Raw genomic sequence first — 72,089 nt, 5'->3', positions numbered from 1 at the left:
GTAGAGAATAGCCAAGAGCCATTGAATGCTGCCTATGTAGTTGAGAAAACGCTTTGAAAACTACTGATTTGAATGATCTCCTAAAAGGTCACTGTGATTTTTATTAGAGCAATTGCAATGGGATGGCAAGGTGGAATCTTAACTGCAGCATGTTGTGACATAAGTGGGAAGCAAAAAAGAGAAAAACATGTCGCAGCCGGTGCAACAAATCGACCAGGAAACGTGAGGGTAAGAGGGTGGTGAAAAGAAATTAAGAGACAAAGAGGCGGGGGCAGGAGGGACACTGAGGAGGATGTCCAACAGTGCTGGTTTTATTCCACATCTTACAAGCATTCATAAGGCAGACCACAATAGGAGGAGTAATACATCAGTACCTAGTCAGATGACTGCAAGTTTCTATAACAAGTTTACATTAACTACAAGCAAATCTCATGATGCCAGGTAGTCTCCTAAAGCCATTAGCAAGACAATCAACAAGGGAGTAGGTTATGGGAGGTACAGGAACAACAAGGACCAACTAAGAATTCATGACCCTGACCACATTGTTCCCTTCTGTAGGGAGAGTGTGTGGGAAGTCACGTAGGCGAGCACACGACACATAGCACAGACCCTTTCTCAGTGTTACTCAACTTTCCCGTCCTTAACCCCTTGTCAAGCTGTCCAGACTTTAAAGGAGACACAAGTCAGGGCCTGGTTTGGTCCTCGACTCCAACCGTGCTGTGGCTACCAACAAAACAGTTTCTTAGTCCAAAGAAACTGGGCTATGAATGAAAGGAGAGATAATATAGGCCAATCTTTGGAATGTGGAGTAACAAAAGTTGCTTTTCACAAATGATGAAGCATGGGACACTGCATCCAAAACTAATGATGTACTGTATGGTGACTCAGAACATTCAAAAAAAAAGTGGCTTTGTCCCAGGGATCATTTTAACCACTTTACTCTCTATTTACAAACTTTTCTTTTGGTCCCTCTCCTAGACCATAGGGTCATCACTAGTGGCTTGTATTTGGGAATAAGAAAGATGACTTTTCTTCCATTGTATGGGAAAGAAATGTGGCCCTACACAGATAAATTGTACCTTTATGCAGATTCTCAATGACAGTGTATGACTGTGGCTTTGTGAGGAGCAGTGGCCTGGAACATGTATTAAGTCTGAGAAAACTGAGATGAAATCCCACCTCCATCACTTTACTGGTACCCGAGGCATGACCTCAGCAAAATTACTTGGCTCATTCAACCTCACTTCTCTCCTATGGATAGTACTACTAATCTATCAAGATTGTTGTGTAGATTAATTTAGATTGTACCTAGGTTTCATAATAAAGGAGAAAATGTTATATGAGGATGGAAAATTACCCTTTTAATCTCAGTTTTCTCACCTATAATATAAAAGAGTTGTATTACATAATCTCCATGCTGCCTTCCGGCTCTAACCAAATGGGCCTCCAATATCTTTTCGTTAGTACTATTCTTTATGTACTTTGTGGACTAGATAGATACTTGGAATTTGTTGATGACTTTCACCATTCTGTGTAAGATAGTTTCCATTAGAAAAGACATTTAGAATTCCAAGGGACTGACTTACAAATAAATTTGAAAGATAGCTTTGCTGAGCTGGAGTGTACTTTTAAATAAATGAGCTCATCCCAGGACATATAATAGAAAGCACTCAGCAAGGCATATTTTAGATCCTTTAGAAAGGAGCCTTGAGCAGATAAACACCTGGCATGATACCAGATCCCAAAGATATCAAAGCTATGTTTTGGGAGCCCCTAGATTGATTGTTCTAATTGAAATATTTCTAAGTGTTCGTAAAAGTTTGTAACTGCTAGTTTTGGGTGGTTGAAGAGACTTTAAAGCAATTACCCAGATGAGGAAGAAAGGCAGGCTTGAAACCAGCCAGACAGTGTGTAGGAAAAGAAGTAAAGAGGTGAAGCAAGAATGGCTCAATGGATATAGGAGGATTGGTGAGACCAACAGAGCAGAATGAGACCAGGATTAGATAAGGGACTCAGAGACACAGGAAAAGGAGGAACTAGAGGCCAATTGAGGCTGAACTGGGCTAGAACAGAAAGAACAAAACAAAAATGATTTGCTTCCTCAGAGACTGATTTCTTTTTCCGACCAATGCTCTCAGCTTGTTTTGTTGAGTTCATTGACGTACTTTGGTAGAATTTTATTTGGGTAGACATAGTGTAAAGGATAACCAACAATTGAGAAATTGCTCATTTTCTATTTGCAGATTAGTACTTTAAGGATTAAGAAAATATGCTCTGTGATTTTGAAGGCAAAATGACTATGAAATAAGAATACTGAAAAACAACACCATATTTATTATGATTTTATTATTTATTCACTTTCCATGAAACTTAATACAGTGTCTCTACAGTTTCTTTCTGAATTGTGAAGGAATTTCTACTTCGATTCTTTCTCCTCCCTTTGCTTATTCTTCCCAACTGATGGTGCATAAATATATTTTTAAAATTAAAGATGGTGGGCAGGTTTTCCCCTGGGAGAGTTCCAATTTCGTACTATTTTTTGAGGTAATAAGAATTGTCAAGGGTAGTCTAGGAATCCCCCATCTATGTTGTCTGCTTTACTGGAGATTTCATATCCACTCAAGAAACTTTGCTCACAGGGTACCCGGGTGTCTTTCAGTTAAGCATCTGCCTTTGGCTCAGGTCATGATGTCAGGGTCTTGGGATCAAAGTCCTGAATGGGGCTCCCTGCTCAGTGAGGAGTCTGCTTTTCCCTCTTCTTTTGTCCCTCGCCCTTGCCTGTGTTCTTTCTCTCAAACTCTCTCCAACAAAGAAATAAATTCTTCAGAAAAAAAAAAAAAAAAAGGAAACTTTGTTCACATATAACTTCTGGCAAGAGAGGATGACTGTCAGGTCATTGCCTGACCCCTTGTCTGAGTGGACCCTTTGGATGGGACTATTGATGAGCCAGGGCTTTGTAGGCAGCTAGCCCTAGAGATCTTCCTCAGCAACCTGCAAATGAAACTAGTGTTATGAAAGATTTCTCCAAAGACAGACATTTTAAATTAGCCAAATTACTCTAACAGGGCATATCTCAGGAAGATTTAAGGCAGAGCTGGTAGCTGTGCCAGCCAAGAGGCCTGCTCTGCCAGTCGAAAGGCAAGCACATCCTTCCCTGCCAACTTGCAATGAGATGGTTCCTGCAGTGACAGCAGATCTACCATGCATGTTTGATTTAAGGCCCTCTATTACCATACCTTTGTAATTATCACCAGATGGTGATGAGTCCTGGGAAAAGTATAAGTCTTAAGTGTGGAGATCCAGGAGCCTAATCAAAATGCAGCCCATAGCGTATATCTTTCTTCTTGATGTTTCACCTCTTTTCAAACAATTGTTATTGGTTTGAGAAAAATTGTAGCACAACTCTTTGCCAATAATTGTGATTCGTTTTCACTTTGCTTATCAGAATGTGTTTCATAAGGTTCTGATGGTGTTCAAGACATTTTACAGGAGGTATGGCTTTTCTCTAAGTTGACTGGCATAGATTTCATATTTTATATGCAGTTGTGGGAAAGATTTGTAAAGCCTCCTTTGGCTTATTCTGGGTTAGCATTCTCATGGATTCCCATGGATTTTTATCAGGATTCTGCAAGGCAGACATTATATTGCTGATATTTTCTAGTTTGTTCTTATTTTGAGTCAGAGATATTTAGACTAATCATTCTACTTTTTTCCTAGTTAGGGATAATATGTTACTGTATAGTATATGTATGCATACTGCAGATTTTAGAGGATTTGTATGTTTGAGAGAAGTTACCTTTTCTTGATAAGACATAACTTCAGTCAGCAATATTATATTAAATATTCAACTTTGCCCAGTGCCCTGTGTTCCACCCATGGTGAAGCCATGTGGTATGAAAGAAAGAGACCTGGGCTTAATTCCTGATGATCTCATTGAAAATCTGAACTCTTCTTATTTGTGAATAGGTGTGACCATGAATATATCTATTCCCCTAGGCGTCAGATCTCTTCTACAATATGGCGGCCTTGGAATAGACTCTCTCCAGGGCCTCCATGTCTGACATCTATGATTCCATGAGGACAAGGGTCCCTCTTCTTAAGGAATTAACCATTAGTATCTATGTATATATTTAGTATATAATTTCATAACAAATTATTCATGACACTCGTGACTAATATATCCTTTCTCCTTTTATGTCACCCCACCTGTCTTGTATTATTGCAAATAATGGAAATTTGGGGAGTTTGAAATAAAAGAAGGCTATAACAGCATCATTCCTATATTCATGGATTCGGGGTTAGAATGAGAATAGCTTCTTTTGGTTTGGGGAATGTTATGACCACTGAGACACCTATGTAATATATATATATATATAGAAAGCTTGACTTCCCAGCCAAATGATAAGTCCCTGAAGATCTGGGAGTTCTAAATATCAGTTCTAAATATCCCTAGCACCTATAATTTAACATTTAGTCCCATAACTAATCACTTAATATGTTATATAACATGATTTTTTTTGTATGTATATAAAAAATGCTTATGGAAAAACTATGTGGGCTAAAGAGTTCCTTTTAATCACTGAAATGTAAATGATTTTCCACAGAAATCAATGAAAAAGGAATGTAGAAATGAATAATTTGATCTATTTTGGGAAACTGAAATTCACTCTGGAGTGATTAGTGGTTATTTGGTTTTTAATTGACAATAACACTCATAAGACATACTATCATATTGTATATAAATAAGTAGTTGCTACTTCCAAAATAGCTTACCTAGTATATAGTTATATACTAGGTATCTGTCTGGTTCCACCCCCCCCCCCAAAAAAAACCCCACTATAAATTGAGGACCAGAATTTTTCAGCTTGAAGACAAATATCTCAATCTCACAACATTTAGGGATGTCTTTCCTCTTTAAACTCTATAGCTATGACTTTGTCCTGCTGGTTTGGAACTATAATGTATCTTTTCTTGCAGGAACATGCTGTTACCATAGGTAGTCTTTGATACTTGTCCTGCCTCCTCAGCTAGATTATAAACTTGTTGAGAGAAAATACCATGTATCTCATGATCCTGTATTCCAAGTGTCTAACAGAGTTTTCCTTATCTAAAAAAAATGTTCAATTAATATTTGCTGGAATCCTATAAGTAGGGCAAGATGCCATTGCAAGCTCACCATAAAATCAACAAACATTATTCTACTTATTGAACTTCCTAATTCATGAAACAACCTTAATACAGAAATAGTTATTTTTCTATTATAGAATTGAACTACTCAAATTTTTGTTATTCTGTTTTCCTTATGTCAAAAGATATATTTAGATCTTTTGGATACTGCCATAGAGTTTAGCCTGGGATCTTTTGTAGGTATTGGGTATTTCAAAATTTAAAATACCTTTAATTCAACTAAAATAACAATTTATTGTATAACTGAGTTTTTCCCCCCTTTATCAACATGTAGTACACATTAAAATTTGAGGCAGCTTTCTAATTACTGAAAGAAGATAGTAAATGTTAATAGAAATTTATGTGCTATCTGATACCTATCTCAGAAATGCACTGTAAAGAATCCTTAAATTTACATATTTTGCCTAGATTTTGGAGAATTTGGGGGTTTTGTTTAGAAGAAAACTATGCTAGACCTCTTAAAGAACAGTAAATAAAACATTTATAAAGGCAGTATGAAAGGGGCACTCTAGGAAAATCTATATTAATCAGAGTCCCTAGAGTCCTTTTTAAGATTCAGGATAAGAAAGTAATTTCTCTCATTAAACTCCCTTGGTGTGAATATGATAGTTCAATATTTCATAAATATTTAATGTATTATTATTTCCTACAACCTATGAGTGTTTGGGCAATTGAAAGAATTGTTTGAAATATGAGTATATGTCTGGCTGTGTGGGGAAATGTGTGATTATAAATGCTTGACACTGTATGTCTTGAAAAAATTGGGGAAAAATAGTTTCTAAGTTTTAGAGAGGGCAGGAAGGATGTTTGGTAAGATTCTTTACAGTATAAATTTGAAAATGCCTGTGAGTGCTTCTTCGTCCTTAATTCTTAAAGTATTATTATTATTATTAAAGATTTATTTATTTAGAGAGAAAGAGAGCACCAGGGCATGTGACAGGGGTAGGGGGGAGGCACAGAGGGAGATGGGGAGAGAGAATCTCAAGCAGATTTCCTACTGAGTGTGGAGCCGGACCCCGGTTTAATCAAGAGTCAGAAGCTTAACCAACAGAGACACCCAGGTGCTCCTTAAAATATTATTATTAAAAATAATATCACTAATACAAACAATGGACCCGACAGAGGTAAAATGTTGCAGAAATCATGCTACGTGCCTTACTTGTTTAAGCTTGTTTAAGCCACAACTCTGCAATGTAGGCATTAACATTTATTTTACACTGAAATAAACTAGAGCTTAAATGCTTAAGAACTTGAAGCAAATAAGTGCTGAAACTAAGTCTGATTCCCATTCCAAAGAGTCATGCTCTTAAATCGCGTCATGTTGATTTCCTGTGTTGAGGAAAAGTTATTTTTCCTTTTACTATCTAAAATATAGGTAGTTCTTTGCATAATGTTTCTGGAACTGTCTCTCATAGGAGCTTCCAATAACTGCCAGTCACATGGTGACAATTATGCTTGATTAAGCAGATCCAGTAAGTACTTGATCGACTTTTTCCCATAAATGCTGACATTCTGCAGCCAAAGGGAAAAGAACACTTGCCATTATTCTAAGCACTCTGGCCATCTCCCCTTGTCCCTCCCAGCAATACCCAGCTGGGTTTCCTAAGAACACTGTTCCCAGATGCTTACTTAGACTCAGCCCAGATTCCAGGGTTTCTATCAAATGCTTTCTTGGGTAATCTGAATTTCTGAGGTCTGTAAACCCTATAAACTGACAGGGGATGATTTGTGAGATTTGAGACAATGTTTGGCAAAGTGTCATTGTTGCTATTTGTTATTCTACCCCTGATAATTCACTCCTATAGATTTTGAAGTCTTTACAATGGAGTCCTCTAAAAATACATAGGAAAAAGTGCTTCAAAATTATAAATTAAGAAAAAAAGAAAATTATAGATTCGTGTTATTATGACAATGTGAACAACTCCACGAGAGAACACCGTAGCTATTGACTAGTACCTTGATTTGTAGTCTGCTGAAAAGATGACTTCAGTCATGATTCTCAAAAGGCATATCAGAATTGCTCAATGAGTTAGGTACTGCTCTGGGTCTATGTTCCCTGCCTCAGACTATCTCTCTACCAAACATAGAGTATTAGGGTAATCTTAGTGCCTTAAGACAATGAAGTTTAATTCTGTGTGGCACTCATGTGGGTCAGGCAGCATTCCTGAATGGCTCTCCTCCACAAATGACTCAGGGATTCAGGCTTTTCCTGAATTTTCCGTGGGCTCCGTAGTTCAGTGTCCATTGTTTCCAACTGTTCAGGTAAAAGGGTGGGGAAGCACAGGGCAGAGTAAGGAAAACCTAGTGAGGTGAGAACATGAGCCTCAAAGGAGATTTGATGGGCCACGTCCTAACTTTGTCTAGACCTGGTCACATAGACACAGCCAGACGCAGGAGGGCTGATAACATACCCAGGTGGCTAATAGACACAGTTCAGTGAACACATAGCATTTTTTTCTGCTTCATCGCTTATGTTAAGTCTATATAAAGCAGAGAAAAGCAAAATCAAGTAAGCATGGAAAATTTTGATCATAATAGAATTTTAATGGGTGCCCAACAATGCCTTTAGAATTAATACAGCCCTGTGCAAAGAATATATGACCATAATGTGACTTTTAGGCAGGGTATTTTCATTTTCATAATCTATAGAATGGTGCTTGGGACAACCCAAATGGGGGCAATTGATAAGGGATACATGAAACCAGGGCCTGTTTTAGGGACATACAGCCTGTCTTGTTGCACAGGGCTCTGCTCTCACAAAGGCTCCATATGTGTGTTAATGTTCTGCTATTGCTGTCTTAAGAGTCCTAATAAATTTGAACGTGGGGCTCTGCATTTCATTTTGCACTGGGCCATTATTCTAAGCTCTCTGGACATCCCCCATTATGTAGCTTGCCCCACCTGAAACTCATGCCTTATCAGAGACCAACCCTGGGCTCAATGATAAAATGAAGAGCCAGTCTTCAAAATACGGTTAATGCCAATTAACTTTTTAAAGAAGACAAGTTAGTGTGTGTGTGTGCGCGCGTGCATGCGCACACATGGGTGTGTGCATATGAATATACGTCCATGCAGGAATGTTTTTTTTTTTTCAGGAAAAGAGTTCATTGGGAGCAATTGTGTTTTAATTGATATTCATCGAGCATAATCCGTTGCTTATTGTTAGCTACTCATGTGAAGAGTTGGTTGATGTCTGTAGCATAAACATTTGTTTCAGATAAATGGGCGTTTCAGTTGGATAAGTTTTAATTAAGCAATCTTTATTGTACAAGTAGTCATTTTTGAAACCAGGAGAAAACTACTGTAATTTGCTAATTCTGTTATCCAGAATCTGAAGATGTTGAATCTTGGCTACTATAACCTTGAGTACAATTTTGGCTATAAATGTCCCAAATAAGAAATAAGAAACTTTTCCAATGTATTGTTTGATTTTTTTTTTCCTCTCTTACAAATACCAGGACACAACTGACCTCTTCTCCAACTCATAGAATTATCTGGTTCTGAGAAAGACAATTATCATACAATCTCTCTGATATGAGGAATTTGAGAAGCAGGGCAGGGGGTCATGGGGGGTAGGGAGGGAAAAAATGAGATAAGATGGGATAGGGAGGGAGACAAACCATAAGAGACTCTTAATCTCACAAAACAAACTGAGGATTGCTGGGGGGAGGGAGGGAGAGAGAGGGTAACTGGGTGATGGACATTGGGGAGGGTATGTGCTATGGTGAGTGCTGTGAAATGTGTAAGCCTGATGATTCACAGACCTGTACCCCTGGGGCAAATAATACATTAAATGTTAACAAAGAGAGAAAGAAAGAAAGAAAAAGAAAGAAAGAAAGAAAGAAAGAGAGAAAGAGAGAAAGAAAAGAAAGGGAAATAAAGTATGACTGAAAAAGGGGGAAAAAAAGAATCATCTGGTTCTAAAATGAATGATTTCTTTTTAAATCTTGCTTCCATACCACTTGCTTAGATAACTACTTTAGCTTTTCACATTTCATAAGAATTTATTTATTTACACATTTGCCAAAGGAGCACACTGAACTCCCAACTCCTTGAGAATAGGTGCTATTGCTGTTCATCTTGCTATTTCCAGAGCCTAGTATAGTTTCTGGGTGCCTAGAACATGTTCAATAAATATTTGATGAAGGAATAAATAAGTAATGGTAAAAAAAAAAAAAGTCATTTTTGGGAGGGGGGGTTATGGACATTGGGTAGGGTTTGTGCTATGGTGAGTGCTGTGAAGTTTGTAAACGTGGAGATTCACAGACCTGTACCCCTGGGGGAAAAAAAATATATATATATGTTTATAAAAAATAAAATTATAAAAAAAAAAAAGTCATTTTTCTTTCAGCAAAACAAATATTTCCAAGTCTCAAAGGAAGCTTCTATTCTTAGTAAGGCCAAAATCAGGGTGTTTTTGCTTTACAGGAATGTTTTAGGGGAGCCTGGGTGGCTCAGTGGGTTAAGCCTCTGCCTTCTGCCCAGGTCATGATCTCAGGGTCCTGGGATTGAGCCCCACATCGGGCTCTATGCTCGGCGGGGAGTCTGCTTCCCCCTCTTTCTCTACCTACTTGTGATCTCTTTCTCTCTGTCAAATAAATAAATAAAGTAAAAAAAAAAAAAAAAAAAAAGAATGTTTTAAATTTGCATTATCCTTTAGCCCATAATAGCTATATTCTAGGAGGGGATGGAAAAAAGCATACTCTTAGTAAATGAAATTTTGAAACATCTGAAGGATAAAAATAGTATGTATTTGACTTTCATATTTATAAATTCATTATTTTGTTGAAACTTTTTTCCTGTTTAAAAAAATGAGTTGCTTGAATATATTCACATAACACACATATAAGTAAAGAACAATATACATAGGTTTCAACAGGTATATATGTTAATATTCTTTTGCATTAAACTGGTTGTTAATAATATAATTTTTTTCCCATGGTCTGCTAGTAAGGACCATGACTAGGGGTCACTAACCTTTTGTTTAAGGCTGGGATTGTTTAACTTACTGTATGAGTTTTCTTTGGCTGCCATAACAAATTATCACAAACTTGGGATGCCTGGTTGGTTCAGTCATTAAGCTTCTGCCTTCAACTCAGGTCATGATCCCAGGGTCCTGGGATAGAGCCCCCCACATCCAGCTCCCTGCTCGGGGGGAAGCCTGCTTCTCCCTCTTCCAGTCCCCCTGCTTGTGTTCCCTCTCTTGCTGTGTCTCTGCCTGTCAAATAAATAAATAAAGACTTCAAAAAAAGTGATCACAAATTGGATGGCTTCAAACAATGGAATTTTATTTTCTCCTTATTCTGGAAGTGAGAAGTTCAGAATCAGTTATCACTGGACCAAAATTCCGAGTATGTCTGCAGGGCCACATGTGTAGAGTCTGTAGAAGAAGATCCATTCCTTGCTTCTTGCAGTTTCTGAAAGCTGTCAGCATTCGTCGGTTTATGGCCCCATCAGTTGAATCGTCAAAGGCAGCACCTACAGCCTTCTTTGCTCTGTCTTCACACTGCCTTCTCTTCATTGTGAAAGAAATCTCTTTCTCTCTCTTATAAGGACACTTGTAATTATATTTAGGGCCCACCAAGATAATTCAGGAGAATCTCCCTATCTCAATATCCCACGCTTAATCACATCTGCAAAGACCCTTTTCCCAAATAAGGTAACACTTATGAAGTTCTGTTAGACTAGGATCTTCTGTCTTTGGGGGGGGCAATTATTCAGCCTACTTCATTTTTGTGCTGCCCATTTTTGTGTTACTAAATAGTGGGATTCTAGATGATATATACTAGTGTATTTCTCTCTATGCTCACTGACACAGGAATGAGGTACCCTATAATTAGTGAGTGCTGGAGAAACTATAATGTAAATAATGCTATAAGGGAAATGCTATAAGGAAAGAAGCAGGCTTTGGCAGGTAGGGCTCAGAGAGGGAGCTCATAACTTCATGATAATACTTCACATAAATCAAAGTAATGTTAATTGTCTCTCCCAAAGCAAGGCCATTAAGCAGTTTATTGCTCCTACCTTAAAGATTTATTTTGGTATTTTTTGTGGTCCTGCCTTTTCAATGGTATTTCACTTTTTACCCAGAGGGGAGATGAACACCTCCATGAGAGTCCTCCCTGGCATGTTTCATCTCTAAGGATAACAAGAGGAGGACATAACTGACTGAACAGGTTCTGATGAGCTCTGCAGCAATCGAAAACAAAGGTCTCCACAAAGAGATCAGTTGGTAGACCTTCATTCGGAAACCCAGTTCCTAACAGGTGGAAAGAGCAAGTGTATCTATATTCCCTGGTTATGAACCACTAAACTGTCAGTGACCTTGTCACTGACCAGGGAAGAATTTTCTGTTTCGTTTTTCCCACTGTGTTGAGGTAAGGTATTTGAACCGTGAAAGAGGATGTTTCATTTCTTTGATACATTTTTATTCATCTCCTACTATGTACCAGCTATTAGGTATAAAGCCCTGGCTAATACAATTGCTTTCTTTGTCCCTCTGTCATTGGGTTTCCGTGTAATTTTCAAGATTCTCCAAACTTTGCAAAGTCCCCTGCCTGGTCATTTACAACTGATCCAAGGTCAAAAAAGGACAGCTTAGTTGGAAAGGGAAAGAAAAAAAAGAGAGAGAGAGAGGAAAAAAAAACACCAAAACCAAGAACACTAAGAAGTTACATAAATGTCCTCTAGCACATTCCCTGTTCTGAGGGCTAATGTACTGTAGCAATTCATCAGTCATTCTAATAGTCTTTTAACTTCTGTCAGAAAGCCTACTAAATGCTAACATCTTAAATGTTTAATATTCTAAAACATATTTTCATTAATCATGCAAATTATCTGGGCATCCATATTTTACAATAACCTCTTTTGAGATTAAGAGGCTCAAGGCTTTGTGTCTGAGAGACCCATGTTAGTGAGTGGTACAGTAGGTGAAATATAACTTAGAATTAAGAATTTCAGCAATGAAAAGTTGCTAGTAAAATTCCAGTATCCATGTGCAATCACATTCACAAAAAACCCCCAAATGCTATTAATGTCAGGTATTTCTGATTAGGTAGCAAGCAGCTAAAAGCAGCGAAGTTCATTCTGTTTTATTACATAGCTGATGGATGGATATTAATGTTGGTAGATGGTATATTGTCCGAATAGAAATGACCCCATGTTTCATAGCAAAATACTGTGAGCTTGGTTATTAGTAAAAGATAGAACACATGTTCTATGCAGTTAGGTTGGCTCAGTTGCACCATGAAAACCTCCATTTATGTGCTGCCATTCATCCCTATTCCAGGGATTCTTAGATGTGTGGAAAAAAGGAGAAATATGTGCGTGGACTCATGAGACAGTTGGATAAGGAATTGAAAGGGGGTAAAGGGCATGAATTTCGCTAGTGTTAGTGGAAATGCTTTACCCTGATGCTATTGGTCAGTAAGGGTGGAGCTAATAATGAGACAGATAGTAATGACCTGAGGCCATGTAAATAAAGTTATGCTGGACTCACAGAGCAGTGCTCATTAGACTCAAGAACACGACCTAAGTAACTGAAAGTCATGAGCGGTAGCAGATCAGGGCACTAGTCTGGCTACCAACAGGGTCGATGGCATGATCATATTAGGATAATTCAAGGACAGCTTATTTATAAAGGCACTAGTTGCAAAGATACGGGCAGGGTGGAGGGTAAGGGAACCATTAAAGTCTGCGCAGATAGTGAGCTAACAAGCCACGGAGCTGTTGTTAAATCTAAACTTTTGGAGATGAGAGAAAGGAGCAGTTACCAAAATCGGAAGGAAAGAGAGTCAGATACAGAATGACAATTTTAGGTGACTAGTGACCTTTGATTGAGACAGGTAACACAAGATGATGTCATGGAGCAAATGACACTGACCTCATTCCTCTCTCCCCCCAGTTTCCTTTCCCCCCAACCCCCCAAGTCTCCTAATGGGGCTTCCCACTCATTGTTCCCAAGAGGAACCTGAGGGCACAGATCAAGGATGTAGTCCATAGCGGAGCCTCTCTCTATGAACATCAGGGCTTCACATGTGGAGAGGGGTTCTGGAGGAAGACATACATGGTCAGAAACATCTAAATTTGGTCTAAATACCACTTCTTTGGTTACAAGACCAAAACTCATAGCCACACTTTGAATGATTTCCTTGTGTCTCTTTGTTGTTGTTTCACTCAGTTCTTAAATTTTCTTTTATGGTTGCCTTCTTTCACAATATCTCCTACTGCTGTTTCCATTAACAAAATTTCTAGTAGCCAAACCACCTTATCTTCTGAGGAATCAGATATTTAAAATATATACATATATAGTTAATGCTATCCAGACAGTTCATTATTCTCTCTATACAGCTTTTTCTAGTATAACAGTGTGAATTTTAATGTCTGTAGTCTATGTTGCTAAAGGGACAGTGAAATCTTCACTTTTTTTCATGGTTTACCTTTTAATCATATTTCCTCTAGTAAAATATTCCAACCATTATTTCCTGAACCATGAGTTCTAAGATACAGTAAAACAAACAAACAAACAAACAAACAAACAAAAAACTTAAGGAAAATGTATCTTTTGCTCTATGGAAGGGCAGGTTTTTTTTTTTTTTTTTTTTTTTTTCCAGACCATTTTCAATGATTGTTGCAGGAATGAATGAGTAGGCTTCAAGAATGAAATAGTTGCAGAAAACCCACTTACTTTTGTACATAAGCCCATGCAGCAGCCCTCCGGGTACAAGTACTTATGTATCTCCTTTTGTTGAGTTCTCTATTTTTTTATGAATATGCATATTGGGGGAAAAAACTTCCATCTGCTCTCTTTTAGCTGATTATATCACATTTTGGAGCTGCGCATCATTATGGAGCTTCAGAGAAAGATGATCATTTACATTACATATGGATATAAAGTAGAGAAGGAGTTGATGAATTGCAAACAAGTATAATTTATATGGACAAAGTGTGCCAGAAGTGCTTTTCACCCCATTTTACTCTGCAAATGGAATGATTCCTGCCCATTCACTTGGCGTGGTGCCCAAAAAGTCGAAGAGGAAAACGATCCTGTTCGCCTTCTGCATCAGGATTCCACTCCGTCCCTCTGAGGGAACAGTGCCCTGCATTTCAGGCCCACCAGGGATCCCAGGAGGTCAAAGGAGATCTCTGAACACAGTAATGCCATTTAAAAGATTTTTTCCATCATGGCTTCTTAATTTATGATAGACATCACGCAGATGCACTAATACTCAGACTGTTGGTGATTCAAATGTGAGACGTTTGCATGATGAAGAAAGAAAGGGAGAGTGATGAAAAGCTTGTATTTTCCTCTGCACTGTGATTTTCCCACGGCAGATCATTTGCCTAAGTGCCATTAACTTTGTAAATATGTAAAAATCTGCATTTAGGGTGTCCTTCTAAGGGCTTCTGTGTGGGCTACAACACAATGAGCTGCGACTCCATATTGTAAAGACCAGAGAGGGCCCAAGGTGCAGTATTAGGAGTAATAACCCCACATCTTTTATTGATTTAATTTTATTCATGAATATAAGCAGTTATTTATATACTCAAATTGTTTGGTCTTTAAAAACGATTATTCCTGGGGTGCCTGGGTGGCTCAGTAGGTTAAAGCCTCTGCCTTCGGCTCAGGTCATGATCTCAGAGTCCTGGGATTGAGCCCCACATCAGGCTCTCTGCTCGCAGGGAGCCTGCTTCCTCCTCTCCTTCTGCCTGCCTCTCTGTCTACTTGTGATCTCTGTCTGTCAAATAAATAAATAAAATCTTTAAAAAAATGATTATTCCTGTTGTGTGCCAAGTGTGAGGAATCAAAACTAAATGCAACATGGCCTCTTTCTAATCTATCAGAACCCGACAAAGAAATATTCTGTCATGACAAAATAGTCATTATCTGTGAGGTTCTGTTAAATCCGCTGATTCTCACTGCTGTGGCACAACACAGTTATCCTAGCCCTCAGACAATCGGTGTCTGAAGAATTTCAAATCACTACAAGCCCAGGCCTGTATTAGGGTAACATGTGCACTGCTTTCATTTTGTGTTCAAATATCAGTTTTTATTCACGTGACATGCACTGTGCTGAATGTTTTGTGTACATTATCTCATTTAACCAGCACAGAAATATGAAATGTTACTATTATATTTCATAGAGGATAAGAAAACCCAAAAAACCTAAGCTCAGAGGCTAAGTGACTTACACAAAGTCACACAGTGCTCAAACCAGGACCTCTAGGTCAACACTGGATATGATCAGATGAATTCAGTGGTAGGACAGGGGGTAGCCTAAAGTAAGGGTTCCTTTTATCTTATTTCCGTAACCAGGAAACCTGGTAATATTTTAGAAACTGCTGTTCTTTTACCTATATTTAGTTCCTATTCATTTTTGTCCTAACCTTTACATAATTCTAGCATGACATCCTGTGTGTCCTGATTAGTCGAACGGTTTTCTTTGATGGTGTAGAGGGGATGGAAGAGTGTGCGTGTGTGGTGTGACAGAGTATCTACAATTTCTTCATATTATTTTTCTCAGAACTTAGGCTTGTAACGGAAGTTTCTCAACATGAAATGTCATCATGTCATCAATTTGGCCTCACTCAGGAAGTTGCAGGGCGCTTGACTAACCTCAGTGAATTAGATGTTGTCTAAAACCTGATAATCTTGAGCTGACTATCATTTTAGAAGTTTTAAGAGTTATTTTATTAACTATCTTGGAAATTTAATTGATAAAAAAGAAAAGCTTCTGATAACAAATTTCAGAGTGAAAATATATTGGTACTTGTATCGGCAATAGAATCGAGAGGGCAGAATTTAAAAGAGTTCATTTTTGTTCTTAACAAAAAATGTATTATGGAGATTTTATCTGTTTTTCTGGATTAAAATTTCTCTAACTAGGCATACTTTCACCACACACTTGAATTTGTAAACAGAAGATGTTCTTGGGATCAGAGCAATCATGGCATCCCAGGACAGTTTTTTACAACCTTTCTGTACCGAGAGACAGCTTATTCCAGTGACAGGCTATGGCAAGATCCTCATGCAGATTCTATGATCCAGAGGCTTTCATTGGCATAGTCTTGGGCAGCATATGCGTTCCATGTCTCAGAATTGTTGTGTGACTAAAGAAATTATTGAGGCCAGGACTCTCACCACATTTCAACCTGGAAACACAAAGCCATCTGGGAACCATGAAAATGTCACTTTCTAATCACCTTCCCATCCACTCTTGAAAGGCTAAGACTCCTGTCTGTCTCCTAGTCAAAAGCAGCCAAAAGTCTAAGTCTTTCAACTACCTTACAACCTTGGCTGAACTACGTCTAGCCTTTTTACTTCTATTTATCCAGCTTGCATGGTCGAGAGAAAAACCCAAGGAAAGCGAGCAGCAGGGATCCAAGAGGTAAAATCAAGGGCCGCAGGACTCCTTTAGTGTGAGATATGCTTTTGCTACAGGTGTCCTTTTCAGCAATGTGCTATGTGACGGGGCCATCCTTCTGGCAACTTGAACCTCATGGTGTTTCCACTCCTCTCTCCTTCTCTCTTTGTAGGAATCCAGTCTCTCTTCCTCTTCCTCAGCCTCCTCAAGGCCTTTGCAGCACTTCTGCTCAAAAGCATTTCCTAAATCCTCGAACTGGGTACCAGATCTTTATTTTGAAGGAAAAGAAACTGTGGCTGGGTAAGCTTCACCAGTGATTTCTACCATTTTACAATCAAACAGTTCCTTACATGCTTCCTAACCTACAAATTTCTTGCTGTCCTCATAAAGAAGCTGTACTCTCTAGAATTCCCTGAGGCAGCAGGTTGATTAAAGTTTAAAAATTATGGTCAGAGGCTGTGCTGTGTCCAAGGAGGTCCTAGAATAATCTATTTAGAGTTGTAGCCATAGTCAGGAGCAGGACCATGATGGAGGCAGCATGTTGGAAATTTGAAATTGAAACACTATTTCCTGCTGTGGAGGGGGAAGGATAGGCGTAGGCATGTGATTTACTCCTGACCTGGGCACTGCATTTGGGAGTAAATCTCATAGATCTGGAAAAATATACTAGAAATTAACAGTGTAATAATGTCTCCCAGCATTTGAAATAACACTTTGTGTTTCCTGATTTTTCCTAAGGTATTGTGTTTTATTTATTAATGTTTAGATCACTTTGGAAGGTATTTACCTATAGACTAAGTACATTGATTTAGATGTAAATACAGAATCCGTTATATGGGAATAATTATTATATTCGTTGCCCTCCAGCAAATGCTTCCTAAATGCCCACTCTGTACAGGTCTAATACCAGGCACCAGATTACAAAGCTGTCACAAGGAGATCGTGGTCTTGTGGAAAGATAAGTGCCTCTGAAATAGATAAAGTATAATAAAGTGCTATGACCAACAGAAATACAAGTTGCTAAGGAAACTCAGAGGAGAAAACCAAAGGAAATCAATGAAGGCTTCACAGAGTAAGTGACTTTTGTGATGAATCTTAAAACAGAAAACAAAGGGAGACTCTTGGATGTAAAAAAAATAGGAGCCACTCCAGGAAAATAAATAGCATAAGAAAAGTCCCAAAAGAAATTGTGAATTTGTGGAATTGCAAGTAGATTATAGAGAGTGTAGAGTAAGAGGAGGGGGAGGAAAGATATGATTCATAGGGTAGGTAAAAAGTGGTTGAGAAGAAACTTATATACCCTGGAAGAAAGTTAAAAAATTATACTGAAGATAGTGAGGAGCTATAAGACAAAACAAAACAAAACAAAAAACAACTTCAAGCTGGAAGTCATGATTTGATTTACATGCTGGACCTTTCTGGAGGCTGTTGGAGGATGGATTAAAAGGTAGGGCACTGGTAGAATAGGGGTCAGTTGGAAAGCTATTGCACTATTTCATAAATGAGCTCATGAGGTTCCAAAGCAAGACAGCAACCATAGGAAGGGTTAGAAAGTCATGAATGGCAAAGCACTTCTAGAGGTAGGACTTGATTACATACTGAATCTGTGAGAATTGAATCTATGAGAAGGGTATATATGAGATGATATGAGAAATGATTTTCTCTTTGGGGTAACTGGTTGGGTATTGGCGTCATTAAAGAAAGAGATTTGTTTGGAATAAAAAAGCAGAGACAAATTTGTAGAGAAAAGTCAGAGATTTGGCTATGTTGATCTGAAGCTTCTAGAGTCCTATGTTGGACTCCTTTCCCCACAAATTAGAATGTTGAAGCATTAGCCCCCTATATATGGTATTTGTAGATGGTGTTTTGGGGAGATAATTAGGTTTAAATGAGGATGTGAAGGTGGGGCCTTCGTGATTGGATCAGTGCCCTTCTAAGAAAAATCACCGGAAAGCTTGCTATCTCTGACGTGTGAGGATATGGTGAGAAGGCAGCTATCTGTGAGCCAGGAAGAACTCTCATTAGAATCCAGCCATGCTGCAACATGATCCTGAACTTTTGGCCTTCAGAATTCTAAGAAAATAAGTTTCTGTTGTTTAAGCCACCTAGTCTATGATATTTTATTATGGCAGACTGAGCTGACAAATACATAGAAGTGTTCAGGAAGTTGGATAACACAGACCTGGGGTTCAGGAGACAGATGGAAGTGAGGTAATTCATTTGGGAATCATATATATATGTGTGTATATACGTATACACATATATATGCTGTATATCAGACAGACTATAAAACTTCTGGTAATAGATATTTTGTCTAGAGGTCTAATATAAAAATACATTTAAGTACTAGTAGTCTGGAAAATAGCAAATGCACATAGTTATTTTTATTATTTAAAATTAAGGTATTTCACAATTAAAAATATTTACAATTAAAGATGAAACATCTGTACAATTATTAAAATTCATTTTACTCAATGAGAGTCAACAATGTCTTGTTATCTCTACTTTTATACCAGATAACAGTGAAGAAATTAGCAAAAAATAATTTCTAAAACTCCACTGTGGATCAGGATAAAATGTCTCCAGTATTAACTCATGCTTTCCCAGTAAGTATAAAAATGAGTGTGAATGCTGCTTGGACAGTTGGTTAAACAGACAAATGCTTCATTACTATTTATTGAATAATAGACACAAATGCAAAACCAACAGTTATGAAAAAAAGAGGAGTTTTTTTCCTGCAGAATTTATCATTTCACACTTAAACAAAGCTGAATATAGCTTATGTCACACATATCAAAGACTTATACTATGCCTTTTCTAATATAGGCAAGTGAAATATTAACATGTAGCATTTAAAATAATAAATATACATACTATTTACAATAATTGGGAATGTTAGAGACATGAACTTTTATATAAAATCATTCAGATTAAAACACTTTCTCTTTAGGTTGTATCGCCAAATGTTTTCTTTCTCTCCCATTTATTTGATCTTTTAGTTCAAGTAGAGTTAAAATGGAATGCGTTTGTAGATATATAGTTGAGAATGTGTGTTCAGTCACTTGGCTCTGTGATTGTAATCTTCCGTACCATGTCAGAGAGATTTTCAGACTCCAGATCTTCTTTGCCATTATCTGAATTTTCTGATGAGATATAACAACCAGAGTCCCTTGGGCAGTCGTCTAACTGTGACTTATTTAAGGAGTTGTCTGGGCTTAAGGATAGGGGCACAGATTCATCTTCTTGCTCTTGAATAGCTGTAAATGGAAAAGAGGGCAGCATTTAGGAGAAGGCAAAACAAGTTTTATTCATGTACTCATTCGTCTTTGAGCTATTTTAACTGTACCAACCTTGACTTCGTTACATTTGAAACTTCCGTGAGTAAACAATATATTTGTTTATTATAAAAGAGATATTTGCACTCAAATATTCAAGCCCTGCTTTCCTAGAAGACAAAGTTTGCCTTTTTTTTTTTTTTTTTTGCTCACTTGCAGTTTCATGGAATTCATGTGAACTGCTTGCATAAGCAAAGATCAATATGGACTCTCATTTTACATTAATGATAAGTTGCCAGAGAAAGCAGATTGTATCCACAGTTTGACTGATGCCTTGTCCAAATACTCCTTAAAGTAACATCGGAAAAAGTCATTTGTAGTTTAAATGTATAATCCAACTCAATAGTGATCTTTGTGGACAGTTCTAGAATCATGATAACGTGGAGTCATGAGTAAAATATCTCTCTGGGCAACAACAGATAGTAGGACTTCAATTACTTGGAATTTAACTAAAAAAAACTTAAAAAGTATTCGGAATTTTCTGATGTCTGCGTTCACCAGAAAAATCAACATAGAAACCAGGTTGCTTTTAGATAGTAAAACACCACCATTTTCGTTGACTCTGCCTTATTTAGTTTGTCTTCTACATCTTTATAATTCTGAAGAACAATTATTTATATTCAGATTGGTAACTGTGTTATCAAGTCAGTTTTCTAGATTCAACATTTTCTTTGAAAAAAAAATTAATACTAGAGATGTAACAAAAGATATTTTGAAGAACCTAGGCAGAACTATGAAGTTCTAATCTTCTCAAGAAGCCTTTACCGTCAGAGTTCTCTTGGTCAACGTCAAGTTTCTTTCCTTGACTTCCCTGACACGGGTAAATGTGTCCTTCCCCGCATCATGAGATGGGTTCCTTGGGGAGGAGATGTATCTCAGGCCACTACCCATCAGCCCTATCAGCATACCTAGTTCTTTCCCCTTCTACCCTCAGAGCTTCTCCACGTTAGACATTTGAATAACTCCACTTGGGAAGAACCAAACGCACCCATTGCAGGGTGGGACAAGACCTCCGCCTTCAGAGACTACGCACTTCATCCTATTCTGGTGAGAAGAAAATAAATCCCAGCTCCAAAATCCTGGAAGAAGGAAACTGTAATTTTCCTCAACAGACTCTATAAAGGTAAAATGCTAAGTCATTTAGCCTTAGGAAATCCACCCTTTATCTTGTCTACAGATAACCCGCTTCTTTAAGTGCATTTTCTAGGCTTCGGATATCTTGCCAACATTATGTTCTACTGTGTATCCAATTGTTATCAACATCCTTTACAAGAGAGAATTGAGTCGTGGTGCCCGAAGGCAGCCTTGTTTGTAATGAATTCACATCTCCTCAATGGATCTAGAATGGCACTCTTTTATGTACCACCCACAGAAGAACTGAGAAAAGAGTCACATTAGTTTTTGTACTCTGTGGTTTAGATGAGGACCACAGGTTGAGAAAGGTTGGGAAAAAATGATAAAGATCATTTTCGTCGACTCATCTTCAAACTGAATCATAACAGTTCTTTTACTCTTTTCCTCAAAGCTTTAATTTGCAACAATAAAAGCACGCTTAGGCCATTTCTTCTGAATCTTCTCCCTGTTTGCACAACATTTTTTAACTGTGGACTCAAGTATCAGATATTTAAGTCCAGTGATGTTATAACAAGTTCTAGATATCAGGACCTTTACTTTTACTATGCATCGAATGTGACTGTTTAAAAATTTTAGCCACCATGAAGCATTTTCTCTTTATTAGTCTTAGCAACCTTTAAGTTTAGGGTGAAACTTCTTAATATCCATTAGTGTTTGTGAATATCAGTCATTCAATTTTGTTTCCAAAGCTTTCTGTTACAAAAAGACAGCACTGAAATGGGACCTCTTTCTCTGAAGGAAAGATTTCTCCCCTGCCTCTGCTTTTCTGTCTTCTTGCCACTGAAATGGAAAAAACAGCTCTGTGTTTCATTATCCAAGTGCTTCTGGAAAAGGCCAGAGAAATTAGTCCTTTTGTAATGCTTACTGCTACATCAGCAGGGTTCACCATACTTGGAATGTGATCCTAGGCCATCTTTCTCCAGATTATATTTGGGCTTATCACCTCGACACAAAATTAAAAGAATTAAGTTATTTCCCTTCAGACCAACATTTTAGACAGAACTTGGCATAGTAAAAATTGCTCCCAATACCGTGTTCTATTTAGGCTGATTACTGATTGTGGGACTCTCTTCAAGATATAAGACTTTGGCTTAAAGAGCTCTGATTTCCAAACTTAGTTCTTTTTCTTTCCAAAAATAAGTACTTAGCTTGTTATTTTGTCTTCAGAAGCCTCTCTCCATTCCCCTCAAAGGGTAACAAAGTAAACAAACAATAAATGAAAATCTGACTTTAACAGAGAATATATAGTTTTTAAATATTGGTAATAAAATGTATTTGTTTTTATTTTCACCTGAGAAGTGCTCTATCACCGTCCCCAAATCCTGGGAATTGGTTTGTTTTAAATACGGGTTATTTATTATAGGAACCTTTTATCCGCAATTTTTATGGAAAAAGGGAAATAGTTTCTCAGTATGAAAATTACGCAGCACAGCAATTTACAGGACAGCAGTAATTTGCTAAATGATTTCCTAGTGAAATGAAAACATGACTATGCCTCCTTGAATGCTTCCCACCAGGCTTGCAATAATTTTAGGCAGGTGATCAGCTGGAGCCCCTTGACTCTAACTATAAAAAGAAAAGGCAGGTCTTTATGTTATATTATGGAAATGAAAGCTATATAGCATTCAGTTTTTGTGTTTGGGGGGTGGGGTCAGGGTTTTTCTTCTCTTGCTTTATTTTTTGTTGTTGTTTTTTCCGTCCTGACGCTAAAGACTTCCAGATTGGCACAAACCTAGGTCTTGTACTATGGGTACTTTTTCCAGCACAGGGGATAAATTCAGGCTATTATGTCCACATTTTCTTTCTAAGTCATTTAGTCCCTTCATGTGGCCATGAAACAGAGTAAAGCTAACTGACCTACCTAGAAATTGAAACTATAACCTTCATCAGTTTTGGCCCATGGTCCAATCATCTGAGCTAACCAGGCAAATAACACACTGGAATAAGAAACAGCTTGCCTCCAAAATTACAGACTTACCATATGAGATATGAATGCATCTTTTTTTATATCAAAATGTTTCTGATAATATGTTAAAGAGAACAATCTATATGATTAAGTATTCTATTACTAAAATTATGTGAAGACCAACAGACTTATGCTTATAATTCACAAATGAAAGTGTTAACATTTTAGATAGATTTTCTCTATATTTCTCACATCACCTAAATGTCTTATATTTCAATTAAAAAACAACAAAAAATTAAAATGGTATAGTTTTTCAGTAAAGCCCCTGCATGGTTTGCGAATCTTCCAAAGGCTATACATTTTCAAATCTAGGTATATTGGAGAATTATTACATAATTTGAAAAAGGGTGTCTCTTGTTGCTGGCAACTAAGAGCAGACATCATCATAAGGCCAGAAAGCAACCCCAAACATTTCTGTACTCTATATAATGAGAATAAAATTAGGTTAAGTTAAGGTTAAGAATAATTAGGTTAAGAGGAAATTATTTAGGAAATATTTTGTCATAAAGAACTCATTTGAATATTACAATATTTTATTTCTTACCCGGATTTTTATGGAATCATGTAAAGCTCGTGGCTCAACATTTTAAGAGAGTCATCGATAAAGATAAAAAGTGGCATGGTGATTAAAACAGAAGACAGCTAATATAATTATTCATAAAATAATTATATTGGAATTGTGACATTTAATTAATTAAGTATAGGCAATCTCAATTATATTAAATGTGAAGAAAGCTTTAAAGAATTCAAACTAAATCCTAATTCTGGGAAAAAGTTCTCATATCCAAAAGAAAGAAATCTGTCCTATATTCACATAGGTTTCTTTCTTTCTTCATGCAAATATTCCAGATTTTGACTTTACTGTCTTGTGTGCCTTATGTATGAAGCTTTTGTTTCTTTAGGCTCCTGTTTCTTTGGGGAAACTATAAAATAATGCAATCTACAGGGCATAGGAAAATGCCTGGCCAATGCAAATGCTCAGTAAGCAATTTTTTAAATAAAAAGATTGTGATATTTAGGTTAATTAAAGGAAATAGGTATTAAAGATCAAATAAGAAATTTTGTTGAAATTCAAATGAAGATATCTCTTGGCTCTTTGAATTATTGTCCCCTTCTTCTCTCCTGGTGCCATCTTCAAAGAGGCAAAACCAAGCCTATGTCATCCTCTCTGAGGATTGCTCAAAACCCCAGCTTCATGTTGGAGCCCCACTTGGGTCACTCAGAACAAAACTCAGACATTCTCTAGGTATCTACGGCTGTATTTATTTGTCCAGAGGCAGTGTTGTTCAAGGAGGACCATTCAGTAGACAATATGGCGCAACTCTAGGTGATTTCTGATTTCATCTTAAGCACATCCTTAAATCACCTGAATATGTTAGTTTTATAATAATGACTTTTTGGTATTCATGTCATTTGGAAAAACAAATGGAAAACAGGAATCCCTTCATGGAATAACAACCAGTTGCTCTTGTTTTCCTGAGGTCATGAGAAAATAGGAGTTGAAATGACACTCCCTGTTTTTGAACATCTCTCTTTGCATCTTTTTTTCTTTTTTTAAGATTTTACTTATTTATATGACACAGAGAGGGAAATCACAAGTAGGCAGAGAGGCAGGCAGAGAGAGAAGGGGAAGCAGGCTCCCTGCTGAGCAGAGAGCCTGATGTGGGGCTGGATCTCAGGACCCTGGGATCATGACCTGAACCAAAGGCAGACACTTAACTGACTAAACCATGCAGGTGTCCCGTTTTAAACGTATTTTTATGTCAGTATGCATTATATTCTCTTAGTATCTTTGTAGGACCTTGTTTGCATATACTAATTAATTTAACAAATCAATTACTGATGGAAGTTCACGCTTTAAAAGTAGTAATAGTTTAAATCGCAGTTTTAGCACTTGTATGTTGAAGTTCATCAAATTCCTAAAACTGGAATTTCTGGATACAAAAGTATGCACATCTCAAACTTTGATAGGTTTTACATTATTATCCTCTAGAGATGTACTCATTTACACTCTTGCATATACACAGGCATGCACAGTGAGCATACACACAACATAGATCTTAAAAACCCAAACCAACACCCATCTGCCTACTACAAAAACTTTTATCTGTGAGGCGGGATTGCTAGGGACTTCAGGTTTATAATCAGAAAAAAGCTTCCCTATGATTTACAAATCTATTCCCTCTGTGTTAATTCATTCTGCAAGATTTTGTTGTTTTGTTGTTGCTGGGTGTTTTTGTTTGTTGTTGTTGTTGTTGCTGTTTTTCATTCTACAAGCAACTGTAAACCACCTACTCAATGCAAAGCACAGTGGGAGCGGCTTTGGGGAAGGCACGTGGTAACAGAAGATTCAGTCTTGTTTGACCAGGGTAATCATTACAAAGGACCCCTAGCGCACCGTCATAGTGCAATATAAAAACAAGTGCATTACAAGTGCCTTAGGTGACTGAGGTGACAATTCTATGGCCTCTCCACTCTGGGCACTGTTCTCTGATAGAAGATTAAAAATGTTTACATTTCATTTTATTTTTTGTGTTATATGGAATACGGCATCAATCGTAAATTAAATTTTGCGGTGCCCCCCACAAGATTTAATTTGGGTAAAATGAAAAAGAAATCTGAAGAAACTGAATGGCATAAAGCTAAACGGCTACAACTAGAGATATATATAAAATACATATTTATAAATACATAAACGTGAGATGCCCGTGTGCCTTCTCTACGGCGTGTATGCAGATGATTAACCTGCATTTCTTCAAAGCTGCACGCTTCTGGAATCTAGATTCCAATCATATGGCAGGTGGGTTGGAAACACCAACTGCTGGACTGCTGCTTGGCGTCGCTGCAGATCTCCCCTGCTGGCAGCTCATGCTCCAGGCTCCTGGCTGGGACCTGCCTCTTGCCCTGCGTCCTTTTAGGCAGGTAGGCAGGCAGGAAGGCACAACTGGGGATAGTTGAGCAACGTGGAGCTGCTGTGACCACAGCTGGTGCCAACAGCCTGGCACACAGGCCGCCCTTCCCCCTCTCCTCTTCCCAGAGCGCCGCAAACAAAGGTTGCAGCTGCCTCAAATACATGATCCGTGGCTTCTAGGACAGTTTGCTTCTTCAGTTACTAAGTCTTTTTTTTTTCCCCCCTCTGATTTAAAATTTAATTATTCCTGTGCTTCTATGGAGAACAAGATAGTTCCATCACACGTTTTCCCTGAGGACAATAGTACGCATTCTCATAGACACACTTTTAAGACACATCAAAGTGCCTCTAAATGTGGGAAAAGAGGAACCAGTTCAGAATAAAGAGAAAATATTTACTATTAATAGCAGTTAACTCTCTGATTATTTGCAAGAAGCATTTATTAGCAAGGCAAAGGTGTCCTGAAGGTTGTGTTTATGAACAACACATCATGAACACACACAGACACGCACACATTCTCTTTTCTTACTGGGAATCTTTATTCAAACAATTTTAAAATTGTTTAAAATTGACAAACCATTTTAAAATTCAGGTGATAAATAGAGAAAGCCTAATGTGCACCAAATAAATAGATTCTGCTCTTTTGCTCCTTCAAAAGCCGAGCGTCACCCCAATTTTTCTTCCCCGTCTAGCCTTATCTAGATTCCCAGCTGGGGGAGCCCGTGACCTAATTCTGCTCTCTTCTAAGGCAACACGGGAGCAAGTTCAGCAAGTTCAAGTTCAGGTATTGGCCTTGGCGGGATTGCAGAACCCCAAAGTCGTTATCCTCCTCCAGAGGTAATCCTGTAATCAGCGCTAACACCACTCACCAGCCCTTATATCAGTTTGTAGGAGAAACAAATTTACCTCCTGTCAAGCAGTGGCCTAAAAAGTTTAATCCAGTTTTCTTGTTCAAGGTCAGAGTGGGTACAACGCTATCTGTTGTGGCCTAAGAGAAAAGGAAAGTTGCTTGCCCTAAGTATTAGGTTTCTGTTTTGGTCCCTGTCCCACTCTCCCCACACTTTTGGTCCCTCCAGATGTATTAAAGGCTCACATGGGGCTTGCAGTTTTTCCTCCATCATGTCAAAGTTTTAACTCTTGCCCGGCAAACAGGTGTCCACTCTCCTCAATTTTTATACTGGAGGGTTGGTAAAGCAAAACTTTCCAGTTCCCAATCTAAGAGGCACTGAAGCTTTAAACTAGGAATTTATGGACATTCCCCAAACTATCTTCAATGATCAAGATCAAATGCATACATAAAATCCTGGCCAATCTGCATGCTTCATTCTTAACACACACACACACAAAACTATTTTTAACCCATGACTGTGACATGCATTTGTTTTTAATAATATCTTAGTTTTATATAACCATATATTCAAGGTCTTTATCATTCAAGGTACATGAAGGTTGTGCATTTAATCTTGAGCATGGTTGTAGGAGATACGATTCACAGAGTAGAGAATAGATAAAAATAAGCATGCACGCAGCAGCATGGGACCGAATCATCAGAACTCACCATCTTATCAACAAATAGAAGTCATTCTTCTTTATTTCTTGAGCAAAGCAGTTTCATATAAGATAAATAGCTTTCAGTCAAAATAGCCTAACATGCAATATACATCTTTTTGACATGTATATTCTAATGCTACTTTAGACCGTAAGATGAAAATAAGAAAAATCTCAGGGCTGCGTGTTGACAAGAAACACTGGTTGCATCGGCATTTTCTTGTTTTTCATCCCCTAGCATTTGGCTCAGTGTGTATCCATGTGTACATTACGGCTATTGTTAAATGATCAATTTTTAGTGACCTTCAAATACCATTTTCCAATGTCTTATAAGGGAAATAATTTGGGGGACTCGTACTTTTTTATATCGCGCTTTGGAGATACTGTGTTTTGTTTCCAGGGTACAGTAGAATGTGTTTTTAATAGATGTGGGAGCCTGGGTTTAGACTTGTGACCTTGAGAATGCTACTTAGCTACTCTGGTTTTGGTTTCCCCATCTCGCAAAGGAAGCACTTGGGTCAGATGGTTTTTCAAACTGCACCTAGCTCTCATATATGTTGTTATCTATACGTCATTACTTTTTCACTAACATAGAAAGGAGAGGGGTGATGAGGGAGGGGGAATGAAGAAATTAAGTGGACACCACACACGGACCAAGCCTCCAGCCCTGGACCGATCTTCCTGCTGTGGGTCCAGACTGATCACTGTTTTCATGGCTAAAAACCTTTCTCACCCAGGCTCTCTGGCCCTTCCTATCCACCAGCCCTGTTGCAATGCAGCCATAGTTGTCTTGCAGGCAGTAATGTTGTTGCAAGGTTTCTGTTCTCACTTACGTATGAACTTCCACTTTCTGAGATGGAAAACTGAACTGACGCTCCTGAGAAAGCTGGCACAGTAGAAAACTTCAATTTTCAGATATTCATTGTTCTTTCTATATTTGCCAGTTTGCATGTGTGGAAGAAAGAACTTGGATTTTTATAGCAGACTGCCTCTGATTAAAACTTCAGCTCTGCTACTTAGCTAGCTGTTTTTGGCCTCTTTGAAATTCATCTCTGAAATGTTTTCTCATCTGTGAAATGGACAAAATCCCTATATAGATGGTATTATCGAAGAAAAGCAATGTATTTACAAGTGCTCAAAAAATACCCCTTTCCCTTCCTCCACTTCAACATCAAATTATTCTGGAGGGTATTGACAATGATACGGCACATTATCAATTCCAAGAAATCTACAGGATCTGTTCCTTAGCCTGACATGACTTAGTGCGGAACCACATTTTGAAATGGCAAGATGTGAAAGAAACTGCCTCATTTACCCCAGAGATTCTGCTACGTCAGTTTACGCAGATCAGGACTGTTTGGCTTGTACTATTGAGGAAACTGGCTGCCTTCTTACGCTTGACCTTTGTCTGCCTCTTTGACCTCATCCCCCTCTCCTCTCCTCACAAGATCAAAGAACACCCGTGAACGCCTGGACCTAAAATGGGGTAACTTCTGCAGGTGTCAAATTAGCCTTACTTGCGAAAGCTCTTTGGAGAGGACAAAGCTCTATGCAAGCTCAAGACAGCGAGTAAGAATAAAGCGCGATGTGGTTTCCAAAAAAGTAAATTTATTCCTGCTAGATAAAAGGCCAGTGCAGAAACATGTGCTGTGTAACTCTGCCCATTTTGGAGCATTTGAGACTGGATGTGGGAAAACCTACTGAGAGACAGTCAGGAGGCCTGGGTCCTAAATACAACTTTCCTCCTTGCTCTCCATCTGGGCTGTTATTTGTAGAAAGTAGAGTAGCATCACAAACACCAGTCCCGGCTCTCCACAATTCACTATGTGTGTGAGCTTGGACGAGTCACTTATATCTCCATTTCTCATTATAAACACGGGACAGTACTCTCTTAACTCACAAAACCATGGAGCACATTAAACAAGATCGTACATGTAAAGATCTTGGCTCAAAGTTTGACTCAGAGAACAGGTTCAAAAAAGTAGTTAATGATCATGAGTAATATTATTTTTGAACGAGAAAGCTGGATTAGATGATCTGAGTTCTTTTTCTTCTTTAAAAGTCCCTAAAACCCCGGGGCACCTGGGTGGCTCAATGGGTTAAGCCTCTGCCTTCGGCTCAGGTCATGATCTCAGGGTCCTGGGATCGAATCCTGCATCAGGCTCTCTGCTCAGCGGGGAGCCTGCTTCCTCCTCCCTCTGCCTGCCTCTCTGCCTACTTGTGATCTCTCTCTGTCAAATAAATAAATAAATTCTTAAAAAAAAAAAAAAGTCACTACATCCTTCTTTCTTCTTACAAAATATTCCTTGAGGAGTTTGGTACGTCCTGAGCTCAGGGTTTCAGAAGCCGGACCAGATTCAGGGAGAGGAGTGTTCATACCGGGCAGTGGTAGCGCCAAAAGCTATCCTGTCTTTACAAACCCAGTTAGTAAGTGAATGTGCACGCATTACTCTATCTTCAGTTTATACTTACAAATACAGAGAACCATCTCAGATAATAAAAGTGAGTGCTGAATATTTTTGCAAGCTATTATAACATTTTGAAAGCATACTATAAACACATACAAGATGTGACTATATGGTAATGAAATGAATTTTCCTGTGTGGGGCGAAGGCTCATTAGCTTAGAGCCATGCTCGGCGCTGTTCTACAAAAGTTGCATATGACATTTCTCACTAATGGCTCATGCTGTCACTAAATATTTGTCTCTAACTCCCTCAGTCTTTGGGAATGCAGACATCCTCTTGTGGATAAATTAATAAAGCTCCGCAGACTCTAAATAAGATGCCCAGAAAAGTCTCTCCATTTTCTGAGTCCAGGAAGGGAAAAAAGTCCTCTTCCTAATTATAGACTTGACCAGAGTTGTTGTTTCCAAATAAATAAGAAAATACTTATTTTATGGAAAAGAATGCTTGATAGGATTCTCCGTAAACAAAACTGGGGCTTTGTTTTTAATAATTTTACTATTTACATTGAACTGCGATTTTCAGCTAAGGAGAAAAGTAGGGGTGCACACTTACTTTCTTCGTCAAGGAGATTTTCAGCAGCTGATAGTAATCTCATCCTGTCTTCCGGGTTTTTAATATTTAATTCAATGAGATGACTCTCTTTTATATCTTTTAAATCTTCTAGGGTCTCATAACCGTTGAGTAAAAGTGTTGAGGTATATTCCTATGGGGGAGAAAAATATGTATAATATAAACTAGTCAGATTCAAATATTTTATTTTGAGTTCTCTTTAGGTTTAAAGAAAGTGTAGAAGTGCATATGGACACCGAAGGCACCGACAGAACTTTTGCCTAACTTTATTTTACTCTGTACTAGTTCTCCACATATGAACTCTAGGGCATTTATAAGAGTATGTTGGAGAATTGTCACCTTCTGGAAGGACAAATGTAAAGAAGAAATAATTACCTTAAGCCATGCAGTGCTAAATCATGGATCAATTAAAGAGCGGAATCATTCATCCCACTTGGCATTTCTTCACTTCTCAAATAGCTCAATCGACAAAGCTAGCGTGTCCTTATGTCTATCAATAAAATGCCTCTAAAAGAGTAATTGTAGTAATATTTCTGAATCTACATCTTTTCTTGTTTGCTGGCTTGCAAAAATAATTTACCCTCACTAACGTCTTGGGATAGTTTAAAAAATGAATTTGAAACAGGCACAGAACAATAGACTTAGCGTTTGGTGAACGTCATTTTATAAACCTAAGGAATTCCAGACTTTCTATTTAATTAGAAGTTTTTATCAACCACTGTGGTTATAAAAGCACTGTGGTTGGGAAAAATATTTTCCCTAAAGTATTCTCTTCTCAGCATGTATAGTTTGTGCATCATTTGCATCAATATGTATTAATTTAAAATTCACAGGCTCCTGATTTCCGAGTCTGTATGTTATTTACGTAACCTCTGTTCTCTCTAACAGAATCAAAATGCAAAGGGAAGTTGAACGCTTTACAACTTCCTCAAAACTTCCTTCTGTTTTACTTGATCATCATTTCAATATCCTTAGTTTTAAGTAATCATGAATAACTACCAGCCCCTTTTACCCTCCCCCCCCCAAAAAAAATCTAAGTGAGAAAGAGAGAGAAAGAAAAAGTACCACTTCTTTTAAAAATGAGGTCTCTTAGGAGCACTGAATTAGAACCGAGAAACCAAAGTCCCCATTCTGACATAACCATTTGATTATGGGTTCTTGAGTAAGTTATTTCACTTCCTTAGACCTTGGTTTTCTCATAGGCCACAGAACACACAAAAAGAAGAAGCAGGTTTGAAACTTGTACTTCTTCCAGGCAGTACCCATCTGGGGTGGGGGCACCAAAAGTAATATAGGAAGGCCTAGGTCGTGTGTCTACAGACAGGAGTATAACTAGATAATTCAGGAGAAACAATTAAGGAAAGTTTAATTGGTCATTGCCTTGATGAGTTTTGAAAACTCTCAAAGTACTGCTGCATTAATATTAGAAATGGATTGTGAAACAGTAAATTGAGTGAGGCTAGGTAAATTGCATGTACACACCATTGAACAAGGTAGATATTTCATAAAAATTTTGCTAATATAACAAGAAAATAATTGGATTATAAATACAGACAACACAATTTCCTTAACATAATCATCATGGGGACTTAATGACCACTATTTCCTAACAAATTGCTTTTGAAACAATTATATTTAGTTATCTTCTCTTGACTTGCTTTTGATCTTTGCCCTACAGAAAATGTAATTTTCTTTCCATATTTTCCTTTCAATTCTCTGGATTTTTACCTTTACTCTCATACTCTCTGTATCATTCTCATTTACATGTTTTCTGTAGACCTCTTATTCTCCTAGGTATTTCTCATTTTTCACAGCACTTTCTCAACATTAATCTCTACTGTCACTGCTAAGTACCATTAGAGTTTAGTCCAAAGGAGGTTATATCAAGACCTGTCCTTGTGTAATAAAAGTAATAACGGAGAAATAAGAAGTCTTCTTGGAAAGCAGATTTTCCTTTGCTGTAAGCCCTATATTTTTTAACACCGATCCTTTCTCCTTAGTTATCCCACCCAGATACAACCAGAATCAAATAGGTCACACGTTTGCTAACCTGAAGGTGAATCTTCTCTAGGAACTCCTGTAGAGTCTTGGGTTTTTCCTTTCCAGTCTTTCGGTGTGCCTTTATTTTCTTGGGGGCTGCTTCCTCTTCGGAGATGACATCCACATAAATAAATTTGAAGTTTCCCACCTTATTGTTCAACATCCCTGTCCACATCCCCATTGGCGTTTTGCAGATAATGTCTATGATGTCTCCTTTCTAAAGACAAAGAAATATACCAATCAGTTTTCAGAGAACTTTGGTGCTATGACAATTAGTAGAAAGAATGGAATCACAGAAATTTGAATAATGAGGGAATATGATAAGGGAAGTTACTGATAGCAGAAATAAATCTAAGAGAAAATTTACTTTAAAAGTTCAAGGGAATTATTTGCTAGTAATAAAGAAGAACACTTCAACAAGCTTGAAGAAAAGGTCCTACATGCATTTGATGACATCTTTATGGTTTTGGTATATCAATTTATGAACTTGTATTTATGATCCGTACACGGCACAATGGAATTTACAAAGTACTTTTGCATATAGTGAATCATTTAATGCCCATGACACATTACTTAGGTACATATACAAGGTATCTTTATAATTCTAAATATTATAGAAAAGGAATGTAACATTAAATAACTTCCCAGAGCAACTGGCAATCAGTTGTCTGAACTAAAAAATGATGCCCTCTTCATTCATCTTGTCAAAGCAATAGACATATAGCAAAGCTCAAGCCATCATTCCTGGAGGGGTTCCCACATGGGGAAAGGAAAGAAAAAGAACTCTATCTCTGTCCATGATTCTAGTTCATCTGAAAAACTTATCTACAGTAAAAAAGAAACCATCTAAAGTGTTGCATTCCTCTAAAATAACGAAACTATTAGACCTTTGTACGTCTAAATATGTAACAAAAGTATGTGTGTGTGCACCAAGGACAAATTATGCTACTGAATTATTTTAGAGAAGATAATACTTAGCCTGAGCTTCACAACAATGTTTGGGTCACAAGATGAATGAAGCACATTAGGATGGACAAACCAGTTGGTCTTTTTCTTTATTCACATCTAAGACTCTAATTGGCTACAGGCTGCCAGTTACTGGCAAGAGTAGAAAACCCCCGCGGTACTTCTTTGTAAAGAAAATTGATTTCTACCCAAATAACAGTGCCTACATTTAGAAGTCATATTTCTTCCTTTGAGACTTATAATTTCTACCCCAGAGAGGACATTATAGGTTCTGATATTGTTGCCTTTACAGGGGACTACACTCAAATAAACAAAACATTAAGTTGGCTACTAAAAATGTTTTTTCCTCACTTTCTACGAATGTGTATTCTTCCATCTAAAACACACAATGTATTTTTAATAGTAGGATTCAGTGTGATTAAAAGATTTGATCTTTCTGATTTGTGATCATCTGCCTGTCTGACCCTATAAGCTATTCGTCTAGTTCTTCCTGCCTTTAACTGTGGAGAGTTGAATCTGGGCTAGGTGGGATCAGCTAAGCAGACCTAGGAAATCCCCAGAAGCTCTAGGGGAAGTTTCTAAGCATGGGAGCTCTCTGCTGCATCTTTCCTATTATCCTCTAAACTTTTAAAAAAGTATACATTCCGGGAAAGCCCACAGGTCACCAGCGAAGACCCAGTTTCATTGCGGATAAGACCCTTGATATAAACAATGGCATTCAATCCCCAGTGGTAACTGTGGGATTCTTACTGTGTCCTACAAGAGCTCTACAAATATCACCTTAGACACCACAAGTGGTGGGGCACTGACATGGTATTATAGGAAAGGCGAAAAGCTCTCCCGAGCCTAAATGTGTTCAATTTATTCCCTTCTACACCCTCCCCCAACAGTGGTTACTAGGCTGCAAATATTCCTTCCCCAAGACTTAAACTTAAATTTCAAAGCATTCATAGAAATGACTAAGGAGCTAACTATGGAAAATAACGTTTTCCTCATTCTCCCGCTGAGCTTAGTCTGATTTGTTACAAAAGAAGGGATAAAGAGAAGAGCAGAGTGTCTTGAATGTTAAATAATAACATCAATACTTCATAACTTGTCATAATTACTGGTTAACACTGGCTTGGTGATGATAGTAGAGAAAAGTCATAATTTCTGTCCTTTTAGCTATACCAGTTTGTGTTACTAAAAGGAATAATTTAACATGTATAAAATACTTCAGCACCAAACCTTCTAGTTATATGATTGCAACAGCACCTCCCCTCTTGTGTGAGTAGGACCATGAAAACAATGGATTTCACACCCACGATTATGTTGTATTATATGGCACAAGGGACTGTGCAGATGTAATTAATGTCCCAAATTAGTTAATTTTGTAATTAAGAGGAAGGTTATCTGGGTGTTTCTCACTTTATTAGGTAGGAGCTCTTAAAAATAAAGAGATTTGAAACATGAGTGAACTTTTCTCCTGCAGGCTGCCATGTTGTAGAGAGGACCATGGCTGGCAACCTCCAGGGTCCGAGAGTGTCTCCCAGGCAACATCCAGCAAGAAAGCAGGAGCCTCCGTCCTACAACTACAAGCAACTGAATTCTGCCAATAGTTGTGAGTTTGGAAGAGGACCCTGAGCCCCAGGTAAGATTACAGCCCCAGCTGTCACCTTGATTTTAGCCCCGTGAGACCTTAAGCAGGGAATGCAGTTGGGCCATGACTAAATATTTGACCTATAGAACTGTGAGGTAATGCATTTGTGTTGTTTAAAGTCCCTGAGTTTGTGGAAATTTGTTACACGGCAATAGAAAACGAGTATAGAGAATCAGAGGTAAGAAGAGGGAATTCAGGAGGGAATATCACTGGGAGAAAGATGTCTGGTTATTCATAGCCCACAACTTAAGTACTGAAGTTGCCCAGCCAAGGCTGGTTCCCAAGGGAGTTGCTGTGAGGGGCTCTTGCCTGATAGCGCCATCTTTTCTCTCTCTCCTTCTAATCCAGGAAGTAGCAGGCAGAGCTAGACACCTCCAGTAACCTGTGAGGCTTCTGGTTTTCAGAAAAATGTAGACAATTTCTTCTCCCCAGACAGGCTCAGAATCTGCATTATCTACATAACAGCAACTTATGCTATAGCCTCAACAGACCAATTCCCCTAGCCCACCTCAAGTGTTTTGTTTTGTTCATATTCTTGTCACAGAACCCATTCCTGCGTTCTAGTGCTGGGGAGAACCCACTCACCGCCACCCCCCCGCCCCCGTTCCCACTGCTTGCACTTCCTGACACAGACCATACAACCAGTGCTAGACAAACCAGACAGAATGCAGCTATGACGTGTACACACCTTGATTTTGAGGGAGTCAGTGTCATAGGGGCTTGGTGTAAAATCAGTATGTACTCTGGCTCGGCCACAGAATGGTCCAGAGTAGGGGCCATCATCATCAAGTCGAAAGCTATCCCGGTTACTTGTACCATCTGAACAGCTTGTTATTCCACCTGATGAAAGCAAAGCAGAGGTTAACAATCCTCACTGAAAGTTCGTAACATTCTGAACCACCATCTGGATAGAGCTAAGCGGGGATCATGCTGAAGCACTGGACGCCAACCTTTTGAGGGAGCTCTAAATGATGGATTCCTATTTTTTTCTGACTCCCAGTCACTCTCCATCAGTGGCCTTTGTCCTCTGAGCCATTTCTGTACTTTCTTGAGCCAATCTGACCATTCTTTCCTCAACCACTAACCCAAACACCCTCTCACTTTGGTCTCTGTGATCTGACCCAGTAGCAAAGTGTTTTGCTACTTGCTAAAGAGACAAACAATACAGACTTAACTCCTTGTGCAGGCCAGACAATTAATTTCGTACCTGTAAACAAAGACAAAAACCTATAGCAACAGTTTGATCCTTATGTACTACGGATCACAAATGGTCAAAGCATCAGACTACAGGGTTCCCTATTCTTATCACAATGTAGCTAGAATGCTCTCTCAAACATCCTATTACATACCAAAAGCCATTTTGAAGTAACATCTCTATGCATAAAAGGTAGCACTTTTGCTTGTGTGAATTTGAAGCAAAGAGAAAGTGGTTCCCGTGTCTGTCCTTCCTTGTGGTTCTAAACTTTCTAAACTGGGCTTTTTAAATTACTCTGAATCCTTGTTCTCTGGTCCTTTTCCTTCTGAGTTTGGACCTCAAGGGAGAGAAAGAAGAGATTCCATTTTTTCCTGCTTGCAAGAGGTGGGGTGGGGGGGGTGGTAAGAATGGCTTCCAGTGGAAGTAGCTCTCAGTTTCTCCACCACTCTCACCACTCTCCACTACTTCCACTTTCTCCTTCAGTGAGGCCTCTCAGTGCTCTGTTCAATGATGAAACAACCCTGGTTTCTCTACTATTTAATCAAATAATTATGGAGATAAGGTAAAGAACCTTAACATATTGAATCTGAACCATTGTAAGAAAGGGTGAGTTGCATGTAATCGCAAAAATTAAGTTGTATATGACAACAGATAAGTGGGCCACCATCTCCTTACACCTTCCTTCCATGGCCACCCCTGGCCCTGGCTTTTCATGGTACATCCCAGTTAATAAAATTCTACCCACATTCAGCATTACAATTTAGAATTTTAAAACTTCCAGCAGAAGTGAATACTAATGAAATCTGAATTTCACACATGCAAAAATATATCCTTCAAATGTTTCTACATTAGTTTTTTTTCTCCTTTCTTCACAAAATAACTCTTCTTCAGCCAATAGGAAAAGTAGGAATAAAATTCAGGATATCTGAAACATCTGGTATTTGCGATCTATCTTCAAGTAACAGAAGCAGTTGATTAAAAAGGAAATGGCAAATAAACCTTGCAAAAAAAGAAAACATTTAAAAGCCCTGAAAAGATCAGAGGAATGTATAACAGTGTACACATAAAAAAGTTAAAAGGCCCCCTGCAGTATCAGTAGTTTCTTCCAGATAGCAGGATATGTGACTAAAACCTGAATGACTTCCTTCTTAGAAACAATGGTTTTAGAAAATCCTTGTTGAACACATGCTGCTTCCTTCCTGTCACCTAACTGGCCATATTCCTTCTCTTTAGTATTTACATAGTATTTCATTCTTTACTCACTCATACTGGAGGGACACCTAAAAAGTGAATGTGAGAAGTGATGCGTATGTCTCTCCCTTTTCAGAATACTTCAGGCCAAAGGGAACAGAAAGGAAGGAAAAAAGTGAGAGGGGACAGGAGAGAGAAAAAAGAAAGAGAAGAAAGAAACAAAGGAAAGGAGGGAGGGAAGAAAGAAGGAAAAAGAGGAGAAGGAAGGAAGAAAGAAGAAGGAGAAAAAAAGGAGGAATAATGAGAAAAGGAAAGGAAGGAGGAAGGGATGGACAGAATAAGAGACAGAGGACAGGATTTCATTTATCTGACTATGTCAAGTCACTTAGGATTTTGACTCAAGATAATGCTAGTTCTCCTAAGCAAACAATTTTATTTTAGGGATGCAGATTTCGTCTCCCAAGATGATTTTTTTGAGGCATATCCCCAAGAGCCCTGCCAACTACAGTGTTAGAAGTTTCAAAATAATACATAATTCTATCAAATATATTGTGTATCATTTTAAACAACAGCAACTCTACGGATTCAGCAATCCTACATTTTCACTATTTTTCTTATCAAGTATCTGGAGACTTTTTGCTAATTTGAAAGCCCCAGAGAAGCAAATCTGTTGTTGTTGGTTTTCATTTGAATTTGTTTCTTTTTTCTTTTTTAATTGTTTTTAAAATGTGAATTCCGGTATTACTAACATATAGTGTTATGTCAGGTTCAAGTGTTCAGTATAGTGATTCAACCCTTCAGTGCATTACACGGTGCTGATCATGGTAAGTGCACTCTTTGATCCCCATCACCCATGTCCCCCATCTCCCCACCCACCTTCCCTCTGGTAACCATCAGTTTGTTCTCTGTAGTTAAAATCTGCTGTTTTTAGTTAACTTAACTCAGCCCTCCCAGTTACAATTTCGTCCCTTATTCTGTAGGCTTACTTGATGAACTCTGCCCACTGTAGAGACTATCCATGGAGTCACTGGCTTTGAGGGAGACCTTCTCTGTGTGAGATCCAATCACCGGGTCACTGTTCCGATACGGGAGGGTAGTCTCTCCATCCTCCTCATCCTTCAGAAAAAACATATCAGAGGTTAAGTGCAGAGAACTGATTTCCATGGAGATACTCACTGTGTGCACTGATGGAACAAACAAGACATATTTTAGCAATAAAATACTTAGGAATCCATCAGCATAAAATATGAGAGTCATTATTCTTTAGTTCAATTTCTAGCAAAACATGTATACTTGGAAAAATTTTTTAGATGAAACACTCCACATTATGGAATTCAAATGAAATCATCATAATTCACTTTATAAGTTAGGATGAATAGCATATTGATACTGATTAATCAGAAGTGTTAGATTTATTAATATCTATGCTTTATCTGTTAAAGCACTTTCATTTCTTCATGTTCTCCTTATCATCTATTTACCACCATTACTAATCCTTTGAGATCTGATATTACAAGTTTAAATTCTGCATCGTTGTTTCATGTCAGTTATTTGCACCTTACCAGATCACTAGATATGAATAAAACATGCACATTTTGCAATTCTAAAGCAAAGCTTATCTAAGAAGCTTTACAAATCTCATACCAAGCTTGCACACCTAGTCAAGTGAAAAGCAAATCCTGCATAAAATTAGGAAAGATAGACAATTTCAAAACAAATTACATCTGCTTGAAAACATCTCAAAGGTCTTCCATATTTAGATAGTTTGGACAAAACCTATAAATTCCTTAATATTCACCAAAATGTAATTCAATATTCCTCATTTATGAGCATTTCTAAACATTAATAAAACTTCAGAATACATACATGATATATACTCAGTTTGATTCTCTCCTTTTATCCATTCCTTTATTCATTTGTTTAGTCATTCAACACAAGTTTAGAGAACACCTTGTAAGTACCTGACACTGTTTTGGTGGGGATACCTTGGTAAACAAGATCACAGGGTCCCTGCTCTAATAAGATAAACATTTTAGTGTGTTAGGGTTTGTGTGTGTGTGTGTGTGTGTTAGTGTTTGGAGATATGTGTGTAAACAAACGCAAAAGGAAATTTCAGGGAACAAGTGCTATGAAAGAGATAAAACTGAGAGATGTGAGAGGATTAGCTGCTAGGATTAGGGTGGGGGGAAGGTTGGCTGATTTCGATGGAATAGCCTCCAAAGACCTTCGACCTTCGCTATAGGGTAATATATGCTCTGAATTCTTGACTCTGAATTCTGACCTTAAGATGTAACTTTTATGAAGAACTGGAGGCAGTTTTCCAAGCAAAAGGAATAGCAAGAACAAAATAACTCAGAATTAGCTTGGCTTATGAGCGGAAAGACCAAGTCAAGGTAGCTGGAGCTGAATGAGATCAAGGAGAGTGTCATAAAATGAGCTCAGAGGGGTGCTTGGGTGGCTCAGTTGGTTAAGCATCTGCCTTCAGCTTGGGTCATGATCCTGGGATCCTGGCATCAAGCCCCATATCAGGCTCCCTGTTCAGCAGAGAGCCTGCTTCTCCCTTTGCTGCTCCCCCTGCTTGTTCTCTCTCTCTCTCTGTCAAATAAATAAATAAATAAAATCTTAAAAAAGAAAGAAAGAAAAGAAAAGAAAAGAAAAGAAAAGAAAGAAAGAAAGAAAGAAAGAAAGAAAGAAAGAAAGAAAGAAAGAGAAAGAAAAGAAAGTGAGCTCAGAGTAGACTGGAGCCAGATCAGTAAGAGCTTTATAGACCATGTGTGGTGGTCATGGAATGTGTCACTCAGATATTTTGCTGTGAGACCCTTCTTTACGGACAGCCCCAGCTACTAAATCCACCACTGTGCATGGAAGCCATGCTCTCTGCCAATGACTGAAACAGTGAGGGCACCATTTGAGTCCATTCTGGTGGGATATAGGGTCCCTCTAATGGAAAACTTTGGTTCAAGGACTATCTGCCAATCTGGCTAAAGCTTTCTTCTTCTCCTTTCCCAGGTGTCAAACTTGCACTGTTGTCAGAAGGCTTTCCCTATCCAGTTCTTTATCTATCCTTCACGTTAATTTTCCCCAATAATCTTTGGTGTGTCCTTTGCTTTCTTAGGATCTGTTTCTCAAAGGACTGGAATGAACATACTATAGTAAGTGAAGGCATTGTGAAGGCATTGTAAAACTTTAAGCAAGGGGCATGATGTGTTCTGAAATTCCACGTAAGATCTTTCCAGCTTCTGTGTGGAGAATGGCTTTTATGGAGGAAAGGATGGAAGAAAGATGACCAATTAGGTGGTTATTATGGCAGTCTAGGCAAGAGAAGTTGTTTTTGGTTGGTTGGTTGATTGATCTAAAAGCAGGAATAGTTAACATAGAGAAATTGTGGGTTTTAGATAAGATTTTGGAGTTTGAGCTAATAGAATATGCTGATGAATTGGTGTGAAAAGTGAGAGAAAAAAAGCAATTTGGAATGATTCTTAGGCTTTCCTCTTTCTTTACTTCCTTCCTTCCTACCATCCTTCTTTTCTTTCCTTTTTTTCTCTGTTCTATTCGTTCCTTTTCTCTTCTCTTCTTTCCTTCCTTGCATCTAGAGTTATGGCAGTTGTTGTCTATCGCTACTGGGAAGACTAGTAAGAAACAAGAAAGACAAGAAACATGTGTTTTTGGTAAAGCATAGAGAATTAATAATTCAGTTTGGGATATACTGGGTCCCAGATAACTAGTGTACATATAAGTGATGATAATGAATACACAACTGGTTGTTCAAGTACAACGGATAAGATATCATAGCTAGAGATGTAATTGCAAAAAACAAAGTGATGAGACTAGATGAGATCACTGAGGGGAAGAGTAGACTGAGTAGAGCATCTAGGAATAAGCCTTGGAAAGACTCAATATTTAGAGACAAGAAAGAAGGCAAAGCCAAGAAAGGAAACTCTGAGGAAGAAAGCCAGAAGAATGCCTGTTAAAGAAACCAAGAAAGAATGTTTCAAATGTATTGAAATAATCACTTGTGTCAAATACAAGTAATATAAGTAATTGAAAAGTAATATAAGAAGTAAGAAAAGTGACCAGTAAATTCAGCAACACAGAGGTTAATACCAATTATGACTCCTGTTTTAATGAGTTATTGGGGATGGAAGTCCTAGTGGGTTAAAAAGTGAATGGACTAAGACTTACAGATCAATGTAGCAGAATTGAGAGTCAGAAATAAACCCATGTATTTATGACCCATATAATTATGACCATGTATTTATTATTAATTGATTTTCAGCAAGGGTGCCAAGAAAAGACAATAGTAAAATAATTGACCTTTTAACAACTTTTATGACAACTTGATATCCATATTTGAAAGAATGAAGATGGACTCCTACTACACTCCATAGAAAAATTAGTAGAGCATACACCAAAATTTAAGAGCTACAACTGTGAACTCTTAGAATAAAACACAGGAGTAAATCTTTGTGAACTGAGATTAAACAATAGTTTTTGAATGATAATATTAAAAGCTCAAATGACAAAAAATAGATAAATCAGGCTGCATCAAATTGTAAACATCTGTGCTGCAAATGATACCATCAAAAAAGTGAAAATACAATCCACAGAATGGGAGAAAATATATCATATTGCAAATCATATATCTGATAAGGTACTTGCATCCAGGATATATTTTTAAAAAGCTTAAAAGTCAATAATAAAAAAATCCCAAATAAAACAATTAAAAAATGGGCAAAAGGTTTGAGTAAATATTTTTTAAAAATTTTATTTATATGACAGAGAGAGTGCAAGCACAAGCACAGAGAGCTGGAGGCCGAGGGAGAGAGAGAAGCAGGCTCACCTGCTGAACAGGGAGCCCGATACAGGGCTCGATCCCAGGACCCTGGGATCATGACCTGAGCTACTCAGGTCCCCCCGAGTAAACATTTCTTTAAAGAAGATATACAAATGGTTCATAAGAACACAACAAGATTCTCAACATCATTAGTCATTAGGGAAGTGTAAATCAAAGCCACATCGAAATTCTACTTCATAACCACTAGTAATAGGAAGGCTAGCATCAAAAAGACAGTAACAGGTGTTGGCAAGCATGTGGAGAAATTGGAACCCTCACACATTGCTAGTGGGAATGTAAAATGATGCAACTGCTTTGGGAAGCAGGTTGCCAAGTTCTCAAAACATCAGATAGTTACCATATACCAGAGAGAAACAAAAACTCCTAAATATTTATAGCAGCATTATTTACAATAGCCAGAAAGTGCAAACAACTCAAATGTATATCAACTGATGAAAGGAAAAATAAAATATAGTTTATGTATAAAATGGAATATTATTTGGCAATAAAAAGAAATGAAGTACTGATGTTTGTTACAACATATGACATACCATTCTCCACATACTACATGTGTGATCTTTCTGAGCCTCCATTTCCTCTATTAACATAGGAGTAATAATGCTTTTTTTTTCCTATCTAGTTCCTGGGCACAATTATTAAGGGAAAAAATAGACGTTGAAGTCCTTCCTAAAGGACCAAGTAATTCTATGTCTAGAAGAATCTGTTGGCTATTTTAAGAAAAAAATTAATAGAAAAATACAAATGATTGGCAGAGTACACTTACCTTTTCCTCAGAAAGGGCTTTGATGTACTTTTTGCCCACTTTTTTCTTCATTGTCCAGGAAATAACTCTCATTTTTTTCCCTAATCCTCCTCCACTATTCGAAGTTTTATTTTGTTCTCCACTTTCATTTATGGGTTCCCCTTCATATACCTAATTAGAATTGTTAACAAAAGACAGAATAATAAAGCAATAAAAATCATTGTTCTGAAAACATTATTAAAGTGAAGATTCCGAATTTGTGGGCTTCCTAAATATTGTGTATAGCAGCCTCCAAACTTCAATATGGATAGAATACATATTTTTAATGTTGTCCAAGCCTGGTGCCATGTGTTACAAACTCAGAAAATAAAACTTGTGATGTTGAAGGACCTGAGCTTCACATCTAAAAATTTTTAAAAGAATTTTAGTTATTCTTTAAATAGCTGTACAGTAGAGCCACATTTCCCATTTAAAAAAAAAAGATTTTATTTATTAATTAGAGAGAGAGACAGTGCTGGAGAGAGAGAAGAAGCAGGCTCCCCACTGAGCAGGGAGCCCAAAGTGAGTCTACCCCACAACTCTAGGATCATGACCTGAGCCGAAGGCAGACGCTTAACCATCTGAGCCACTCAGGCACCCCAGTTTTCCCATTTTTGAGATGGGCAAAATAGAATTAAATCATAAGCATAATAGTGATTAAGTCTACGTAGATGGGAGATATTTTATTGGGGGTTTTAGAAAGGCTATAGTATGTATTCATGCTGAAGGGGCATTAAAATATCCTCTTGATTCTTATATAAATTGAAATGGTCATTTTTTAAAAAGTTTTGGAGTTAAGTAAATCCATTGAGGAAGTGCAATGTTTTCTTCTTGCAGGTGAGTATCCCATGCATATTTCCCACATTCTCAGGCAACAGTAATTATGAACATGGTCTAGCCATTAGTATAGAAATGGGCATGTAATTCACATGTAATATATTCTAAGTATTTAACATTACCTGATACAAAGTTTGTTTGTTTGGTTGATTATTGCCTGCATCTCCCATGATAAATTATGCTCCATGAGCTTAGAGATTTTATATTTTTTATTTATTCTGCATGTCTAGAACACTTCCAGGAATATCACTGACACTTGATATTTTTTGAATACGCAAAACTTCTCATATAGAAATTTGGAGTGATTTCTTTTTCTTAAAGGACTTACTTGGGTTCTATATCCTTAATATCTTAGCTTTTAAGAAAAGACTTTTAAGGGTCATCTAGTCTAGCATTGCCCACCATTCTTGATGGGTGGACAGACAGACATTTCCTGAATAAAAAAAAAAAAATTAGGGGAAACTTCTATTTAGTTAACTTGAACAGTTTATTTTTATTGTTGTTATATTAAAAATTTACTTATTTATTTTAGAGAAAGAGAGCATGCATGGGGGGAGGGGAGGAGAGTCTCAAGCAGACTCCCCACAGGCCCAGCATGGGCTCAACCTCACAAACCTGAGATCGTGACATGAGTCGAAGTCAAGTCAGACGCTTAACTGACTGAACCACCCAGGCTCCCCTTGAATATTTTAATATGAAGGTTTAACCACATAGTTAACAAAATTATTAATCAATATTATTTTTTACTTCATATCTTACCCCAAATTGCCTGTGATAAATATGAATGGACAGCTGATTGGAGTCCTCATTGAACTTTATTCATTTCTACATTTAAGGTTATAAAAGGCAAAGATTCTTTGCTTAATTCAAAAGCCCTGAATAAAATATAACTTGGAAACCTTTTAAATTTTTAAAGTTAGCTTTTTTCTTCTCTCTTCTTTCTATTTAAGCTCTATCTTCCCTGTAAAATTATAAACTAACCCCCCCAAAAAAGTGTATTATTTTATTATTATCTGTGTTAAATAACCATTGCCTAAGCTTCAAAAAAGTATCACAAATATTTTTAAAAGATTTTTATTTATTTATTTGACAGAGACAGAGAGAACAAGGTGGGGGTGGTGGTTGGGCATGTAGAGGGAGAGGGAGAAGCAGGCTCCCCACTGAGCAAGGTGCCCAATGCGGGAATGGATCCCAGGTCTCTGGGATCATGACCTGAGCCAAAGGCAGAGGCTTAACAAACTGAGCCACCCAGGCCCCCCAGTATCACAAATATTTTAAATTTTAAGTTTCTCTATCATTTTTTTACAGACATTTCAAAGAAACTACCTCAGCATATTTTCAACTTTCACATTTTTCTGTGCTGTTCTCTTTCATAATCTGTCTCTCCCTCTATACTCTTGGCTTCATGAAGTAGGGATTTTCATCAATTATTACAACAGTAATTTCTGAGTACCTAATGGAAACCCTGTCATAGAGTAGGTCCTCAAGAAATACTAGTTGAATGAATGAATGATGCATTGTGAAAAACGTGTGAACTACCTTTTCAGGCTTGCTAAATTCTTTCACAAATTACTAAGCCACCATTACTAATAAATGAACCCGAGTGAACCTGAGCTACTTTTACAGGTTAACCCTGAATTATAAACTAAATAACAGATTCTACTATGTAGAATCTACAATCTATATGTGATTATGGAAAGAGAAAGATTTATGTAAGATGTTAATTGAAAATTATATAGGGTTTCTCACTATTTATATACATATATTATCTTATTTAAAACTAAACAAATGTGGATAGACTATATAGCTATTTACAAGTTTAAGCATGTGTATATAAATATGTAGATGGATAAAAGGGGATATAAATAACATGCATATGTATAAAAGGGGATGTATTATACACACACGCATGTAAGTGTACTAATGGATGTATTTGTAAAGTAATACTAGATGTCATTTTGTTTTCATTTCTTTTGTTTAGAATAGCCATTACTGAAATACCAATATTTAAAAATATTATAGGTATATATACACAGGAATCTGAAAAGTATATTGAGAAATTATACCAGGAAAAATTCTTTATAAAAAATAAAACATATAATAATGAGAATGAATAATTAAGAAATACATGAGATCTGAAACCTATTGGTCTAAAATGTTTCACATGTGGAGTTGCTGAATCAGGTTCAATGATAAACACGTAGTTTTAATTTTGTCTATACACACACACACACACACACACACACACATATATGTGTGTGTGTATATATATATCCCTCCTCCCTACTATTTGATCAGGTGTCAAACCTTTCATTAATCACATCACAGTTGGCCTGTGGTTTGTGAGATAGTGTAACAGAAATGCAAACTTGGAGTTAGACAAGATGTTGAGTTCTGCCTTTGTCATTTATTAACTGTGTGATTTAGAAGTAATTTTATTTCTTCATTGGTAAAATAATAATACTAATAGTTCCTACATTAGAGGTAGGTAAAGTCTTTAGTGTTGTTCCTGTATCATGGTAAGTGTTCAATTAAATGTAGATACTATTATTATTACCATTATTTTTATATAGACTTCATTTTATGGGAAGCTTTCCTTAAGCTACATTTGAAGTGTTCCTGGTTTGCAAACGTGGGTGTAATAGTCACCTATGAGGCATTTCAATGCATATGGCAGAAGTTCGAGTGCAATTGAACGACCATATGCTGTCCTTGACAAATTTACAACTAAGCCATTTAATCATTAAATTAAATTAATGCAATTACCATTTACATAAAATTTAATATATATATTCTTTTATGGTAGAACTGCTCAGAAAATTTGGGGTTATTTGTGTTCCTTTAAATCTTAACTCTCTTCTTAAGTTCATGTTCTGCTTTTCCTAGTGTTAGGCTTCTTAGAGAGCTTTTTACTTTTAATACCCAGCATGGTAACTAGGTACTAAGTAGTTCTTTGTTCCTTTATTACAAAAATATAGGCAAGACTGCGATTTTTAAATATACTTATTTTTCTTATGGTATTTTGCAAAAGTGATATTGACTTCATAAATTTTCCTAATGTGCTTTCATAACATCCATAAAATTGTAATAAAATACTAACCTCAGTTGAATCATCTGGTTTTGAAATGGAATTATTCCGAAAACGATCAAAATTCCCAAAACTGCTGCTGCGCTATAAAATAGGAAAGGAAAGGAAAGGACATTTAGGATTTGTGACTTTCACTGAAAAAATTGCTAAATATATTAGATTATGGCTCCATAAGCATCAGTATATTTGCAAATATAGGATTAAAAAAGCTCTTCTCTCTGGAATATCTAAAGGCATTGAAGGTATAACTATTATTAACATTACAATATTTACAGTTGACAAAATGCCTTCATAAGTTTTATGTTATAGTGTTTAGAACCTTGAAGAAAATCTATTAAATTATTTTCAATTTATAGTGTTACGTCTGCTCTTGGGAATGGCAGCTGAAGAATCTATGAATTCTAAGCTAAGCCTTCTTGAAGCAAGCTAGCCCCAACCGATTTCCACGATGGGATGACATGTATTACTAACCAACCAAGTAATAAATAACAACGAAACAAACAAAAAATCTGAGTAGAGCCACTGCAGTATGCCGCATAAAGATTGTATTTGCCAAAAAAACAAAAATGAACACAAATCCATTTATCATTGATAACATAATAATTTGAGACTTTCTACTTGGTGTCAGAGAAGGCATACACATAGAGCTATTAATAAATTAAAAGCAGCATTTAGGCATGCCCAGTCTAAGGTTGGAAGTAAAACTGAATTTGTCCACACTTAGCATGGAATTACAATGAGACCTCTGGGTCAATTTCATTCACTGGTTTTCAGAAAAAGCTCAATATGTTAATAGAAGACTTATTCCCTTGGATACTTTCTGCCTACAAAGCTAAATTTTTATTCTTATGTAACTCTTTCTAGGCAGGTAATTATAAATAATTCCTCATATGTTACAGTAAATGATTCTCCTAAGTACATTCTCAATAATCTTTAGAGTCATTGAGTAAAAAAAAAGAAATGGCTATTTCTTCACTATCTGTTTAATTTTATACATTGTTTGGAGTGGTGGGTATCTTGATGTTGTGTCCTTTATGTAGCCATAAATCCCAAGAATATGTTCTGGCTCAAGAACTTAATTTCATTCCAAGCTTACAATATTTTCAGAATAAGCTGCTGGTACTGAAAAATAACCTGGTAATTTGAAAAGTTAACAAAGGGAGCCAGTAATTTATAAAACCGTGTCTTGTCCTTTCAGAAGCCACAGCCCCGTTTAGTGCAAGTCAGCTTGAAAGGCTCCTCCTTCTTACAAGCACTCCTACAGTCTTGTTTCTCCACCAGCTATCTTTAAAACTCCTTGTTTCCCTTTTAAATGAGCCCAAATAAAAAGATCCTGACGTGTGACAAGGGGTTAGCTTGATAGACGGTGTGATACGTAATATCGCCCCAAGGATGATGGCTGTGTTAGACACAATTAACGCCTTTTGCTGACTCGCCACCCCTGCTGAACAAGCCCTTCAGCTTGTGGCGAGAAGACAGAAAGAGTAGGGCTGAAACTGAGAACCACACTGGAAAATACTAAGTCTTCCCAGGCAGGGCTTACTAACCTAGAATGACTTCCCAGAGCCTTAACCGCTTTAGCTCGCCTAGTAGGCATTTCCATGAGGCCATCATGGCCCAGAGATCACAAAAGGGAATTGAGTGTACTGTTGTCCTACTTATAAACAATCTGAACCCAGGGAAATCTGTTACTCTTTTATATACTCGAAACATTCTGATGGCCTATTGGAGCCTATGCCTAGGGCAATTTGGCTGCTTGCATCCAGCCTGCGTCCTGCCTATTAAATATTAATGAGGGTTACGGCATGATTTCCTCCACTGGATAATGGGGTCCTATTGCCCAGGAGGGCACAGAATAGGCTCACTTCAGCATTTCTCAACACTATCTTCTGCCATTAAGTAATCAATAGTCACCACCTCTTAAAATTAATTCTCCCCTCATTATATCAATAAAGAGCAGCAGTGGTTTAAGAAGTCTTTAGACTATTACTTTGGGTTTTCTCAGTCATCTCACTGCAAATCACTCAACAGCTTTAAACCAAAGGAGTGTAATATCAATCCATGATAAGACACCATTAAAAAGCAAATCTAAGTATTTAAAATGATGTTTTTAAAATTTCATTATTCTCTAGTCTAAAAGTTAGTGACTTTCTGAGATGGTTTCATAATGTATAGGTTATGGCTTATGATGAAAAGGGCTAATGTCTACTGTGAGGTATGCACAACGAACAAATTTATAATTTTACTCCTGTTAAGTTTTCAATGAAAAGGTGAATCATGTGGAAGCAAGCTGGCTTCCTAGATATTACCCCTTTATAAAAGAGAATGTGTTTGAATATCAATAATTTTGCATCATCTAATCATAATGGATTAGATTTGGCAAATACTATCTTGTTACGGAAGCTCTCATCAAGACAGAGCTGTTCTGTGAATGAATAGCTATCAACGGGAAGGGTAACTTAAAATGCAATTAGTATTTTAGATAATTCTTTGTATCTGTTGACATTAGATCATATTTAGTCTTTAATTCTACTCTCTCTATATTTATACAGCCTCTCCTTGTGCAATTAAATATGCATTTGTGAAATAGCACATTTGTGGAGGGTAATTTGGTGAAACTAGTAAAATTATATATGTATTTGCCCTTTGACCCAGCAATTCCATTCCTATACATCTGTACCAGAGACACACACTTAGCTGTAAACTGACTTACGAATCCACATTCACTATAAAACTTCTATATTATAAAAAAGCTGTAAACCCTAATGCTCATCGAGGGGGCTGATTGAATAATGCGTGGTAAATCCAAACAATGAAACAGTGTGTAACTACATAAAGTTGAAATGCATCTCTTTATACTTCTGCAGAATGATCTCCAGGATATGGTAGAAGTGAAAAAAGCCCAATGTATGTAGACAAAAATGTACATAGTAGGATGTCATTTATCTAAGGGTAGAAATAGATGTTTGTGTTTTAATATAGGTGAATACATATGGGGCAAAATGAGCAAAGTGAAAAAGGAGAGGAAACAGACTTCTTTGAATAGACCTCCTTTTTAGATTTGGCTTTAAAACCATGTAAATTTTACTTATTTTTAACAGAATTAAACAAAAATAAAAAATGATCCCTAAAAATTCTAAATAAAAAACAAATGAACCTAATCCTATATTGAATTTGTGGCTTAGAGAGAGGAATTATTTTAAATGACTTTTAAGAACCATGATTTGACTATCCCAAGCACAAAAAACAATGACAAATTAAATTTTAACCTGTTTTCAGTAATCATATTTTTATTAATAATACTGACATATATAAATACATATGTTGAGGGACCATAAAAATAAGTAATGATGTTAATGACATTGGAGTTAAGGTTCTCAGCCCAAATTCTCATATTGTTCATGGCATAGAGCAAGTGGTCTTTTAAAGACTACTAAGTCTTTGAACTTAGTACTACTAAGTACTAGTAGTAGTACTAGTACTACTAAAGACTACTAAGCCCATATCAAAACAACACAGGGGCCATATTGAAACTATTCTCACTGGAGTAGATTGTATCCAAAGGTGGGATAATTTTCATATCAATAAGAATAATAAATGAATATTGAAATGCATCTAATATATGAAAGTTGGTGAGTTCATGATACCAAAAGGAAAAAAAAAAATCAGTGATCACTTTTGGAAACATTATAGTTATATCATGAAAACTGGCAAATAAAGGAAAGGACATAAGCATTCGAGGTGCTCTTCTTTTATGAAACATATTTCAGAGTAAATAGTTAATGAGGAAAAATTATCTTTTTCTGTGTGTGTGTATATTCAAGCTAATCAGTTAGAAATGATGAAATGACAAAGTCACTGTTTCATAAACCCCTGATGGCAATAAAGGATCTTGGTGATGATCCTTGATGGCTACAAGAATTATAAAAAGAGACATCTAGAATATGGGCTTCCTAGTAGTAGGACCTAATATCACCAGTGAGGCAGTCTTAGGGGAAAAAAAAGCGCAATCACACCAAACTTCTGTATGTAACTACTAGATTATAGGAAATATAGGGACAAAGGAACATTTTAAATGGCACCAAAAAGATGCAGTCAATCAGAAAAATCCAGACAGTAAGAAAATCTACGGGACAAATAACTAGGTTTCTTTGACTGATCGATAGAAAGACTAAGAACCTCTAAGAGTCGTCTAACCAAATACAACTCATGGATCTTGTTTAGATATAGATCAAAGAAACCACTGTAGCAAAAGCAGCCAGGACACAACTGAGGAAATTTTTTAAAAAACTAGCTATTTGATGATATTGAGGAAGTACTGTTATTTTTTACTTATAATTCAAGATAACCTAATGCAAGTGTGTGGGCATGAAGAAGAAACATGACTGGCCATTATTTAATGGTTAACTGGGTGATGGAGATATGAGGTAGATTGTACTACTCTGTTTTTTTTTGTTTTAAGATTTATTTATTTATTTGATAGAGAGAGAGAGAGAGTGTACCCACACAAATGGGGGGAACGGCAGAGGGAGGGGAGAAGCTGGCTCCCCACTGAGCAGAGAGCAGGATATGGAGCTTGATCCCAGGACCCTGGGATCATGACCTGAGTGGAAGGCAGACGCTTAACCACTGAGCCACCCTGGCACCCCTGTACTACTCTGTTTTTGCATATGCTTGAAGTTTCCCATAGTATAATGTTGGGCTAAAAAAAAAAAAAAAAAAAAGGAAAGATAAACATACCTATGTAGTATGTAATAAATAAGAGTTAATCATATGCAGGGGCTAGGAGGTACACGGAAAAACTACTTTTCTCTTAATTTTGCTGTGACTCTAAAACTGCCTAAAAAATAGTCTTTAAACAAAAGGTAATGGTTACACAAGTTTCTAAGGAACCAATGTGTAAAAATATAATTCATATTGATTTCATCATAGTTGTTTGAAAGTACAGACATACTGAAGGAGAAAATAAAGTTTTGCTTTCCAAGTTGATTTTAGAACAGTCAACTTTCTGATATAGATGCACGTTATTAGATTGCCCGATTCTCTGCAATTATAGGATACAGATTACTTTCTTCTACTTACTCTACTTGGCTTCCACCAAAAAAGGGCTGAATAGTGTCATTGGGGGTGTTTGAACACATCTGTGTGTGTCCCTAAACAAAGCATGAATAATATAAAAGAACTTAAGACGATTCATTGTTTTGTTAGTCACATTTTTTCCCCTAGTTTTGTATAACAAATCAAATTACTACAGAATGTCATGTCATGATATAAAGCTGACAATGTTCTTAGAAATGATCTAGTCCTTCTCAGTGAGGAAATTTACAGGAACCAGAACTTGCAAAAATAAATTCTTTTTTTTTCACTTCTCCACCCGGATGTACTCTCAACTATGCCATCCCATTCCAAAGTTTCGATCTTGTCTTCTATTTTCAAAGAAACTTGCTATCTGAGCAGGATGGAAATTTGGAAAGTTATCTTGATCGAACGAACGGAACTGAATAGGATTCTTAGAACAACGGCCAGCCTAAATTTATCAACATGAAGAGCACTTGGGGGTCTCTTTTTGGAAACACAAATCAACCTTTTGACCAAAACCAAGACAACTTGACCCTTATTTTCATTTCTTAACCAGCCATCAACTTTGAGGGTCTTCAAGTAAAATCTTATCTCCAGCATGACTGGTAAGGCACTGGTGGAAAAGTTTCACAGTCTATTTCAAAGAAAAAATTTACATATCTGAGTCAGACATCCGCAGTATTTTGAAATACACTGGCAAATTAAGGATTACACACTCTCTGCCAATGAGTTCTCACATCTTCTAAATATTGCACATAGAGCGATGGTTAGTAATATGCTCTTGAAAATCAGAATTGTTTCAACATGTGCTTGTATGAATATTCTATAATAATAGTATGTTAAATGTCAATAAATTGTCAGCTTTTATCCAAAGACATTCGAGGATTTAATTGTTCTAACTTAACTCAGGTGCTGAGATCTTTTCAAGAGTGTTAAACAAATTTAACTCACTTAAAATAACCTGTTAGGATTGCCTCAGTGTTAAATAATGACACTCATGTGGTGTCGATGGAAGATGGTTTTGTGTTAGGGGGTTGACGAGTAAGAGACAACTGGAACTGTGAGACATAACCTTCAACAGCGACAACTTAACCTGGAGTCAAGGCCACCCAATCTGAAACATATGGCAGTGCTCTACATATTGTTAATGTAGATCTGGACTCAGGACAAAATGAGTTCACTTGATCTCTCTGGTTCAGTATCTTTTCTGTCAACTGCAAAATACCTAAAGGAAGTGCAGATTCTGATTCCACCCAAAGAGTTGAAAGTTGTGTCAAAATTTCCAAGCGAAAGCTCTACTTTCAAAAGTTGATGTGCCCCTAGAGATGTTTTTGTGCAAATTGAAACTGCCTCAAAAGAAAGAAACTAGAACAACAACAAAAAATCAATGCAAAATGATCCATAACCTATAAGAGTGGTTATTCAAATCTGCCTGTTTAATGTAACAAAACAAGTTTTGTGAGTAAAAAAGACTCAGATGTTTAAAATTCTCAGTTGCTTCTCTGCAGGATTTATTGCTGTATGCCACAATTTACTTACATCCATAGACTGTAAGTCAGGTTGCAGTTTTAAGAACTGAATAGAAATTAGGATATTCTATTTGAGCTGAAAAGAGGTTTTAAAAGACGTAGTAGTGCTACGTCTTAAATATCTTGTTTTCAGGTAAAAGGCTTAATGTGGCAAAAGTTCAGTCACTTGATATCACCGATTCCTATAAAACCCTATAGAATAAAAAGAAGATTGAAAAAAAAAAAAAAACTTTAAAAAAATGTGGCCATGATCAGGCTACCCTGGACTGCTCAGCTTCTCCCTATTGCAAAACTTCTGCTTGGCTCACTCACTGTTAGACTATTGTTACAGCTCACAGTTTATTCCTTATTTCTCTTTCTCTAACTACTAAATGGTCCCTCTTGATCCTCCTGGAATTGTTTCATTAGACCATGGCTTCCTTGCAATCTTCAAGAATTTCTCCAGGGAACCCATGTTCATAGCTGCTCTAAGCCCACAGTGGCCTCTCTGCCTGCTTTCAGGCTGGAAGGCCGATGTGCCAACCAAAGGCTCTCTCTGCTTATATATCCAGTGGCCCCTGAGGATCTGCTTTGATTCTATCTTCTGAGCCTGCCCTTGTGGAAATCTGTGTTTGCTCACTTTGAGGAGTTCGGACACATAATGCAAAATGCAGTATATCGCACACACGTTCTTTTAGCCTCCACATCTGCTCAGTTCTTTCTTGAAATCTCTACTGTAGGCATTTATTTTCATTACTGCTAGTCAAATATGTCCTTCTAACCCCAGTCCCGAGCCAAGGCGCTAACATTTAACTTCTCAGTCCCTAAACTCTTGCCTTTCCAGTTATCTAACACCACCCATTGAATTAATTTTCAAAAATACCGATTCTTTTCATTTTGTTCCTCTCAAAATGTAAAAGCTTGCTCCCTGTTCTTATGATGGTTACTGAGGATTTGTTCCATGCCAAGGGATCTGTCTCTGATTATCTCATTAAATAAACGTAATCACCCTCTGAGCTAGGAAAACTGATGGCTAGGAAAACAGAGGAGGAAAACTGAGGCTCAAAGAGTTGAAGTAGCTCTTCCTTAGTCAATAAAATAAAGCTTGAGCTCAGCATGCTGCACTTTCATGATTCCCCATGGTATCAGGTAATGGTAGTCAGTCTGATTGGGCAGAACTGGCAGAAAGGACACATTCACTTATTTTTCTAAGCTGTTGCTCCTGCTGGTTTTTTGTTTTTGTTTTTTTTTGTTTGTTTGTTTCTATTTTGTTTGTTGTTTTCCAAGAAATGTCTTTGCTCTTTTTTTCCACCCACTCAGATCCAGTCCATTTTTCAAAAGCAGGATCCAGTCCCTCCTTCCCTAGGAGATCACATGCCAGTGTGTGCCCCGGTTAGCACACGCTGACCGCTCCCATTCTTAAGTGCTAGAGTATCTATGCAGAAAAATCCTACAGTTGTGAGCCTTGGGAAAACCACAGCAGATGACAAATCCCGCATTCCTTTTCAAGTTAACTGTCCAAAAGCCATATTTTTCATGGTTAACCCAAAAGCAAATTATGATTTGATCATGTTATAGCCAAGGAACATAATTTACTGGTGTTTAATTGCAGACTATAAGGTGTTGCATTACACTACTCAATGTAAATATATTAAGTGGCTTCTTTGGCTAAACTTTATGCTTGGGGTCAGGCTGTCTGTATGAATAAGACAAGAATCCATCCTGGAGGAATTTATACTCTATTGTTGCCATCAACCTAATAACTTCAATCCCTAAATGCTAAGTAAAACCATATTTAAATGCATGGTATACAAATATAGAAGCAGTTCCTAAAGCAGATTATATTTATTCACAGAATAAATGAACTTAATAACGTATAATAGACATCAACTTCGAAATTTATATTCATCCATTTATGAATAGTTATTTGCACTGACTACTTAGTACATGAAGGGCATTTTGTAGACATATGTCTGTACCTTTATTATTTATAGTCAGTCTAAAGAAAGGGACATTAAAACGTTGAGAAATTTTAAAAAATCAATTGAAATCAATATAGTTCGAATTTGTCTCAAAAGTTATTTATCCTAAGAGATTATGTAGTTGTTAACCAAGAGACTCTTTAGAAATCTCCAAACCCAAAGATGGTGATTGCTAAAATGATGACAAAATAACACAAAGGTGATGGACCACTCACTTATATTAAGTGAAACACTGGGTAACAAAAATGTGTCTAGTTATTTTCTAAAATCTTCAAGGGAGAGAAAGGCTGTTTCTAGGGAACATAATAATTTTGGTCACTATAAGTGTTGTGTATTCAGTACAGGAATATTTGTTTAGGATTTTTCCATTATCTGGAAGAACTGTCTCTCAGAACCAATAAGTTTTCAATTCTTGCACCAGCACAGATAGTTTGTTGAAAATTTAATAAAGAGCTGTATTGAGAAGGGTTCTGAGGCCATTTTCAGGGTTAGAGTGAAAGAGGTCATGATCAACTGTGTCAGCAATTGTTACAGAAGATAGTGTGTGTTTTAGGGAGGGTGGTGGGGATAGGAGTAAGGAATTACAGGTAACATGTTTGATGTATTTACCATCCCTACTCTAAGTAACTTGCCTGCACAAATTTCTCATTACTAATTTTGTTATCTAGTAGCTTGAGAGAGAGCAGATGATAACCAAATAGAGATGATTCAAATATCCAATGAAAAAAAATAAGCATTATTCTTCCATAATAGAAATTGGCTTTCTATTGTGTGCATATTAGATTTTTCTTACTTATAGCCAAGTATTAAATATTTTAATTGCTGACCCATAATTATCTATTTTCATTCTATAACTAAACTTCAAAAACAAATAATCTTGCAAATGAACTGTGTAAATAATCTTTATAGAAATAAATACATATATAAATAACTGTATAAATAATCCTCCTGTGTAGGGTACGGCTAATGAAGGTAATAGTATGATGTAAAGGAAAGTTATTTAGGAGAACAATTTTCTTACTTTTCTTTTTTTTTTTTTTTTTTAAACTAGGCTCCATGCCCAGTGTGGGGCTTGAACTCACAACCCTGGGATCAAGAGTCACATGTTCCAGCCAGGCACCCCAGGAGAATAATTTGCATTGTTGTTGTTGTTATTTTGGTTGGTTTGTTTTTTTAAGTAGGCTCCACACTAGGGCTTGAACTCACAGCCCTGAGATTAAGACCTGAGCTGAGATCAAAAGTTGGAGGCCTAACCAGCAGAGCCACCTAGGCACCCTGGAGAAGAATAATTTTCAAGTATTAATCATAACAGGCCTTCCTATATTGACCATTATCTTAAGTATCAAAATTCTGGTTTTCTTTCTTTCTTTTTTTTTTTTTTTAAGATTTTATTTATTTATTTGACACACAGAGAGAGAAATCACAAGTAGGCAGAGAGAGAGGGAAGCAGGCTTTCTGCTGAGCAGAGAACCCAATGTGGGACTTGATCCCAGGACCCTGAGACCATGACCTGAGCTGAAGGCAGAGGCTTAACCCACTGAGCCACCCAGGCACCCAAAATTCTGGTTTTCTTAACAAATGCCTCTTCCGCTCTTCTACCTTTTAATGAACTTAGACTTAGTTTTCTTTTTTTCTTTTCAATAATCAGAGAGAGGAAAAGTCATGAAAATGCTTCATTAGCTGACACATGGTGGAAGAATGTACTTTTTAGTCTGTTAAGATACTTTTGAACATAACAGTTGGATGTTGACTAAACTTTAGGTTCCTGAAAAATTTCCCAACATATTCACCAATCAAATGTTTATACCACGAAACCGAGTTACTCCAGTTTAACAAATAAAGTCATCACAAAGAACCAAAATAATCATTGTTTTGAAATCGTGTTTAAATAAAGGAATGAAAATTAAGCTGGGAAAACAGAATCCAGAATTGAATAAACTTTCCCCTCAAATTCTCTGGAACAAAAAATCAGTTACTTCCATTAGTCTTCTATGTCCTCTGTCTTCATGTGGCCTCTGGGTACATAATAACCTTTCTAAAGGTCTCCTCAAGGGATATTTTAGTCATGCAGTGATCTCCTTGAACACAAGTAATGACAAACAATAAGCTAATTCTCAAAAAGTTTTTTTTTTTTTAAGTCATTTTTACTACTTTTAAATGAGTGTGTTTGATGCATGATTTTGGTCCCCCTGATTAATGGTCACCGCCAGCCCAGCTTCTAGAGTTGTAATGTTTCCGTGAGCTTCCCTCCAGCAGAGCTCGACCATTAATCCAGTGGCATATGTCAACTCAGCAGAGCAAGGTCACTCTTCTGCTTCAAGGGGAACCTTTTTAGAAATAATAAAACTGACAGAAAGTTCTTTTTTGCATGCTTTATGCCACCTGAGGTTGAGTGCTGCAGTTAATATCATAAAGCTTATAAACATTCCCATCTCAGGCAGCACCCACTGCCACTTTGGTTAGGAATTTAAACGTTTTTTCCTTAGTAAGAACAGACATGTTTATGTGGGGCAAATATACAATCTGTAATCCCAAACAAGGAAAGAATAGGTGGGAAAAAAATAGTAAGTTCATGCTAGGATATTTGGAAGAGATGTTAGGGTTCTGTAACTTCCTTATGATCAGTCCCATTCACCTTTCAGCAAATTTGATTTGGCTATTTAAATAGTTCATTATACTGAAGGGTAACAGTGATGTTGAAATGTAACGATAGATAGGAATGAACTCTGTTGATAATTCTTTAACTTACAATGTCTGACGAGACCATTTATCTTGGAAATTTCTCTCAAAATTAGAAATCTGGTATAAATATTTGTTTTATAGGTAATGGCCTGCTTTAAAATTGATAACTAATTATAGTGAGATATTCTTAATATTAAAGTAACTTGAAACGTAGATGGCCTTAGAAGATGATAGCTGTATAATAACTAGCATTGTATAATTTGTATATTTAATTACTCATTTTGTTACTTTTACTTAATGAGAAAAATCAAAGTTGCATAGCTGTAACCATGTGAAATATTCAGAAAAAAAATTTAAACCAAATATCCAGATTAATGCCTAGACATATCACTATGTATGGTATAAAATAGAATTTGCTACAAGGTAAAGCTGCCTTAAATCTTATGTCAGGAATTTAAATTATGAAAAATGTAGAAAGGGAACTTCATTATTTTATATTTAGTTGTCTCCATTGTATGTATGTAGAGAAAAGGTGGGGCCAGGTGGCCACTCAGGCTCATCCTTCCTAGGAAGCCCGTTTCTTGGCTAGGTCTCCATGTCCAATGGCAGGCCCTCACTTCATCAGGTATAGAAACTTTGTTTTTCAATCTTTCTGAAATAATCTCTTAGGGACTGACTCATAAACTCAACTAATAAGATACCAAAAACGGCAATGGCAAGTATTGGTAGGGTATTGGAAATTCAACCGTCAAGAAGAATACATGTTCTTGTTCACTTATCAAAGAATTTTCTCCCCTGGAGGAAACACTATAGGAGACACAAGATCATTGTTGGAAGTTTGCTTCCTTAGTGGAATAAAGCTACAGTAACTAGGTGGCACCCAGGGCTAGACACAGGAAACTACAAATCCTGAATTACTTATCTTACTAAGTGAGCAAGTCCACTGAGCCAAATGGAATATTTGCTTTGGTTGATCTATGTTGTTCTGCTGATATTGACATAATTCTACTCTTCCACTCTTTTCTAGGCTTCCGGCAAAGCAAGCACCTTTGCTATTTTTTTTTTTTAACTCATCAGCTATATTAAATTGCCATGTTTAATTATTGTTTTGTTTCATTACATTCTGATTCTAAGAATGGTTCCTTTGCTTCACGTGGGTGTTGCCCAGATCTTTGTCAGCAACCCCTTTGTAAACTATGTCCTGGAGTAGAGCACTTTTTAGATGACTAATATTATCCATTAGTCATTTCACACTCATTGTACACACACTGAGAAATCCTGACTATGTTCTGTATGATAAATATTTTTGGCAGTAGCCGAAGTATAATAGGAAACACGTGGAGTCTGAAAGTCAGGCGGATTGAGTTTAGTCCCCCTTGTACCCCAGCAAAAATTCCAGGGATGCAAATATGCATAAGGTACATCCCCTGTTCTTGATGATAACTCTGGTTGGGAGGGCATATTGGAATAAACTGTGTTACAAGAAATAATAGAAATGTGGAACAGTCACTGTGAAAACAGAAAGGAGAGTGAGATTATTAATGGACCATGTACAATGTGCTAGAAAATTTCCATATGGTAATTAGCAAAATCCTCTCATCCATCCTACATGACTTTAATACACCCCTTCTTCAGATAAGCACACTGAGACTCAAAAGGGGCTTAATAAAATGTTCAATGTCCCCTGGTGAGAAGATAATCAAAATAGGACTTCAAAACTAAGTCTATGTGACTTTAGTTTGTGTTCCCTACTGCTCTGCCATGATGTCCTCTAGGACATTGCCTTGGGCTACTTGGTGGAGGCTTTGTTGAGGGTTTAACAGTCTAGCTAGAAAGGTGATTTTAATCTGTAGCCAGAAAGCCACTGGCCAAGAGGGCAGAGCAGAAGTTTTACTTTTATTAATTTTCAGTGATTCTTAGTAGAGGCCTTGTGGGATGTAGCGGAGGTAGGTTTGGATGGAAGGAAAGAACAAGGAAAAAGACTGGACAGTGTGGGTAAAAGAGAGCCACTGTCATGAGGTCAGTGGGGCTGGCTGAATGAGGGGACTGGCCAACTGGAAGTAAAGAGGGATCTAGGGTCATTGGAAGGAAGGAAGCAGCCAAAAATCAAATCCTCACTTTGAATTAGTAGAATTTCACGGACTATATAATGAACTGAATTTTGAGTTTCCCCAAATGTGTATGTTCAAGACCTAATCCCTCGTACCTCAGATTATGATTACGTTTGGACATGCGGCCTTTAAAGAGGTGATTATGGTAAAATGGGGCTGTTAGGGTAGGCCCTAATCCAATCGTACTGGAGTCCTTATAAGAAAATGAGACTTGGGTGCATAAAGAGAGATGTCTACCAGGGTGTACATGGCCAGAGGAATGACTAAGTAAAGAGGAGTAATGGGTGGCCATCTCTAAGCCACTGAGAGAGGCCTGGAACAGATCGTCCCCTCATGACCCACAGAGGAAAACAACCCCACAGACACCCTGATCTTGGACTTCCAACATCCAGTTTGTGAGAGGATATGTTTCTGTTTTTTAAGCCTTCCAGCCCATTGTATTTTGCAATGGCAACCCCAGCAAACTCCTGCCTGTGAAGTAAAACTTCTAAGGCTCATCACGTGGGGGGAGAAAGGAGACATGACCAGCTGTGCTGACAAATGGCTCTCTCTATGTATAGAAGAATCACTTCGTCTACCACTAGAGACAGCTTAAAAACCTCTTCTGTTCTTATTAATCAATTCTTAATGTAGGACATTTTTGTTCTCTGCTAAGAAGCTAATTATGAATGTCTTGTTTCTAAAAGTTCACCTAAATCCTTAATACTAGAAAGGAAGAGAAATGGATCAGTTTGGTAATGCTAAATTGGGAAACTTGGATATGTAGAGTATGGAGTTGATTCCATTAGGGAAAAAAAACACAATCTTCAGGGATAATGAAGCCATTTGTCTCCAAAGCAAGGCAAAGAAAGATTAAAGAGATGTGTTTCATTAAATTGATTTTTAACAAATCCAGTGCATTGGTACTCAAAGTAGTGACTTGATACTCTTCCCATAGGATATAATATCCAAATTTCCAAAGAAAGGGAGGCTACACTTCTGTCATTCTCTCAGCCATTTGTCTCCTGAACTTCCTGTATGCTTGTGTGGACACTGTTTTGTTTTTGCTTTTGTTTTTTTTGTTGTTTGTTTTTCATGTTTAGCCAACCTATTTGGCCCTACTTTTTTGGCTACTTGCTTGCAATACAACTGGATTATAGATTCATATTCTCTAAAATGGGAAGGTGAGAATGAAGTAGTGCTTTGTTTGGAGAAAAGTTTTCAAAGCTAAAATTATTAGACTCTTCCAAACAATTAAACATGATGAAATGAACAAATTATTTGTTCATCTCTTCTGATTTTGAGATGTACTAGAAATGAGAATTAAGCTCAACAAGAAATTGTAGTTTGGAGAAAGAGCAGAAAATTTGGGGAAGCTGCACATGAATTTTGGTGTGAATTTCTGGTGGCCATGACAGAGAAATATAGGCATTTCTCCTGGGAATGTGGGCACCAATTATTAGAAGCAAAGAGCAGTGTAGGGCAGTGGTGGCCTTTCTGTTCACATTTTTCAGCACAGGTGGTGTGGTTAAGTTTCCTGTACATATTTAAATGGACACAGTATGTACAAATAGGTCCCAAATTCATCTTCTCAACAACCACCCGGCCACTCACCTTGTGTGAACCACCACCATCTCTTGCCTAGTTTCTGTAAGAGCCTCCTAACGGGTCTCTTCTCCCTATTTTCCAAGTCTTGTCAGTGTATTTGAAAACCAAAAGATGGAATAAACCCACTAACATGTAACCCAGATCCTTCTTTTCTCCAAAGTTTTCAATATTAGCCCAAATCTTTATAATGACCTAGAAGCCCTCTATGACTCTGCTGTTTGGGAACACTCTTCCCTTTGTGCACTCTGTTCCACTGTTTCTCAAACACACTCAAGCCTCAAGGCTGTTTAACTTGCTCTCCCTTCTGCCTGGAATATAATTACATCAGTCAAACTCGTGCGCAGCTCTTTCATTTCCTTCTGGTTCTTTTTCAAATGTCCCATTCTTACCAAATCTTTCCTGGTAGTTTGTAACCCTCCCACTTTTAGCACTTACCGTTACCTAGCATACTGTATATTTAACTTATTTATCTGGCTTGTTGTGTGTCATCCCCAGTAAATGTCAGTTCTACGAGGGCAGGGATCTTTATTTTATTCACCACTACATTCCCAGCATAAGGTCTGTATTGTCTATAGTCAGCACTCAAGAGGTATTTGTTGTATTAAAGAATGAATGAATGAAGGAAGGAAGGAAGGAAGGAAGGAAGGAAGGAACGGATTAATCAATTACCTTCTAAGTCTTTTGAAAAGATTAATAGAAAAAATGTTTCCAGATTGTGTAACTAAAAATTCTTGATGCTCAGGCACATTCAGATTCCATCTCAAGATGGAATCCCATCGTTAGTATTTCTTAAAGTTCTTCAGTGATTCAAATGTGCAACCTAGTTTGAGAACCATCAATGCAAACATCATTTCTGAACTTTAAAGTTCTCAAAGAACTCATAGGTATCTAGTTACAATATGTTCTGATTTAATAAGTTTGGGGAAGGCCAGAGAGTCGGCACTTGTAGCTGACTCCTAAAATGCCAGAGCTCCTGGTCTGTATGACCACACTGAGCAGCGGGCACTTAGATCCACGTTCAACTTGACCTTGGTGGTCCTGTGATACATTTTAACATGATCTATACTCAGTTCTCTCCTGAATATTTTTATTTTGGCTTTGGATCATAATTTAACCATTTCTTGGAAAACGAAGGTGAGGTAAATACTAACTAAATACATAAATGAAGAGAACGATTTGGGAGATTTTTTTCGGGTGTGGAGAGGAGTATTAACCAAAAGTAAAAATAAACATTAATTTACACCCATCATTTTCAAGTGGAAAAAGTAAATTTAAAGTACTTTTTCCATTGTATATCATATATCTTATTTGGGATCACTTTGTTTGAAAAGCCAAAACATTCGACTGAATTTATCTAAATTAAAGTCCGAAATTACACACCAGATGAAGGAGCAAAAAGAAGTAATGGGGGGAAATCCACAAGTTTAGAAGAAGAAAAGCTGTTCCTATAATCTTGAATATATAAATATATATATATGTTTTACTAGCTATGACACCTTGAGGACAATATTTCACATATACAGGACTATTTTCTTTCCTGTAAACTGGAGGGACAATGCCATAAGCCCCTTGTGTGACTGCCTGGCCTAAAGTAAGCACCCGTACATGTGAACATTTCTTCCCTTTTCTTATACCTGGTTAGAGAAGAGTTAAAATGTATCTCAGCAGTCCTGATAGGAAAAGTGATGAAGAAAGCTCTTTAATGCCACAACTATGTGTCATCCTTGTCTAGGAGCATAAATTTGCACAGCGGGCAGTGCAGTGAAAACAGCTCATAATCAACTCATCACCTCTCATCATTGCTAGGATCAAATGCAAATGGGAAAGAATGCCACTTCAGTCATTGCTAGTGAAAATTAGCATCTGTGACACTAATGGTGTCTCATTTAGTATGTACTTTAGATTTAAAAATATGGTAAAAAAAAAAAAAGCTATTTCCAGAACTGCCATTATTCCAGTGTTTCCCTTTAAAATAACAGTGGTATTTGAATCTCCTTTATTTGAAAAAAAAAAAAAATCCTGTTAAAATTTATTAACACAGATCATTAATCCCAGCCGAATAAAGGCCAAGTTCTTCTAATTACAGTTGCAAAGTTTCATTTATCTATTCTTTTTCTATTTTCGAAGTTTCTGCCGTAATCCCTGACCTGGAACAAAGGTCTATGGTTATGTAAAGGTCGGCCTCTCCAGAGAATCTTGTAAAACATTTGCTACCTTAGGGTCCTTAAAATAAAACTTGGAAATGAATTACAGTTGCATTTATACGTATACATATAAACTTATGGACACACTCAGACTTAGTACCAAAGGAAATGAAAGTGCACTGCGTTCGTGGGTATCCATACTTGAACCAGGATACACAGAGTAGATGCAAGAAAATCCATTCACTCTACACATGTTTGTTAGGGGCCTACTACACTGATGGTGGTATGTTGAGGGCAGGAGGGCGATTTGTGGTTAACTTAATCTCATTATTAGGTCATGATTTTTTTTGACAATTTGAACATTAGAAAAATTTAAAAGTTGTTATTATTTTACATGTGTAAGTTTTGAAGCTTGAGTGGACACCGGGAGGGATTTTGCTGGTGGAATTCTTCTATCTAATCAGAGATAGGAATGGAGGATTTCCAAATTCCTTTCCAGCTTATGGAGGCTCTTGAACATATGTTCTTCCTGGTTTCCATAAAATATATTTGGTAATTAAGACAGAAATAGGAGTCATATCTACAGTTCCTATGCTAGTAATGGCAGCATAATAATTAAGAACAGGAGTACTGGAAACTGACATATATATTCCACATCACACAATTTTATTTTTCATCTGACTGTCTCTGCTCAAGTTAATTAATCTTCTCTATGTCTTCTCATCTGTGCAGCTATGTAAGAGTGATTCACAGAGTTGCTAGAAATATTAAATACTAGGGACACCTGAGTGGCTCAGTAAGTTAAGCATCTGCCTTCGGCTCATGCCATGATCTCAGGGTCCTGGGATCAAACCCTGCATTGGGCTCCCTGCTCAGAGGGGAGTCTGCTTCTCCCTCTGCCCCTCCCCTGTTCATGCTCTCTTTCTCTCAAATAAATAAGTAAAATCTTGAAAAAAAAATTAAATATTAAATAATGTATAAAAAACTCACAATAAATATAGAAACATAAAACATTTCAGCTGGAAAAACAGTCACGGAAAATCATGTTCTATAATTTAAGCATTTATAGAGTGTAGTGAGATTATATCTTATCAATTCTGAATCCTAGATACGCTTAAAATTTTTTAAAATTACTATCAGCAGTGGGAAGTAGTGATGAGAAAGCAAAAACAAACTTCAAAAACCAAAGTACAGAACCTTGTATGTATGTTAAGCAAGGCTATTTTTGAGTGATTAATCTAAATGTAGAATTCTTAGCTATTATTAATCAAATTTCTTTATTAATTTGGAATTTAGCTATATACACCATAGAGAGTTCTGAGACACAAATGAAACTTTCTAGAATTTGTTAACATTCCAATATACATAGTGGGGTTTTCTGGTAATAATTCTCCAAAGCCCTCCCAGTTTTCCTTATAGAATATCTCTGGTCTTACTCCCTTAACCTACCCTATGAATCCCTTATAACAGATATGAATACTATTGGTCCTATTATAAAATTAAAGACAGTAAAACCATATCTTAACATGTGTTTTCATTATTTTTCTGAGTTGCAGACATGTCTATTGATAAGACTTGTGAATTTAAGAAAATAATAAATCATTTTGTATATAGGCTCATAAAATCTATTGCTATATTTTATATCCATGAATGTTTTGAATTTTCTCACAATTGTGGGACCTACTTAAAAATACTCATAACAAAGTCCGTCTCCATTGATTTCCTTTTCAAATGAACAGTTCCATAATTTTTATCTGAGGCAACATTAGGTATAATATGCATTCACCCTTCGAATTGGGTACTAGGTCACCTGAACTATAATTAGCACAGGAGTTAACACAAACTAGATGGTTCAGTAATGGTTTTCTCATTTTTAATGCTGTTGTTCTTTACCTACTGTAGCGTTCCCAATAAAAGACAAGAAAATCTCTCTCAGATATTCTGAAAGAGTATAGTGCAAGGAGTATGTCTTTCTGGGTCAGGAGATGTGAAATACTGTTTGGTCCCATAGTTAATCAGCATAGACTGTGTTATTCCCCATAATTCAGGCTGATTTCTTGATGGTTCTATTCCATCTTTCTAGACACAGGCCATATGATCCCTTCCAGTAGATGAAGGAATTTGCACTCTTCATTCCACTGGCCATTTATTTGTAGAGATCGTCATGACACGCAGATCTTTCAACTTTTAGGGATTCTGCAGTTTTTCCATAAAATTCACAAAGAAAATTACCCAATAAAATAAGTAAATGTGAATAGAAGATGATTTGTTTCTAAGACATAATTATAATGGTTAGAAAAGGAAAGGAAATATATATATATAAAGAAAGACCTTTGTGGACATGGAATATCCAAAAAACACACTTGTACATATGCACTCACATATTTCTTCAAATTCATGGAGAGTGAAACCACTCATCTAAGGAAAATGGGACTTCATTCACAACAAAAGTTATTCACAACAAAAGTTAATATGTCCCAATATGACTATTCTCTGTGATGTATTTTATTCTCAGATAGGTGTTATCAAATATATTTTTATTTAAAGGAATAAAGAAGTCAAAAAGATTAACAACACTCCACTTACATTTCAATGGTTCCTGCAATTAAGGCAAATGATGATGATAGACTACAGTATTATTTTGAAAATAGTTCAATGACATAAATATGATAGTAACTCACTACATAATGCAGTCCTTGTGAAATACTTTCACTTCAGATTTTAAGTACTTAAAGGAAAACCTCTGTTTCTTTTCTTTCTTTTTTTTTTTTTTAAGATTTTATTTATTTATTTGACAGGGATCACAAGTAGGCAGAGAGGCAGGCAGAGAGAGAGGAGGAAGCAGGCTCCCCGCCAAGCAGGGAGCCCGATGCGGGGCTCGATCCCAGGACCCTGGGATCATGACCTGAGCCAAAGGCAGAGGCTTTAACCCACTGAGCCACCCAGGCACCCCAAACCTCTGTTTCATATTAACTTTTACGATCTTCCTAAAACCTACTATTGTCAACTCAATATTAGTTACATTTAATTTAGTAAATTCTATATAAAATTAACCTTAAGTATAGAAGTGATGGTATTAGAAATTTTTCTTTCTCTTTGAGGAACATTGCTGTGAGTTTTTATTGTATTAGGGAAAAAAACTGAAATCATGATACATTACCCAGTTGTATTTTTAAGTAAAGATGCTTGACTTAGTTTTTAAAGATTGGAAATCTTTTATTTTTTAGTTTCCTTCAGACAGGTTGTAGAGTAACTTGCAAAGACTTATAAAATATTGACCATTGTTCAATGCCACATCAATTTAGAAGTTCACAATCAATTCCCAACTCCTTTCTCTCAGAAAGGGTGCCAAACAAATAAAGACCAATAATAGATAATAAGTCAGTCCTCTAAAAAGACATCTGACCTCAGCTATGGTTCGTTCACAAATGGATTAAAAATATTATTTATCTGGGGAACTCAAGAAATGTATACGTATTGGCAAAAACCTTTGAACCCAGTATTTCATAGCTTCTCTCATGTTATTAATGAAACCAATTTAGAGTTCTACAATAGAATCTAAACTTTGTTATCTCATGCTGTACTTTTTTTTTTAAAGCGGTGCTTATTGTCAAGACAAGAACAGCATAACATTCCAAATAGAACCAATTTGATAAATCTATCAATATATGGGGTTTTGATGCTTCTTAAAAATATAACCCAATCCTCTCTCTATTAAAGTGTTAGTTCAAGTGAGAGTAGGAAAAATAATCTTTTCAACAAACTATCATATTTTAATACAAAAAAAAAACAAAAAAGCAAATATTTTAGCCAAAACATCTCTATTTCACAATCTTCTCATAATTAAAAGTATTATGAGAGCTGAACATGTGAGGGATAAAATTCATTCAGTTAAATAGACATTGACAACTTTATGGTCATTAAAAATGTTCAAGACTATTTCATAATATCAACCTTCCAGAGACCACCAAATTGATTTCCATGAAGTTGGATCTGAGCTCCAACTTTACTTTAACTTGAGTTACAAATGTAAATGATCAAATATGCACCATAAAATAAAATTACAGAGACAGTAATTGTCAGGTATTATTTAACAGGTATTATTTAAATTTGCAATTCAACATTTTTCTTTTCTTTTCTTTCTTTCTTTTTTTTTTTTTTTCTGGCAGTTCAACATTTTTCATGCTTGCCATGAGGCATTCACCCTAGGGTTGAATTGATTTACGACTAACAAGAGAAGAACAATGTGTGTGGTTGTGTGTGTGTATGTGTGTGTGCGTGCGCGCGCGCGCGCCCGTGTGTGTATTCTTTTAAATGGTTTTATTTTGTTTGTGTATGAAATTACCTTACCTTTGGTTTTTGATGTTTCTCCTTCTCTGAAACATTGGATGGTTTTCTCTTCAGCATTTTGAATTCACACTACTCCAAGCAAGTATGCTTTCTGTTGTTACAGAAACAACTGAAGGCTGTCAGCACTGTGCCGTCAATGATGTATAGCAGATAAGTTTGAGCTCAGTGACCTGCCACTTCCTCCTTTGGTCAGGATATGACTTCACATCTACATGGGTAAAGTTTTTTTTTTTTTTTTTTTTTTTTTAAACGGTAATTTTTGGTAACTCATGTTCTGTGTCTGCTATCCTCTATGAGGTAGATTCCTAAATCTTACACTTTTACATGCCTGTAGTTACCATTAAGGCCATAAGGATGCAGAATAAAGATTTTTTTTCCTTTTTTTAGTTTATATGAAAATAGAAATCTATCACACATTCTATGGATAGAGGGAGGAAAATATCTGAACCCATAAATGAAATAAAACTTGAGATGTGGGCATTTTACTATTAAAAAAATGCAGAGAATACTCAGGTTAGTCAATTTTATACTTCCAAATAAACTTTGTCATAAGACAAAATGAACTAGATTTTATAGTAAGGAGGAATACTAATCCTTAAAGCACAGATGCATATACTTAAAAAACAGAGTATGGGTGAGATTCAAATAAATATAAAGAAGAGTATGACTTCAGAATTCAATGATTATACATATTTTTACCTTTTAAACACATTAACTATGTTGTCAAGCCCTGACCAATGTGGAAAGCAATGAAACAGAACCCTGCCTTAACTGGGTGTCTTTTCTGCTGCAAAGGCAATGCCATCTACAGATAATTGTTATTCCAGTGATGAGCCAATGGATCAATGGTACCTTCAAATGAAGCATCCAGAGTCTCTATTTAATAGGCCTGGAATAGAGCTAATGTGGTTTAAAAAGACTTTTCTCATCCAACTGAAGGGTTTAACATTTTTATTATAATGTCAAAACCAAGACACCCAGAAAGTAAAAGCAAAGAGTTCAAGCTTTCTTGTTAATAAGGGATTTACCAAAGGGAGACTTGTGGAGCATCTAAAATTCCATCTCTATTAAAACAGGCTTGTTAAGAAAATCAACCCAGATTTTCATTTATCAAACCCCTGGGTTGAAAAGCAGTGGTGCCATATTCTTAACGAGCAGCTTCTCTAGGTCAAAACCAGCTGACTTAATTTCTCAGTCTTTCCTCATACCTCAGAGCCGTTCCTCCCTGAGGCCCAGTTCTAAGTGTTCAAATTTCACTAATCATTTAATGAATATTAAATTACATGTTGTGTACTGTTTGACAGTATATCATGCCTCTTGACTAGCTTAAAAATTGTTTATGCTCTATAATAGAATTAAAGACATACACTTAAGATTCTGGCTAATATGCTTCTTCTACTACATATTAAGAGCAATTATATTTTTAGGAATGATCACTCCGGTATTTTCAAAATAACACTGAGGACTCTGAGGTTGGGTAATTCCCTAGAAGCATGGCTTAGGTTCAGGCAGTGACCTAAGTATATCTTAGTTTCATCTTTTCAGGAATTGAAAGTCATGAAAAAAAATGTACTTCTTAACAGAAACATTTGCACCCTCATGCCCCCTCCTTTACCTGTAAATAGAAATTTAATTCAATTGTGGAGTTTAATTGACAACAGGAGAATGATAGTACCTGCACTTACTACAGTCATAGAGTTTTAGGGACAATAAAAGGAATTATCAGTAAAGAGCATACTTATTATATGACTTTAGCATTTATAGAATGTCTAATGACAAGAATTTTTGGGGGATCTTAAAAAAGTCGGAGATTTCAAATATTTAGGTTGGGGTGGTGTTTGCTATAAGTTATACTTCTACAATGACAACTAAGGAATAGAGAACACTCACATTCATGAGGACATACATGGACTAGACTATCTACAGTTTTCAAAAGTGTTAACACTTGAGCAATTCGTCCAAAATCACAATTTATGAGTTCTAGGCTCTAGGCACTTTACCATCACTAACACTTTAAAAAATATTTTATTTTCTTATTTTTTTTATTTTTTAAAGATTTTATTTAATTATTTGACAGAGACAGAGAGAGAGAGCACACAAGCAGGGAGAGTGGAAGAGGGAGAAGCAGGCTTCCAGTTGATCAGGGAACCCAAAGCGGAACTCGATCCCAGGACCCCGAGATCATGATCTGAGATGAAGGCAGTCCCTTAACTAACTGAGACACCCAGTCGCTCAAGAAATACTTTAAAATATAAGTAAAACTGAAATCTTTTCCTTCAGAATCACAGATGGGAGAAGCAATTTTCTAACCTTCTCTACTACTCAGGAAAAAAATATTTTCTGGAGATATTCAAAGACATTTGAAGTCCTGTCACAATCTATGTTAAACGACCTAGTCCTCAAAAATCTCAGGTGGTAAGGTAGCACATGTTTTCTCTGTCTGTCTGTCTGTCTCTCTCTCTCTCTCTTGCTCTCTTTTTTTTTTTTTAAGTCAGTTATCTACTATGTTATGGAATTCTGGGGCCACGAGGATACTTAACGAGTGACCAGAATAACCCAGCAAACTAAAAAGTCAAAGGTAGGACAAGAATGGGGTCAAGATTATTGAACACACCTAACTTCCTATCATGATTAAACCACTAACCCACATGTTGCTTAAGACTTTTTCTGAAGCAGGAAAATTGCAAAACAGCAGTCCGGGTGCTTTGTTTTCACAAATTACCTTAATGGCCCTAGAACCCCAGCATGGTGAAACAAGGCTGGGACTTTGTGGCATATGTACTGGTCACTATTTCTGCGTCATAGAGGCTGAGTCAAAATTTTAAAGAAATTGCAATCAAATAACAGCCTCTGGGGTGTATTTTATGGGAAAATGAAGAGGCCATAGAAGATTATTTTAGCAGTTTAACAAATATTTGTTAGTGGATTGCTAATAAGTGAATTATCAAATTCAAATCAGAAAAGTATAAGTAAAAGAAAATGGGGTCTGATGTCTTTGATTCTGGTATCTTGATTGTTGGAAGACCTCCTTTGCTTCCTGCCATTAGGTTGAAGACTGAAATTAGTAATGTTTGGATTAATCCTACTCTATACTTTAGACACATATGTCCAAAGGAAGGAGGGTTTTCAAGTCACATCTTTTAAAATGGGACTATGATCCCCACATTAACCTTAATCTGTACACCTCCAACATTTGGACTTGGTCACAGTAAATCTAATGTTTCATGTATTACTGGGGTGACCATGACCAAAAGCTGTTTGAGTAACTATAACCTAAAATACAAAGAAACAGCTTCCAAGAACTTGAAAAATAAGAGAAATAAGATTGTAATCATGGAGTGCAACTCTGAAATTAACATTTAATGTAAGATAGATTATCTTACAGAAAAGAATGGATTATATTCCATTTAGAACTACAGAATGTAGTCACTTGTGATAAAGAAAAGAAGGAGTCAATCATAAAAACAACTTAAACTTGACAGTTCTGTTTTTCTTTCTGGCTCCACAGAGCAGGTTTTTCTCTACAGAATGGGGAAGGGAAATTTATAGAAAGAAGCTCAGTGGGGCTGCTGT

General features: G+C 36.9%; 1 protein-coding gene across 1 annotated transcript; it reads right to left on the bottom strand.

Annotated features, from left to right (window-relative positions):
- Positions 1-19,208: 19,208 nt before the first annotated feature.
- On the bottom strand, positions 19,209-68,672 carry SAMSN1 (SAM domain, SH3 domain and nuclear localization signals 1). The gene is made up of 8 exons (XM_032878020.1): positions 68,517-68,672; positions 47,086-47,157; positions 43,131-43,280; positions 38,499-38,628; positions 35,815-35,966; positions 32,532-32,738; positions 30,464-30,614; positions 19,209-19,807 (listed from the first exon to the last, which is right to left on the bottom strand). Exons 1-8 carry the CDS (start codon positions 68,571-68,573, stop codon positions 19,605-19,607), a joined length of 1,122 nt encoding a protein of 373 aa, XP_032733911.1. The 5' UTR covers positions 68,574-68,672; the 3' UTR covers positions 19,209-19,604.
- Between the last annotated feature and the right edge of the window lie 3,417 nt (positions 68,673-72,089).

Source organism: Lontra canadensis, unplaced genomic scaffold, assembly GCF_010015895.1.
Source record: "Lontra canadensis isolate GAN:19392208 unplaced genomic scaffold, GSC_riverotter_1.0 scaffold62, whole genome shotgun sequence".
NCBI classification, from domain to species: domain Eukaryota; kingdom Metazoa; phylum Chordata; class Mammalia; order Carnivora; family Mustelidae; genus Lontra; species Lontra canadensis.
This window is presented reverse-complemented; position numbering and strand designations above follow the sequence as displayed.

Bases quoted from the DNA above. Each gene is read 5' to 3' on its own strand.
- SAMSN1 (XM_032878020.1), bottom strand. From the start codon at position 68,573: ATGCTGAAGAGAAAACCATCCAATGTTTCAGAGAAGGAGAAACATCAA. The intron at 38,629-43,130 runs GTAAGTGTACTC...TTTTTTCTGAAG, and splicing joins AAGCCCTTTCTGAGGAAAAG to GATGAGGAGGATGGAGAGAC. The intron at 30,615-32,531 runs GTTAGCAAACGT...TCTCCCCCATAG, and splicing joins TAGAGAAGATTCACCTTCAG to GAATATACCTCAACACTTTT.